The sequence below is a fragment of the Rana temporaria genome, chromosome 5 (genome assembly GCF_905171775.1).
Source record: "Rana temporaria chromosome 5, aRanTem1.1, whole genome shotgun sequence".
NCBI classification, from domain to species: Eukaryota; Metazoa; Chordata; class Amphibia; order Anura; family Ranidae; genus Rana; species Rana temporaria.
In genome coordinates this window covers 396,795,816-396,867,904 of record NC_053493.1, presented here as the reverse complement: position 1 = coordinate 396,867,904, position 72,089 = coordinate 396,795,816, and the positions used below count along the sequence as shown (strand labels likewise).

At 46.4% G+C, this 72,089-nt stretch overlaps 1 protein-coding gene across 1 annotated transcript; it reads left to right on the top strand.

The window, feature by feature from the left end:
* Nucleotides 1-46,008: 46,008 nt before the first annotated feature.
* On the top strand, nt 46,009-47,320 carry LOC120941527 (extensin-like). The gene is made up of 2 exons (XM_040354962.1): nt 46,009-46,179; nt 46,256-47,320. The coding sequence occupies exon 2, from the start codon at nt 46,356-46,358 to the stop codon at nt 47,280-47,282; it is 927 nt and encodes a 308-aa protein (XP_040210896.1). The 5' UTR covers nt 46,009-46,179; nt 46,256-46,355; the 3' UTR covers nt 47,283-47,320.
* Nucleotides 47,321-72,089: the final 24,769 nt, after the last annotated feature.

The following is a 72,089-nucleotide window of genomic DNA, read 5'->3' as shown; positions in this document are numbered from 1 at the left end:
GCTGCCCCTTTTACTAGCTCTCCTGGCTACTTCCCACAGTCCTCCCAGACTGCCACACTCACCAGCCAACCGGCTGTCTTCTCCCTGGAGATCTACTGGAAATGCTTGCTGGCTACTGCTGTCATCACTTTTGCTCCCGTGCCTCTGGACTGGACTCCTCTGTGTTTCTTCAGGGGATCCCTTCAGCACCCTAGACCCAGGTCCGAGGTCACCCCCCCCCCCAGACTAGGGGGCTCCATCAAGGGCCTCTGACAGCCTCCATCTCCATCTCCAGCTTCCACCCAAACTCCATACTGCCCCTGCTGGCCTGACCATTTTGCCTGGGATTGGCTGGGGACCTCCTCGACACTCCAGGCATTTCCTCTTAACCTCCCTCCTATTTTTCTGGAAACCCCTCTTTAAGGTTCCAGCAACTAGGGAGAGGTACCAGAGGTGCTGCTTGATGAGTCATCCAGCCTCCCTAGATCACTCACCCTGACCCAGATTCAAACACAGGCTTGGCTGCCAGCCAAGCCTAAATTAACCTACACAGGGCTTTTTTTCAGCAGGAACGCGGGGGAACGCAGTTCCGCCACCTCCAGATCTGTAATGTAATGGTGCTCGGAGGTGGGTAGAGGGTGGAACCAAGGAACGGTGCTCGGAGGTGGGTAAGGAGTGGAACCAAGGAATGGTGCTCAGAGGTGGGTAGGAGGGTGGGTAGGGGGTGAAACCAATGAATGGTTCTTGGAGGTGGGTAGGGGGTGGAACCAAGGAATAGTTCTCAGAGGTGGGTAGGGGGTGGAACCAAGGAACGGTGCTCAGAGATGGGTAGGGAGTGGAACCAAGGAATGGTGTTCGTAGGTGGGTAGGGGCGGAGAAAAGCAATGGTGCTCGGAGGTGGGGAGGGCTGGAACCAAAGAATGGTGCTCAGAGGTGGGTAGGGGGTAGAACCAAGAAATGGTTCTCGGAGGTGGGTAGGGGGTGGAACCAAGAAATGGTGCTCAGAAATGGGTAGGGGGTGAAACCAATGAATGGTGCTCAGAGGTGGGTAGTGGGTGGAACCAAGGAATAGTGCTCGGAGGTGGGTAGGGGGTGGAACCAAGGAATAGTGCTCGGAGGTGGGTAGGGGGTGGAACCAAGGAACTGTATTCAGAGATGGGTAGGGAGTGGAACCAAGGAATGATGCTTGGAGGTGGGTAGGGGGTGGACACAAGAGGTGACAGAAGGAGGGAGTTCCTGCACCTATTCTCTGAGAAAAAAAGCCCTGGTGTTACATAATAATAATCAGTACCTGACCTCAATGCCATTTTGAATGAATAGGCAAAAATTACCACAGACCTTGTGGAAAGCCTTCCAAGAAGAATGGAGGGCGTCATAGACACAAAGAAGAGCCAACTTCATATTAATGTTACTAACTTTTCTAATTTTTAGGGACTCATTAATGACAGGAATAGTACCACTAGATTGGCGCAGGGCCAATGTGGTGCCCATATTTAAGGGCACAAAGTCTTTACCAAGTAACTATAGACCTGTTAGTTTAACTTCTATAGTTGGGAAGATACTGGAGAGATTAATAAAAGACCACATAGATCAGTTCTTGCTGGAAAAAAATGATTTAAAGCGGGGGTTCACCCTTAGAGGGCACTTTTTCCCCTTAGATTCCTGCTCGTTTTCTCTAGGGGAATCGGCTATTTGTTTTAAAATATGTGCAGTACTTACCCGTTTACGAGATGCATCCTCTCCGTCGCTTCCGGGTATGGGCTGCGGGAATGGGCGTTCCTTCTTGATTGACAGTCTTCCGAGAGGCTTCCGACGGTCGCATCCATCGCGTCACGATTTTCCGAAAGAAGCCGAACGTCGGTGCGCAGGCGCAGTATAGAGCCGCACCGACGTTCGGCTTCTTTCGGCTACGAGTGACGCGATGGATGCGACCGTCGGAAGCCTCTCAGAAGCCTGTCAATCAATAAGGAACGCCCGCTCCCGAAGACCCATACCCGGAAGCGACAGAAGAAGATGCAGCTCGAAAACGGGTAAGTACTGCTCATATTTTAATACAAATAGCCGATTCCCCTAGACCGAACGAGCAGGAATCTAAGGGGAGAAATTTTTTTTTTTAATACATGGGTGAACTCCCGCTTTAAGCAACAGACAGCGTGGATTCATGAAACACAGAAGCTGTCAGACAAACCTGATTTTTTTTTATGAAGAGGTAAGTATAACCTTGGACAGAGGGGTGGCGGTGGACGTGGTATACTTGGATTTTGCAAAAGCGTTCGATACAGTTCTGCACACACGGCTTATGTGTAAGGTAAAGTCTACAGAATTGGAAATATCAGTTTGTAAATGGATAGGAAATTGGCTGAAAGACAGAATTCAGAGAGTTGTGGTTAATGATTCTTACTCTGAATGGTCGAAGGCTATCAGTGGTTTACCCCAAGGTTCAGTGTTGCTGTACAGTAGTGGAGAAGGATCTGGGGGTCTTGGTAAATCATAAGTTCAATAATGGCATGCAATGCTAAGCTGCGGTTTCCAAAGCGAGCAAAGTCCTTTCTTGTATAAGAGAGGTATGGACTCCAGAGAGAGAGATAATTTTGCCCCTGTACAAATCATTAGTAAGACCTCATTTGGAATATGCAGTTCAGTTTTGGGCCCCAGTTCTCAAAAAGGATATCAGGGAACTGGAGAAAGTGCAGAGAAGGGCAACCAAACTGATAAGAGACATGGATGAGCTCAGCTATGAGGAAAGATTAGAGGAACTAAATTTATTCACTCTTGAGAAGAGGAGAATAAGGGGGGATATGATCAACATGTTCAAATATATAAGAGGTCCATATAGTGAACTTGAGGACAAGGAGGCACTCTTTACGTCTAGAGGAAAAGAGATTTCATCTCCAAATACAGAAAGCTTTCTTCACAGTAATGCCTCGTACACACGACCGTTTTCCTCGGCAAAAACTATCAAGAAAAATGCTGGCAGAGCTTTTTTTGCTGAGAAAAACGGCCGTGTGTATGTTTTTTGTCGAGAAAACTGTTGTGGATCTCGACGAGAAAAAAAGAGAACATGCTCTCTTTCTTCTCGTCGGGAGTCTCAATTTTTTCGCTGTTGTTCTCGTCGGGCTGGTTTACGACGAGAAACACGTTCGTGTATATGCCTGCGCATGCTCAGAATAAAGTATGAGACGGAAGCGCGCGCACCTTCGGTAAAAGTAGCGTTTGTAATGGAGATAGCACATTCATCACGCTGTAAAAAATATTGCACCATTTAAATGCTGCGCATTTAAATCATCTTTAGAATGGTACAATAATGAACAATAATGAACTTCTTTTGCTGCTGATATTCACACAGAGTTCTGACTAACTTTTTGTAAAATTTTTCATGCTGATCTCATGAATATTTTTGATTAATTTATATAGCAAGATAGATAGATATACTAGAGTTTGGGACATATAAAAAAAGAAAGAATGGTGAAGCTATACTTTAAAACACATTTTAGGGGGGGGGCTTGATGAGTTTGGGACATAAAAACAAATAAATGGTGAAGCTATACGTTATAACACATTTGGGGGGGGCGCACCGGCGCCGAATAGAGCCGAGCCAAGCCGAGCTTCCTTCGAGAAGTCGTGACGCGCTGTGTGCGCCGTCGTTTAGCATGTCAATCAATTGGCATGACAATAGGAACGCCCACTCCCGCGGGATTCCCTACCCGGAAGCCGCAGTGAATTCCACGGCTAAACAATATCTACGGCAAAAAATAAATAAAGGTCAGTGTCATTTTATATGCAGCACGGTGCTGGATGTAGTGTTAGAAATGTTTTATAGGGTGAACCTCCACTTTAAGTTACCCGGCAATGTGTCTAGGGGTGATAGCAGTGAGCCAAAACAGTGAGCGAATGTCCAGACAGTGAATAAAGGTTTTTCCAATGCTTTATTTCCAGGCCAACATTAACAATAAGCAGGAAGAACAGGTTGATGAAGGAAAAGAAGAACCTTGCAGTATCAGGCCTGGATATTAGTTGAGCAGCCCTTGCTCAATAGAGCACTAAATTATAACTCGTCGCCACTCTTAGTTGGAGTGGGTAAAGTGCCCCCGGACAGACCCCTCTCACAAGCCTGGCAGCCGAAGTGTCACCTAGGATTTTCTGGGATGAACAGATCTCTCTCACAGACCTGGCTCTAGGGCCTCTGCCACAGGCCAATTACTTTAAATGAGCTAATGGATGAGCAAAGCGGATCCTCCCAGTAGATTTTTAAGATAGGCCACCGGGTGACAACAAAGCGTACCTGTCAGCATTCCGGTCACCAGATCTCCGATTGGTTCGTTCAAGCACTGTTGGACAACCTGCCTCCGGGTTCTCCTCAGCAGACCCCCCAATCGAACGGCACCCAGCCTGGGATCCTCTCAATAGAACCGGGAACCCAGCGAGTCACTGGAGTCCCCTTTTACCTCCGGATGAGGGTTTGTGTAGCCTGCGATTCTGGCCAGGTGGGCCACGCTGGCGGGGTCCATGGATGCGCGCACCCTGAAGGTGGATGCCGCACCTGGAACGGGACCCCGCGAAGATTTTAGAACACATGACATGCCTTGCCAGGGAAAACCGCCTCTAATTGGCTGCTGAGGAAAACCTGCTCTCCCAGAACCCCACTGGTGCCAACTGCTGGCCAGGGATGGTAACGCATCCCTGGAGCACAGACTGACCCAGTGGACCTTTCTGGAATGACAAAAGTCACAATTTAAATAAATTGTGAATAGGAGCAAAGTAACTCTCCCATTCCCACTAACTTTAGCGTAGTGCCCATACTGAAAGTAAGAGGGCGCTACACTTTGCTGGGGTTTTTTGCCTTCCTCTGGATCAACTGTGGGTATGCAGTTGGGTGTATGGAATTGTACTGTGTTTTTTATTTTGTTTGTTTATTTTTTTTATGGTTGAACTGGATTGACTTGTGTCTTTTTTCAACCTGACTAACTATGTAACTTTGTAATGAGATGTCCAAAAAGCTCATACAGGGTGATAGCCTGGTGTCCTAAAGCTTTTGGCCATATAGTGCTTCATAGAACTGTGTGTAGGGTGATGCGTTGGGGTGGGGAAAGGCTCAACCTTTCCTGTAAAATGAAAGGTTTGTGTAAAACCTCTGCTGCTACATGTCTAGATCCGTTGATCATTTTGACACATGTTTTTTGATGGAGGCAGCCTTAGATATAAGTTTTACTTGCACTCAACCTAAATAACCCAGGCTTGGTTATGTAAGTTGCAAGAGGCTTCATAAAGCATTTTTCTGCCATCGTCTGGTTCAAATGCGGTCTCGGCAGATGTAATTATTTCACTGTATCTTTTTTTTTTCATCCTAAGTACTGTATGTAGCTGTAGCGATGTAACTAGCATTTAATTCTTCAGCATTTCATTAAATTTCTCATTCTTGACTGTCTTTCATTTATCTCTTCATTTTTTAATGCGATATGATGGATTTATGTAGCCAGTCCAGGCTATCCGTCTGACCTCTACCGCTGGATTCGATGACAGACCGGTCACAAGAAAAGAGCCAATTCTGCATTTCTCTGAAAATTTATGTCTTTCAGAAGCAACTTCTATATTGCTCTTTTCTTCTGCCTCTTAAAAAGAATATAGGAGCAGAATTACATCTGAAAATGTTCCATGGTAGTGACGTCATTTGGAAATCTGGCTTCTCTAGATTTACCGCATTAAATAATTGGGAATTTAACTGCTGGGCATTCTGGAAATAAAACGTCAACTGTCTTTGTATTTAAAAATTAAGAAAATGGCAAAAAGTAAACCAATCAATGAATTACTAATGTTGACAAAGATGTATTGACAGTGTGAAGAATGGTATAGCACCAGCTCCTGTCGCAGCTGAAGGGATACCAAATGCCCTCTGCCTCCTGGGACAGCAGTAGTACCTGCCAGCCATACCTGTCCTGGAGGACAACATGTAACAGTGCCAGCCATATCCGCCCTGGGGGACAACAGCAGCCGCCAGCCATACCCGCCCTTGGGGACAACAGCAGCTGCCAGCCATACTCACCCTGGGGGACAACAGCAGCTGCCAGCCATACTCACCCTGGGGGACAACAGCAGCCGCCAGCCATACCCGCTCTGGGGGACAACAGCAGCTGCCAGCCATGCTCACCCTGGGGGACAGCAGCAGCCTCCAGCCCTACCTGCCTGGGGGACAGCAGCAGCCGCCAGCCCTACCCGCTCTGGGGGACAGCAGCAGCCGCCAGCCATACCCGCCTTTGGGGACAGCAGCAGCCATCAGCCATTCCCACTCTGGGGGACAGCAGCAGCTGCCAGCCATACCCACCTGGGGGACAGCAGCAGCTGCCAGCCATACCCGCCTGGGGGACAGCAGCAACTGCCAGCCATACCCGCCTGGGGGATAGCAGCAACTGCCAGCCATACCCGCCTGGGGGACAGCCAGGATTTCCATACCAGATACCCACACTGGGGTACTCAGAAGAGCCACAGCTCAGATCCGGACCCTGACAAAACCCCTTCATTCAAGAGGATCACCAGAACTGTCTCCATTGGAAAATGTCCCCTCTAATCCTGTTCTGGTGACAACCCAAAATGTATCATTTTCTTTCACTTTAAGTGATAACTGTAAACAGGACCATTAGAGAGGGTGAGTTTCCCTAAGGGCCCTTTCACACGTGCGGACCGTATGTCCGCATTTTCAACCGTCCATTGCGGATGAAAACGGGACATACATTGGTCCCGATGTGATTACGGGTGTCAGCGGATGACCATCCGCTGACACCCGTAATCGTCCGCCTCCGCAAAGATCCGCATTTGCGGACGGAAGAAAATCCTATTTTTCTTCCGTCTGCCGGATCGGATCAGATTAACACGGACATACGGTCCGTGTTCATCCGATCCCCCATAGGGGAGAGCGGAGGAAAGACAGGGCCCTTGCGCAGTGTGCGGGGACCGCCCTGTCAGCTGCCAGCTCAGCGGGGATTTTACGGAGCTTTTGCGGACACACGGAGCGGATCATTACTGATCCGCCCGTGTGAAAGGGCCCTAAGGGGACATGGACAACAATAAAAACGAATCCCTATCTACTATATACAATACAAACAAAAAAAAGGAAGTTTTGGCTTTAGTTATACTTTATGGCCCAGATTCTCGTACATGGGCGTAAAACGTATGTACGTAAAACGTATGTGGTTTACGTTACGCCGCCGCAAGTTTTACAGGCAAGTGCTTTTTTCACAAAGAACTTGCCTGTAAAGTTGCGGCGGCGTAGCGTAAATCCCCCGGCGCAAGCCCGCCTAATTCAAATGAGCCGGGTAGGGGGCGTGGAGCATTTAAATTAGGCGCGTTCCTGCGCCGAACGTACTGCGCATGCGCCGTCCGGAAAATATCCCAGGGTGCATTGCTCCAAATGACGTCGCAAGGACGTCATTGGTTTCGACGTGAACATAAATGGCGTCCAGCCCCATTCACGGACGACTTACGCAAACGACGTAAATTTTTTAATTTTGACGCGGGAACGATGGCCATACTTAACATTGGTTGCCCCTCATATAGCAGGGGCAACTTTACGCGTCGCAAATCTAACGTAAACGTCGTAACTTCACTGCGTCGACCGCGCGTACGTTCGGGAATTCGCGTATTTTGCTAATTTGCATACTCGACGGGGAAAACGACGCCTAGCGGCAAAAAAAAAATTGCATTTAAGATCCGACGCCGTAAGAGCCTTACGCCTGTCGGATCTAATGGATATCTATGCGTAACTGATTCTAAGAATCAGTCGCATAGATACGACGGCCCAGATTAGGACTTACGACAGCGTACATTGCGTTGCGCCGTCGTAAGCCCTTTGAGAATCTGGGCCTAAGTTTTAATTTCCTAAATCCTGCATACGTCCAGTCACCGGTAGCTCTCATGAAATGTTCTTGCGGCAGAATGTAAATTTTCCTACCAATTCTGGGCAACCAAAGGCAGCAGCTCCACCTCTCGATACATAGAATGTAAACTACAATACATCATTATTTCATACGGCTTTTAACGAAAGTGATGCAGAGTTCTTTGTACTTAAAAATGTAAAAATAATGTTTCCTGTAAGAAGCCTGGCACGCAGCCCAGTCATAAAGCCATGGCGACATACAACGCATCCGAAACAAGTTATTCACCAAGGGAAACAAATTACACCACTTAAAATCACAGTTATTACAACGGAATCCAACTTACACAGCTGATACAGAGTCAATTGTGGGAAACAAATTGAAAGTGTATCTAAGCCTTCTTCTAGAAGGAAAGGTAGAACATCAAACAAACAGGTTAAATAGGCTCATGTAGGAAAATTAAAGCGGTTGTAAACCCGCATGAAATTATTATATATTTTTTTCTCCTGTAAGGCAAAAGTCATAATGAGCTAATATGCACCGCATATTAGCTCATTATGAAATACTTACCTCGGAACGAGGTGTGTAGCACTTACCTGGTCCACGCGGAGCGAGATTTCATCTTGCCTCGGCGTGTCTTCCGGGTATCGCCGCTCCAGCGCTGTGATTGGCTGGAGCGGCGATGACGTCACTCCCGCGCGTGCGCGCGGGAGATTTAAAACTCGGCAAGGTCCGGTGGCTGCCGGTCCTTTCGCCGTAGATCCCCCCTGCGCATGTGCCGCGGCGCATTGCGAGGGGAATATCTCCTAAACCGTGCAGGTTTAGGAGATATTCTCCTTACCTACAGGTAAGCCTTGTTATAGGCTTACCTGTAGTTAAAAGTAAAAAAAAGTGGGTTTACAACCACTTTAAAGAGACATGGGGGAGGGGGGGATTTGCTGAAACTAGAGAGTGCAAAATGTGGTGCAATTAGGTTTTGACAAAAAAAAAAAGAAACTGGAAACTGATTGGCTACCATGCATAGCTGTACCAGATATTGCACTCTGTGGCCCGGATTCAGATACGAGATATGCCGGCGTATCTCCAGATACGCCGTCGTATCTCTGAGTGGGGGCCGTCGAATCGAATCAGTTACGCATAGATTTCCCTAAGATCCGACCGGCGTAAGTGTCTTACACCGTCGTATCTTAGGCTGCATATTTACGCTGGCCGCTAGGTGGCGCTTGCGTATAGTTACGCAAGGAATATGCTAATTAGGTATTTACGAAACGTACGTCCCGCCGGCACATTTTTTTACGTCGTTTACGTTAGGCTTTTTTCGGCGTATAGTTACCCCTGCTAATGTTAAGTATGGACGTCGTTCCCGCGCCGAGTTTTGAAAATTTTACGTCGTTTGCGTAAGTCGTTCGCGAATAGGGCTGGACGTCATTTACGTTCACGTCGAATCCAATACGTCCTTGCGGAGTACTTTGGAGCAATGCACACTGGGATATTTCACGGACGGCGCATGCGCCGTTCACAAAAAACGTCAAATACGCGGGGTCATCTTAAATTTAAATACAACACGCCCCCAACATCCCCATTTGAATTAGGCGGGCTTACGCCACAACACATACTTTACGCCGCCGTAACTATGGGCGCAAGTTCTTTCTGCATACGGAACTTGCGCCCAAAGTTACAGCGGCGTAACGTATCTGAGATACGTTACGCCCGCAGATAGATAGACAAATCTATCTGAATCCGGCCTGTAGTTTTAGTTAATTAAATTGGTTGTAAACCCTCGGGGACAAGTTACGCCTACAGGTAAGCCTAGATTAAGACTTACCTGTAGGTGCTTGCAAAATCTCCAAGACCTACACTAGGGTGACCAGACATCTCCGGTTTCCGGGGACAGTCCCTGGATTGAGGACACTGTCCCCGGACCAAGCCTGTCCCCGGTTTTGTCCCCGGATTGAATTTGAACAGGCAATTTCAAAGACAGTCAGTGCAGAATTAAAAAACATAGGGCCAGATTCACAAAAGAGATACGACGGCGTATCTCCTGATACGCTGTCGTATCTCTGTGATCCGCCCATCCTAACTATGCGGCTGATTCATAGAATCAGTTACGCATAGCTAGCCCTAAGATCCGACAGGTGTAATTGACTTACACTGTCGGATCTTAGGAATGCAATTCTATGCCGGCCGCTAGGTGGCGAGGCCATTGCGGTCGGCTTAGAATATGCAAATGACTAGTTACGGCGATCCCTGAACGTCCGCGTTACCCGTCGCTCTAACTTTACGTTGTTTCCGTCGAGATACGCGTCGTAAAATTAGGGCTGAGCCCTAGGTGTTCTAAGCCAGTGGTCATCAACCATGTCCTGCAGGGCCCACTAACAGGCCAGGTTTTATGTATTACCTTGGGGAGATGCAGACTAGAATACTACAATCACTGAGCAGCAAATGATATCAGCTGTGATGTATTTCAGTTATCTTGCAAACCTGGCCTGTTAGTGTGCCCTGCAGGACAGGGTTGATGACCACTGTTCTAAGCCATGAAAGTGAAGTGACGGTATGTTTGCAAAGGGATCCCTTGACCCACCAAAGACACCTTGCCAGCTGTCACTGTTTCCTTTTTTCTGAGCCAATACCTGGTGTTTTTTTGGCATAATTTTTCAATTTTTTTCAGCCGGGGCATCCTTTAAATGCAGAGGCGTATCTAGTGAAAATAGCGCCTATGGCAAGCACTGAAACTGCGCCCCTGTTGAAACATTTGAAACCCATATTTCAGATAACTTTAACAAAACTAGTGATATTTATCATCCTTTGTGATGGGTAGTGACATATCCTCTTTATGGAAAAATCTGGGGTTTATTAGACCCCTAATCCCTCCTCTGCCCTCCAAGGCCAGGTAAATGCAGAACCAATACTGGAAGTGATGAAATCTCCATCACTTAAAGCGGATGTGCCACTAAAAAAATATATTAAAAGCCAGCAGCTACAAATACTGCAGCTGCTGACTTTTAATTTAAGGACACTTACCTGTCCTGGAGTCCAGCGCCGATCGCAGCAGATGACGAGCCGATCGCTCGTCACCCTGCTGCTCCCCCCTCCATCCACGGTGAGGGAACCAGGAAGTGAAGCGCTCCGGCTTCACTGCCCGGTTCCCTACGGCGCATGCGCGAGTCGCGCTGCGCCCGCCGATTGGCTCCCGCTGTGTGCTGGGAGCCGAGTGTGCTTTAAGGCCTCAGTTTTTACAGAAGAGAGGGAGAAACTTATTTTCCTCCATCTTCTTTGTGTGCTGCCAATCCGACCAGATGGAATGGGAGAGCCTGGGAGAACAGGGGAGGGCTGTGGCTGAACACAGCAGGGAATAGCGCTGCCATTTTCCATTAGCAAAGGTGCTGAAAAGGAGATCCTGCCTATGCTCGAAGAGACCCTCAGACCCTGGTAAGTGCCTTGCTGCCCAGCCACTCAACAGCGCCCCCTTCATATGGCACCCATGGCACTTGCCATGGCTGCCATACCCTAGATACGCCACTGTTTAAATGTACAGTAAAACCTTGGATTGCGAGCGTAATTTGTTCAAGAAACATGCTTTTAATCCAAAGCACTTGTATATCAAAGAAAACATGGCCAGGTCATTAAGGGGGTAAATCCTTCTGGGGCTGAAGTGGTTAAACTAAATTGAATGCCTTTTATGATGTACAGCTGTAGTTGTTAGTCTGATAGCTTTATTAGCACACCGATTGCTTTCACTTATTGCCTGGAAATGTTCGTTTAAACACACCCGAAAAAAGTCCAGCCAAACGGTCTTTGCAAATACGTTCATTACTCATGTTTCTTGCCTATATCTTGAATGTGATTCCGCATTCTTCAGTCTCTATTTTATCCTGAAGAGTGAGAGTAAAAAGTGATAGACTGAAGTCAAGTTGAGCCGTTTTATGATTAATCACCATTTGCATTGAGATAATCAGCGTTCCTGGTTTGTGTATCAAGTGGGTGAAATCAAATACATAACTAGTGCTTTTTTCCATAAAGTGCTGCTTCAGAAAGCACTCACCGATACTTTCCAGATAATATAACTCAACAACTTCCTCTGGAGGTTACTTAAAGCAAATTCATACCACGCACCTGCACAGTAAGAACAATCTTGTGCAACAAACTTTAAACTTTTTGATTTTAATCGTTTTTTGGTTTTGTTAGAGCAGAATATTTTCAAATAAAAAACAAAATACATATATGGTAGAGGGAACCCCTCTTCCAAATGTCGGGATTTTTTAATGTGAGATGTCAATTGTGGTAGTAAGGTAAGTACACCAAACACAAGGGTTATAAATTTATCAAAAAAGTTTAATATATGTATAAATAGTTCATAAAAAACATGTATTGCATGAATTAGACCACAATAGTTACAAACGGTAAAGTATAGTATGCAGAATGCCAACTAGTTTCGCACTTTCGTGCTTCGTCAGGGCCTTGCAACTTTAGTCTTTTTGGATTTAGTGGTCTGTGTGTGACATAAAAATATGTCGTTAGTACATACATGACATTTGCGGAGCTAATGGGTGCATAGGGTATAGTACTTGGTAAGACTTTCTCTGATTTTTAAGGATGGATCCAATATAAGAAAGCCTCAAAATTAAGAGAGGAAAAAAAAAAACAAAAGGTAAGATACAGAAAGGCAACTGGAGTCCCAGGGGGTGGGGCGGGGGGAGGAGGGAAATGGTGGGGTATAAGGGTTACAAGAATTAAAGGTGAAATGTTTAAAAATATGTAAAAGTAGATAAAATATATACTTGCTCTTTTTGGATACGAGAGGGGGAAAGAGGGGAGGGAGGAAAAAAAAAAAAAAAAACACATATAAAAATTTCCACATATGATGCGAAACCAGGAAGGAGATATGGCGGGCAAATGAAAGGCGGGTAAGTCTCGCGACCTTCCTTTGCAAATGGTTAAGTCTGAGGTGGAAAAAAAATAAAAAATAAATAAATGTATCAAAAAAGTTTAATATATGTATAAATAGTTCATAAAAAAACAAGTATTGCATGAATTAGACCACAATAGTTACAAACGGCAACAGTAACGTATAGTATGCAGAATGCCAACTAGTTTCGCACTTTCGTGCTTCGTCAGGGCCTTGCAACTTTAGCCTTTTTGGATTTAGTGGTCTGTGTGTGACATAAAAATATGTCGTTAGTACACATATAATAAATACATTGTAATACATCATACATTTTAGTAAAAAAGGGGTAGAACATAGTATCTGTGTGCTCACCAATTCTGTAGCTGACTGAATAAAACGCAGTTACAGAATTGGTGAGCACACAGATACTATGTTCTACCCCTTTTTTACTAAAATGTATGATGTATTACAATGTATTTATTATATGTGTACTAACGACATATTTTAATGTCACACACAGACCACTAAATCCAAAAAGGCTAAAGTTGCAAGGCCCTGACGAAGCACAAAAGTGCGAAACTAGTTGGCATTCTGCATACTATACTTTACCGTTGCCGTTTGTAACTATTGTGGTCTAATTCATGCAATACTTGTTTTTAATGAACTATTTATACATATATTAAACTTTTTTGATACATTTATAACCCTTGTGTTTGGTGTACTTACCTTACTACCACAATTGACATCTCACATTAAAAATCCCGACATTTGGAAGAGGGGTTCCCTCTACCATATATGTATTTTGTTTTTTATTTGCTTCTTCTGATGGGATTGTGAGTTTTTGCCAATTGGTATTGGGAAACCATTCCACCCACCTCCACCTTTTTCTTTTCAGAATATTTTCAATCTTTTCAGTATATATATTTTTTTGATGTGTCTGAAAACTAGACACTACACTAGAGAAGGGGCTGAACACGGGCACCCCGGTTCGGTTCACAACATCACAAAAGCTCGGACCTGAACCCCCGAACCCTTTCTAAAGTCTATGGAACCCAAATTTGAGAAATCAAAAGTCCTAATTTTGAAGGCTTATATGCAAGTTATTGGCCATAAAAGGGTATGGGGGTCTGGGTACCGCCCTGGGGGACATTCACCAATGCAAGAAAAACTTTTAAAAACAATAGTTTTTAAAGGAGCACTGGCCCGGATTCAGTAACAATTGCGCTTTTTTTACGGAGGCGCAGGGCAACGTTTTTGCCCTGCGCCCCCGCAATTTTTTTGCGCTGCCCTCGATTCACGTAGCAGAAGCTCCGTAAATTGCGTGGGCGCTCGGGCAAAGCACCCGGCGTAAGCGCGCGCAATTTAAATGATCCCGTAGGGGGCGGGAATCATTTAAATTAGGCGCGTTCCCGCGCCGATCGTAGAGCGCATGCTCCGTCGGGAAACTTTCCCGACGTGCATTGCGGCAAATGACGTCGCAAGGACGTCATTTGCTTCAAAGTGAACATGAATGGCATCCAGCGCCATTCACGATTCACTTACGCAAATGACGTAAAATTCGAACGTCGCGACGCGGGAACGCCGGGTATAGTTTAGCATTGGCTGCCCCTGCTATTAGAAGGGGCAGCCTTACGCTAAACACGCCATACGGAAACTACGTAACTTGCGTACGCAGGGGGCGCGCAACATTGTGAATCGGCGTAAGTATGCAATTTGCATACTATACGCTGACCACAATGGGAACGCCCCCTAGCGGTCATTGCAAGAATGCAGCCTAAAATCTGCGTGGCATAAGAGCCTTATGTCACACAGATTTTAGGCTGCAGTTGGCGTAACGAGTTCTCTGAATCAGGAGAACTCGTTACGCCGGCGCAAGTCAGCAATTGCGCTGCGTAACTATGGTTACGCAGGCGCAATTGCTTACTGAATCTGAGCCAGTGATTTTAATGATGCTTATGCTTAAAGTGAAAAAAAATGAAATTTAAAATGCCTTTAAATATAGTGTCTGGGGGGGTCCCCTCAGTCTGCCTGTAAAGTGGCGCATCTGCACTGTGTAGAGATTAGAGAACCTGCTGATTCCAGATTCTGATAAGCCCCCTGCCTACAGACCCCCACAACCACAGCCCAGGGTTGCCTGTAAAGTGGCGCATCTGCACTGTGTAGAGAACCTGCTGATTCCAGATTCCGATAAGCCCCCTGCCCGCAGACCCCCACAACCACAGCCCAGGTAGAGGTCCTTGTTCTTATCAACATGTGGACAAGGTGCTTTCCCCGTTCTTCACAGTGGCGTTGTCATTGATCGTCTGTTCCTTGATATAGGGAAAGGTGATCAATGACTTCACACGTCCAGCCCCGCCCCCTACAGTTAGAAACACATATGAGGTCACACTTAACCCCTTCAGCGCCCTCTAGTGGTTAACTCCTAAACTGCAATTGTCATTTTTACAGTAAACAATGCATTTTTATAGCACTTTTTGCTGTGAAAATGACAATGGTCCCAAAAATGTGTCAAAATTGTCCGATGTGTCTGCAATAATATCGCAGTCACGAAAAAAATCACTGATCATCGCCATTAGTAGTAAACAAAAATTATTAATAAAAATGCAATAACGCTATCCCCTATTTTGTAAACGCTATACATTTTGCGCAAACCAACCGATAAACGCTTATTGCGATTTCTTTTACCAAAAAAATGTAGAAGAATACGTATCGGCCTAAACTGAGGGGAAAAAAAAACTTTTTTTATATATTTTTGGGGGATATTTATTATAGCAAAAAGTAAAACATATTGATTTTTTTTCAAAATTGTCGCTCTACTTTTGTTTATAGCGCAAAAAATAAAAACCGCAGAGGTGATCAAATACCACCAAAAGAAAGCTCTATTTGTGGGGAAAAAAGGACGCCAATTTTGTTTGGGAGTCACGTCGCACAACCACGCAATTGTCAGTTTAAGTGACGCAGTGCCGAATCGCAAAAAGGGGCCTGGTCCTTTACCTGCATAATGGTCCGGGTCTTAAAGCGGAGCTCCACCCTAAAGTGGAACTCCGGCTGATCGGAACCCTCCCCCCTCCGGTGTCACATTTGACACCTTTCAGGGGGAGGGGGGTGCAGATACTTGTCTGAGACAGGTATTTGCACCCACTTCCGGCCACAGTCTGCGGGCAGACTGCGGGCAGGACGTCACCTCCCCCCCCGTCCCGTCCCCCCTGTTGTGTTCTGGGAACACTCGGCTCCCAGAGCACAGCGGGCATAGCGCGACTCGGGTATGCGCCGTAGGGAACCAGGCAGTGAAGCCGGAGCGCTTCACTTCCTGGTTCCCTCACCGAGGATGGCGGGGGGCAGCAGATTGACGAGCGATCGCTCATCCTCTGCTGCGGACGGCGCTGGACTCCAGGACAGGTAAGTGTCCATCAGGGCCGGCCTTAGGTGTTCAGGCGCCCTGTGCGAGCAAATCTTGTTGCGCCCCCTCCACCCATCTTCACCCCTCACCCCCTGGTCACCTAAACATACACAAAGAGGAAAAAAATATTTGTAACAAATAATTTGTTTTAATAACAGTTAATTGCATGTGCAAACAATTACAATAATAAATAACTTAACCCCTTCCCTGCCAAAGGCATTATTACTGTAACAGTGCATATTTTAAGCACCGATTACAGTAGTAATGTCACTGGTAACCCCAAAAGTGTCAGTTAGGGGTCCGATCTGTCCGCCGCAATGTCGCAGTACCGCAAAAACACGCAGATCGCCTCCATTACAAGTGAAAAAAACAATAAAAATGACATAAATCTTTTCCATAGTTTGTAGACGCAATAACTTTTGCGCAAAGCAATCAAAATACGCTTATTGCGATTTTTTTTAACCAAAAATATGTATCAAAACATTGATCACTGCAAACAGGAGGGGTACAGGAGGGATGAAGATGACAGGGGGATGACGGGGGTGGGGTGGTAGGGGGATGACGTTGGAGGGGTGGTAGGAAGCTGGCAGTGGGGTACAGGGGGGGGTGGTAGGAAGCTGGCGCCGGCCCTGCTGCGACTCACATTCTGCGAGCTGTGATGGCCGCACGGCGCCCCTGTTGCCCATGGCGCCCTGTGCGGCCGCACAGCTTGCACACCCCAAAGGCCGGCCCTGGTGTCCATATATTACAAGTCAGCAGCTGCAGTATTTGTAGCTGCTGACTTGTAATATTTTTTTTTTTTTCAGCGGACATCCGCTTTAAGTGGTTAAAGATGTAGAAAAAACAAAAAATTGCAAAAATGCACCCCCAGTTACAATTCTGGTGCATTTTTTGAGTTACGTGTCCTATTTTCACAGGTACAAAACCCGCACCAGAAACGCAGAAACAACATGGTAAAGATAATGCAAAACCGCGTATGCAATGCTACCGCATTTTTTCAATGGAGCAGTGCTTTGATTGATTGCACAGTTTGCACATGCCCCCCCCCCCCTTATCTATGCAGTTCATTCATTGCGTAATTGAGTATCTGTCCTGCTATAATCTTCACCTATTTATGCAGATTGATTTACAGCAAGTTTAGCTATCGTTTTTTTCTCAGAAGCAATATTCCTTTCAGCACATGCGGTCCTGATAAGGAAGTGAAAAGGAATGCGCAGTATATTATCTTTGTACTGTAAAAACTTTGTACTGTCACTGCAAATTCTTACGTTTACTTTTTTGCTAGTGTCAGAGATAAAAGCTTTGTCAGATCATATCAGAGATAAGATTTCTGCGCATCAAAAGCTGGACTCACTGTGCTAAAGATAACAACATCAGCTGCACGCTCAGTACACAGAGAGATCCTACTGTAAGTGTCGTGAGTCAGCGGATTCCCTCCCATTCTATGAATGGCACTTTTTTTTTACGTAAATGTAAAGGCAATCACTAAAATCAATGGTATACTTAACCACTTAAGCCCCGGAACATTTGTCTGGTTAAAGACAGGGCCCGTTTTTGCGATTCGGCACTGCGTCGCTTTAACTGACAATTGCGCGGTTGTGCGACAAAATTGACGTCCTTATTTTGCCCACAAATAGAGCTTTCTTTTGGTGGTATTTGATCATCTCTGCGGTTTTTATTTTTTTGCGCTATAAACAAAAATAGAGCGACAATTTAAAAAAAAAAATCAATGGGCCAAATTCTCAAAAGAGATACGCAGGCGGAACTGCTGTTCAGCCTGCGTATCTCTGTGCCTAACTTTGGAAACGATCCTCAAAAGGCTTTTTCCAAAGTTAGGCAGAAGATCCGACATGTGTAAGACACTTACACTGTCAGATCTTAGGATGCAGTACCGCATCCGCCGCTGGGGGCATTTCTCATTGAAATGCCGCTTTGAGTATGCAAATGAGGACTTAAGCAGATCCACAAAGCTTTTAAGCATTGTGATTTCTGCTTAAGTTCCGATTTGCTTGCGCAAAACTAGGGCTGGTTTTACAATGTGGAAAGTTAGTAACACCATGTAAAAGCACATTCAAGCGACGGCATTTGGTATGCATTCCTGAGGGAGAACTCCACGGCAATTTGTAAAATCAAAACCGGCATGGGTTCCCCCCCAGGATCATAAAGTGATGGCAACCCTCCATTTTTTATCCAGTGGCTCATTCCAGCGTGCATCTGGAGGTCTGGCTGGGATGGTGCAGTCGACAATGAGCAGATGTGTCCATCAGGTGGTCCCTGCCATACTGCGGCGCATGACCAACCAGTTTGTGATGCCCACCCAGGAGGAGCAGCATCTGCCAGCCATGACAGACTTCTACAGCATTGCTGGCTTCCCAAGGACCATTGGGGCGATAGACTGCACCCATGTGGCACTACAGCCCCCCCCCCATGAAACTGAACACCTGTTCAGAAACAGGAAAGGCTGGCATTCGATCAACGTGCAGATGATCGTAGATGCCCATGGCCTCATCTGGCACGTTTGTGCCAAGTTTCCAGGGTCGTGCCACGACAGTTACATTCTCCGGCAGACCAAGATCTACCAAGACTTGGAGCAGAATGTGTATGGAGACAGCTGGCTAAGTGGTGAGTGACATTGGTGTCAGGTATGCCCCCCCCCATGATGCAGACATCACAAGGGGCACATGCATGACTAATATCCTCCTGTCTTTTCCCTTACAGGTGACTCTGGATATGCGTTGGGACCCCACCTGATGACCCCCTTTAGGATCCCCCAAACACCCGGAGAACGCAAATTCAATGAGGTGCACATCCAGACCCGGTCAATTGTAGAGCGGACATTTGGCCTTCTCAAGTCGAGATTCAGATGCCTTGACAAGACTGGGGGTACACTCTTGTATTCCCCAGACTTTGTCTGCCAAATTATTGGGGCATGTTGCATCCTCCATAATTTTGCTCTGAGAAGGGGCCTGCATGTTGAGTTATGTCCTGATCTAACCCCCCACCCAGGCAATCCCCCCCCCCAAACCCCTCTACCCGGTCTGCTGAGGGCCAGGCAATAAGGAGACAACTGGCTGAAGGCATCTTTGCCCAGTAAATGGACCCTAATTATCTATATTTTTTTGCTTTGCCCAGAAAAAATCACAGAGATTATGTGACCTTTAAATATTTTCTTTGTACATAAAATGCACATTACTTATATGACAATGAGAATGTTTTTTTTGGTACAAAACGCACATTAATTATCTCACAATGAGAATGCATGAATGCACGTCACTGTGGTCCCTAGCACAAACACATCACATGCACATCGAATTGGATTAGATCCAAGTACCCCCCCCCCCTTTGGTACTTGGGAGCAGTAACGCCCCGCCACGGCTCCAATTATGTCACTGTGCATTCATACACCATTCAGGAACCTAGGATGACTTCTCCCTGGTCCTGGGGATCCCTACTCCACCAAAACTGAGGGTGACACCCTTATGTTTTCAGGAATGCCACCCCCCCACATTCACACATCATTCACACACATAAACCAAATCATAAGTACAGTATAAAAAGAAAAAATAAATAAATAAAAAGTACCCCTGCAACTTAAGGATGTTGCCGAGTGCTCCTTCTGGGCTGCCCACGGGCACGGCCACGGGGACGGCCACGACCGACTGGGGGATCTTCACGGGGGGGGGGGTCTGTGCAGGGGAGGGAGTATTTTCATGGGGGGGGTCTGTGCAGGGGAGGGAGTATTTTCATGGGGGGGGTCTGTGCAGGGGAGGGAGTATTTTCATGGGGGGGTCTGTGCAGGGGAAGAAGGAGCCTCCCCTGGTGTCTGTCCTCCTGCTGGCCTTCCCTCCAAGGCAACGGCTATCCTTGTCAGACAGGAAGTAATGTCAGCCGTATTAGCCTGGCCAGCCCGGGTATTGGCCTGCACAGCCTGGGTATTGGCCTGCACAGCCTGGGTGAGGGCAGTCACCTCCTGGGCCACGCCTGTTGTTGCGTTTTTCAGGTCCCACAAACGCGTGATGACCCCCACTGAGTTGGTGGCCACCTCACCCAGTGACTCCCTCATTGCACCCAGGCTGTGCTCCACCTTGGTCATTGATTTTTTTAATTCAGCCAGACTGCGGGTCTGCCGGACATTGTCCCTCAACAGACGCACAAACCCCCCCTGGTTTCCGGGGTCGGCCTCCTACTTGCCCCTGAGGCTTGTGGCCTTGGAGGAGGGGTTGGAGTGAGCCATGGGTGCTGCTGCATGTTGGAGGAGGGTTGGGAGGGGCCACCCATGATGGTGGCCTGACTGCTGGGCGCCTCTGGGGTTCCCTCAGGGGATGACTCAAAGGTCATATCTTGGCCCATCATGATTTGCTGCCCAATCTCAATATTGTCATCTTCCTCCCCCTCATCCTCCTCCCACTCAACATCCAAATTAGGGGAGTTGTAGGCACTCCCCTCCCATGGCGAATCCTGCCCTTCTTGGGACTCTGCATCAGCCTGTCTTGGGGGTGGTGCAGCAGCCTGCCCTGATGGGCCAGCAACCTCCTGCCCTGATGGGGCTGCAACCTCCTGACCTGATGGGGCTGCAACCTCCTGACCTGATGGGGCTGCCACCTCCTGACCTGATGGGGCTGTCACCTCCTGGGCTGATGGGGCTGCCACCTCCTGACCTGATGGGGCTGCCAACTCCTGGGCTGATGGGGCTGCCACCTCCTGGGCTGATGACCCAGCAACCTCCTGGGCTGATGGGGCTGCAACCTCCTGGCCATCTGGGGAGGACACAAAACAATCACAGGTTGGTGGATCCACACACTTGGCACATCTTCCCTTCCCCCACCCACACATGCTAATCACCAGATAGAAATTCAAAAAAATTACCTGTCCTCATAAGAGGATCAGAGTCAAAGCCAGGCAGGCCCACCACCTGCTGTGGGTGGAAACACTGGGCCACTGCCCATTCCTCCTCACTCATCCTGACTGGGCAGGGTCCCCCTCCTCCAGTGCCCCTGGTATGGGCATGCAGCGTTGCCAGCTTGTTCCTTGACACGCTCCTCAAGTCATTGATCTTTTTTTGAACTCCAGCGATGGTCCTGGTCTCCCCCCCCCCCCCGCCGCATTGATCCGATCGGTGATATTTTTAAGGATCTCCTTCCTCCTGGCCGGGGTGGTGTTGTGGCTCTCAGGGCCATGGAGAAATCGCCCATATTTAATGACGCCCTGAGCAAGTATATGCTTCTCTGCCACTGTAAAATTTAGCTTCCTGCGCTTGGGAGCCATGACAGACAACACCCAGCAACAGGGAACTCACCCCAAAAAAAAACAACAATACACACACACACAACAAAGAAAATAAAAACAAGCAAAAAGAAAAAGACAGCTACTATAAATTCAAAAACAAACAGGCAAAAAAGGGAAACAAAAAACAATCACACACCAAAAAAGACACACTTATCAAAAACAAACAGGCAAACAATCAAAACAAAGAACAAATTATCAAAAACAAACACCAACTATACCCTCCAACTCCACAAAAACTTTTCTCACAAACAAATCTTACCAACAAACACTGACAAACGTTCAAAGCAGAAGCAACTTGCTTTAGGAAGGGAACACAGGGAAATACTTTTGCAATAGAAGTGTGTTTGACTGGGGCTATTTAGACACAGGGCGATCCTCAAACTAAGTACGCTTGGCCTTTTACCTATCTCACTGATTGCGATGACCAAAGTTCTGCACATGCGCAGTGAGGTCCAGATTCGTGCGCGCATGCGCAGTACGGCCGGCCCTTCATTTGCATGGGGTCACGGCTCATTACAATGAAGCACGCCCACTTCATTCCCACTTGCCATAACCACGCCTTACGCATTGGAACTTAGGTTAAGGATGGCGCAATTTTGTGCGCAAATGCGCTGTGGATACGGTACTTACGACACCAACTTAGGGCGCCGTAACTTAAATGACATAAGTTAGATAATCCTAAATTTGCACAGCTCTTTGGGAATTTGGCCCATTAATCCGCCGGGCGTAGCGTATCTAAGATACACTACGCCGCCGTAACTTTTTTTTTTTTCCGAATCCTCAAAGAATTTGCGTCGTAAGTTACGGCGGCGTAGTGTATCTTTGGCGGCGTAAGGGCGCGGAATTCAAATGGATGTGATGGGGGGGTGTTTTATGTAAATACGTTGTGACCCGACGTAAACAACTTTTTTTTTTATCGGCGCATGCGCCGTCCGTGGGGGTATCCCAGTGTGCATGCTCGAAAATAAACTGGAACAAGCCAATGCTTCCGACGGTGACGTCATTCTACGCAAATCCCTATTCGTGAACGACTTACACAAACAACGTAAAAAATTCAAAATTCGACGCTTGAACGACGGCCATACTTAACATTGAGTACGCCTCATAATAGCAGGGAAAAAGGCGGAAAAAGCCGAACGCAAACGACGTAAAAAAATGCGCCGGCCGGACGTACGTTTGTGGATCGCCGTAACTAGCTAATTTGCATACTCGATGCGGAATTCGACGGAAACGACACCTAGCGGCCGGTGGAAAAAAATGCATCTACGATCCGACGGCGTACTAACACGTACGCCTGTCGGATCCTTCCGAGATGCAGTCGTATCTTGTTTTGTAGATACAAAACAAAGATACGACGCAGGAAATTTAAAATTACGCGTCGTATCAATAGATACGCCGGCGTAATTCTTTTGTGGATCTGCCCCATAGTGTCTACAAAATAGGGGATAGCTTTATGGCATTTTTATTAATTATTATTTTTTAACTAGTAATGACGGCGATCAGCGATTTTTTTTTCATGACTGCAACATTACGGCGGACACATCGGACACTTTTGACACATTTTTGGGACCATTGTCATTTTCACAGCGAACAGTGCTATAAAAATGCACTAGTTACTGTGAAAATGACACTAGCAGTGAAGGGGTTAACCACTAGGTGGCGCTGTAGGGGTTAAGTGTTCCCTGCATAGTGTTTCTTACTGTAGGGGGGATAGGCTCTGTCTCACATGACACTGATCTCCGCTCCGTGTACACGGAGCCGAGATCAGTGTCATTGTCACTAGTCAGAGCGGGGAGATGTTTACACAAGCATCTCCCTATTCTATACCTCCGTGAGACGACCACGGGGATCCCCGCGGCGATCGAGTCCGCGTGACTTATGGTCCAACTCACGGGGAAGGCGGCAGGGTCGCGATTAAGCGGTTAATATTTTTTTTTTTACTAGTAATGGCGGCAATCAGCGACATTATGGCGGACACATCGGACACTTTTGACACATTTTGGGGCCATTGTAATTTTAACAGCGATCAGTGCTATAAAAATGCACTGATTACTGTGAAAATGACACTGGCAGTGAAGGGGTTAACCACTAGGTGGCGCTGTAGGGGTTAAGTGTGCCCTAGTGTGTGCTTCTTACGGTAGGGGGGATGGGCTGTGTGTGACAAGACAGTGATCACTGCTTCCGAATATAGGAAGCGGTGATCACTGTCATTGTCACTAGGCAGAGTGGGGAGATGCTTGTTTACATCAGCATCTCCCCGTTCTTCCTCACCATGAGGCGATCGCGGGTAACCCCACGATGATCGAGCCCGCGGGACCCGTGGTGATCGAGTCCACGGGACCCGCGGTTGGGCTCACAGAGCTTGTGGCGGGCGCACGTCCACAATGCCGCTTCCTTAAAGGGGACGTACAGGTACGTCCTTTTGCCCAGGAGTGCCATTCTGTCGACGTATAAGTGCGTGCGGCGGTCGGCAAGCAGTTAAAGGATAAGTTCACCTTAGCAAAAAAAAAAAATGCACATCGTTTTGCAGGTTAAAAAATGTGCATTTATATATTTTTCTATTATGAGCCTGAAAAGCATTGCATCTGCAATCAGCAGATCATGGGTGCTATGCAGGGCTCTTGTAGACAATGGGCTAGATTCAGAAAGCTGCGCCGGCGTATTTTTTTTCTGTATTCAGAAAGCAACATACGCCAAAATTAGGCTAAGATCCGACTGGCGTAAGTCTCTTACGCCGTTGTATCTTAGTTGCATATTTACGCTGGCCGCTAGGTGGAGCTTCCGTCGATTTACGCAATGAATATGCTAATTAGGTAGATACGCCGATTCAGAAACGTACGTCCGCCCGGCGCATTTTTTTGCGTCGTTTACGTCAGACTTTTTCCGGCGTAAAGTTACTCCTGCTATATGAGGCGTCCGCAACGTTAAGTATGGACGTCGTTCCCGCGTCGAATTTTGAAAATTTTACGTCGTTTGCGTAAGTCATTAGTGAATAGGGCTGTACGTAAGTTACGTTCACTTCTAAAGCATTGACGATTTGCGGCGTAATTTCGAGCATGCGCACTGGGATTCTTTCACGAACGGCGCATGCGCCGTTCGTAAAAAACGTCAAATACGTGGGGTCACACAAAATTTAAATAAAACACGCCCACATCATCCACATTTGAATTAGGCGGGATTACGCCGGACCTCGTACGCTACGCCGCCGTAACTTAGGGCGCAAGTTCTTTATGAATGCGGAACTTGCGCCCTAAGGCCCCTTTCAGACTGGGGCGGGAGCTGCGGTTGCGGTATAACGCCGCTAAAAATAGCGGCGCTATACCGCCGGAATTGCCGCGGATATCAGCCGCTAGCGGTGCGGTATTAACCCCCGCTAGCGGCCGATAAAGAGTTAATACCGCCCGCAATGCGCCTCTATAGAGGCGCATTGCGGGCGGTATTGCCGCGGTTTCCCATTGTTTTCAATGGGAAGGAGCGGTGAAGGAGCAGTATACACGCCGCTCCTCTCACCGCTCCAAAGATGCTGCTGACAGGAGATTTTTTGGTCTCCCGCCAGCGCATCGCCTCAGTGTGAAAGCCCTCGGGCTTTCACATTGAGTCTGCAGTGAAGGAGTTTTTCAGGCGCGATAGCAGCGCTATTTTTAGCGCTGTACCGCCTGAAAAACTCCTCAATGTGAAAGGGGCCTAAGTTACGGCGGCGTAACGTATCTGAGATACATTACGGCAGCAGAAAAATACGCCAGGCTTTCTGAATCTAGCCCATTCTGTGTTAGGCTCCATTCACACCTAGGCAATTTGAATCACAGGCGGAATCAACGCAATTCTATATGGAAGGCTACTACTTCTTAACCGCTACAGCCCCGGAAGGTTTTACCCCCTTAACCACTTCAATACTGGGCACTTTTGCCCAATGGCGTTCCTAGGGGGACCAGAGGGGGCCCTGACCCCCCCCCCAACATTATGCTGTGCCACACCATGTGCCCCCCCCCCCCCAATAAACATTTTTTGTATTTTGCTCGGGCCACCGCTGGAGTAACAGTCTCTCCTGAGAGGGAGAGCGTCCCCAGTCAGCTCTGCGGGGGATTCCTCCCCCCTCCCTCTGCTCGCCGACACTGCATAATGCGAGCGTTCACACAACCACAGCCGCCCAATCTGCTCCTTCCCCTGCATCGTCATTGGCACGGAGAAGAGCGAGTTGCAGAAAGGACTCCATGAGCACGATGGGGGGAAGGGGGGGGCCCAAGCCTTCATCTCAGTTACTGAAACAGACTGATTTCTCCCGTCCTTAGGAGAACCAGCCTGTAAATTCCGAGAGTGGTGACTGCAAGCTGAGCCGAGTATCAGTCTATGACACTCTTTCACAGCCCAGCAAGTCCAGCCACCCCTTATCTTTTCTTGGTGTGCTGGTGACATATATCTCTTGTTTTCTGCCACCCTGGGGGGCCCCAGTATAGTAGGAAGGGAGCTGCAGAACATGTGAAAGGGCCCGTTGTGGAATCGTAGCAAAGGGCCCCAGGATATATATATATAATTGCATTTTATAGTTGGCCCCCTACTTTTGTCCCTGTCCCCCCATGTGCCCCCCTTAAATATGAAAGCTGGAGACACCACTGCTTTAGCCCCCTTCCTTCTCAGACCAATTTTAAGCTTTCAGCGCTCTTGCATTTTCATTTTCAATGACAATTGCGCGGTCATGCTACGATGTACCCAAATACATTTTTTATCATTTTGTTCACACAAATAGAGCTTTCTTGTGGCGGTATTTATTCACTACTCCGGTTTTTATTTTTTGCGATATAAACGAAAAAAGAGCGGAAATTTGGAAAAAAACTATGGGCCAGATTCACGTAGAATTCCGGCGGCGTAACGTATTGCATTTACGTTACACCGCCGCAAGTTTTATGGGCAAGTGCTTTATTCACAAAGCACTTGCCTGTAAACTTGCGGCGGCGTAGTGTAAATCCGTCCGGCGCAAGCCCGCCTAATTCAAATGGGGCGTGTATCATTTAAATAAGGCGTGTTCCCGCGCCGAACGTACTGTGCATGCTCCGTTTTGAAATTTCCCGCCGTGCTTTGCGCGAAATGACGTCGCACCGACGTCATTTTTTGAACGTCGACGTGAGTTACGTCCTTTCCTATTCACGGACGACTTACGCAAAAAAAATAAAAAATAAAAATGAATTTCGGGAGTAAGGTCTCGTACACACGACCGTTTTCCTCGACAGAATCCATCAAGAAACTTGGTGGCAGAGCTTTTTTGCCGAGGAAAACGGTCGTGTGTATGTTTTTCATCGAGAAAACTGTCGAGGAACTCGACGAGAAAAAAAGAGAACAAGTTCTCTTTTTCCTCCACGGGGGTCTCAATTTCCTCGTCGGGCTGGTTTTCAACGAGAAACACGTTCGTGTGTATGCTTAGAAACCCGCGCATGCTCAGAATAAAATATGAGACGGGAGCGCACCTTCGGTAAAAGTACCGTTCATAATGGAAATAGCACATTTGTCACGCTGTAACAGACTGAAAAGTGCTAATCGTCTCTTTCCAAACTTTTACTTAACACGCAGTAACATGAGATTAGCAAAAGCAGCCCCAAGGGTGGCGCCAGTGGAATGGAACTTCCCCTGCCGTCGTACGTGTTGTACGTCACCGCGTTTGAGAACGACGAGATTTTGTCTTGGCAGTGTGTACGCAAAGAAAGCTTGTCAAGTTTCTCGACAAAGCCTAACAAGGAACTCGTCGAGGAAAACAATGTTTCATTTACGACGAGTTCCTCGGTCATGTGTATGAGGCCTAACTAAATAAATGTATTTTTCGGACAAAAACAAAATTTCCGAAACAAAATATTTCAGTGTGCACATGTCTATTAGTGCATGGGAAGTAACCTATTAACCACTTCCTTACTGGGCACTTAAACCCCCTTCCTGACCAGAGGACTTTTTGCGATTCGGCACTGCGTCGCTTTAGCTGACAATTGCGCGGTCGTGCGACGTGGCTCCAAAACAAAATTGACGTCCTTTTTTCCCCACAAATAGAGCTTTCTTTTGGTGGTATTTGATCACCTTTTGCGCTATAAACAAAAATAGACTGACAATTTTGAAAAAAAAAATAATATTTTTTACTTGTTGCTAAAAAATAAATAGCTCAATTTTTTTTTTCCTCAGTCTAGGCCGATATGTGTCTAGGCCGATACGTATTTTACATATTTTTGGTAAAAAAAAAAAAAAAAATCGCAATAAGCGAATGGTTTGCGCAAAAGTTATAGCGCCTACAAAATAGGGGACAGAATTATTATTTTTATTTATTTTTTTACTAGTAATGGCGGCGATCTGCGATTTTTATCGGTACTGCGACATTATGGCGGACACATCGGACACTTTTGACACATTTTTGGCACCATTCACATTTATACTGCGATCAGTGCTATAAATATGCACCAATTACTGTATAAATGTGACTGGCATTGAAGGGGTTAACACTAGGGGGTGAGGGAGGGGTTAAATGTGTACCCTGCATAGTGTTACTAACTGTGGGGGGACGGGGTGACTGGGGGGGTGACCGATCTGTGTCCCTATGTACAAGAGACACAGATCGGTCTCCTCTCTCCCTGACAGGACGTGGATCTGTGTGTTTACACACACAGATCCACATCCTTGTCTCTGTAACCGCCGATCGCGGGAGCCTGGCGGACATCGCGGCCGCCAGGCATGCGCATCGGCATCCCAGTGATGCGGCGGGCGCGCCCAGTGGCCAGGAGGAGCGGAGGCCGTATAAAGACGGCCACTCAGAGAAGTAGAACCACCCTGCGGCCGTACAAAGTCGTACGGCCGTCGGGAAGGTGTTAAGGCATTCATTACAGTGATTGGACCCCGCTAGTGTAAGGTGACCAGATTTTTTTTAATTAAATCCGGGGACATATTTTTTATTTTTTTACTATTATTGGCGGCAATCAGCGACTCTTTGCCCGTCACCGCCCCCCTCACAGCCTGTCAAGTCTCACTCTACAGGCCCCCGGCTACTACTGGGTGGGGAGCGGAGGAAGATCACTCCGCCAGGGAAGGCAAGGAGATAGGCAGGCGGCTGGCCAGGACTTGAGCCAAGGCAGAAGAACATGCGAGTGGAGCTGAATGGGCATGCACCCGAAACTGAAGAAATATTCCCTCCGCTCCGTCCAGCACATGATCATCAGAAAGGGGCACAGATCATGGGAAAAATACACCCCCCCAAGCTAGCAGGCGCGGCGGAGCGGGGGTGTGTAATTCAGATTTTTTTTTTTTTATTCTGCACTGACTGGGTGAGATTCTCATAGGAGCGCGTAACTTTGTGCGGGCGTAAGGTATCTGATTTACGTTACGCCTTCCGCAACTTAGACGGGCAAGTGCAGTATTCTCAAAGCACTTGCTCCGTAAGTTGCGGCGGCGTAGCGTAAATCGGGCGGCGTAAGCCCGCCTAATTCAAATTGTGAAGAGGTGGGCGTGTGATATGTAAATTATCCATGACCCGACGTGATTGAAGTTTTTCACTTACGGCGCATGCGCCGTCCGTGGAATATCCCAGTGTGCTTTGCGTCAAAGTACGCCGCAAGGACGTATTGGTTTTGACGTGAACATAAATGACGTCCAGCCCCATTCACGGACGACTTACGCAAACAACTTAAAAATTTCAAATTTTGACGCGGGAACGACGCCCATACTTAACATTGGTGCGCCGCACTTACGCCACCATATAGCAGGGGTAACCTTACGCCAGGAAAAGCCTAACGTAAACGGTGTAACTTTACTGCGTCGGCCGGGCGTACGTTCGGGAATTTGCGTATCTAGCTGATTTACATATTTCGATGCGTAAATCAGCTTACACGCCCCTAGCGGCCAGCGTAAATATGCAGTTATGATCCGACGGTGTAAGAGACTTATGCCTGTCGGATCTAATAGATATCTATGCGTAACTGATTCTAAGAATCAGGCGCATAGATACGACAGCACAACGCAGAGATACGACGGCGTATCTGGAGATACGTCGTCGTATCTCTTTTGAGAATCCGGGCCACTGTCTTTGAAATTGCCACAGCCCCTGTTCAAATCCAATCCGGGGACAAACCCGGGGACAGACTTGGTCCGGGGACAGGGTCCTCAATCTGGGGACTGTCCCCTGAAACCGGGGGATGTCTGGTCACCCTACGCTTGTGGGCAGAACTTCCGTAATTAATGATAGGGTTTGGATAAGCCAATAAGTAAGTGGGAAGCTGGGTGGGACTTTCCTGTCACTAGGCAGTCCTGAGGGTGAGGTTAACCATGTCTCGTGAACCAGAATCAAAATGTTGGTAAGTACTGTATGTAAAAAAAAATCTTAATTTGGCACCAGAGATATTCCTCGCTGCAGCTAAATTCAAGATCTGACAGCCCCATGCCCAAATGGATCTGCTGAAACATGTCAGCATAGGTTTTCTCGCTTCGTGGAGCAGTATGGAAAGTCTGCCGCATAAATATCTCATTAGATTCTGCCTAGCAGACCAGAAAGAATGGTGCAAATGAATGTACATTTCATTTGAATGTCACAAACGTATCTTTCCCCCCGATAAGAAATATGCTTAGTAAACAAAAACGCAGGGTCATCGTGCCAGGGAGAAGGCTCTTAATAGTATTCCCGCTTGAAGGTGAACCTGCTTTATAAGACCGCTCCTGACATTAAAATTCATGAAGATTCCGAGGAGCGAGAGAGAGCTGAGTGGGCATTAGAGCCTGGGCCAACTGGGACTTTCAATACATTGTACATTTGTGATAAAAAAAAAAAAAAATCAATCTTTACTCGCCACAAACCTCCGCGGCAATCTGAGAAAGAGAAATAGAGGGGACATCTAGTTTATGTCTTCATATTAATCAAAGCCACACGGGCGATGAAACACAAATGGAAACAAAACCAGCTCAAGTCATCTCCCAAAAGCCGAGAACTGCTGGTTGTGGCTTTTTTATTTATTTCACTGATCAAGAAAGGGCTAAAGAACACAAAGGGCTAGATTCAAGTAGCCCGCCGTAAGCTTGTGCGGGCGTAGCGTTACGCTACGCCCGCACAAGCTTACGGCGGGCTACTTGAATCTAGCCCTTTGTGTTCTTTAGCCCTTTCTTGATCAGTGAAATAAAAAAAAAAAGCCCTTTAGCCCGGGCAAGTGCAGTATTCACAAAGCACTTGCTCCGTAAGTTGCGGCGGCGTATCGTAAATCAGCCGGCGTAAGCGCGCCAAATTCAAATTTGCTAGAGGTGGGCGTGTTTTATGTAAATAAAACATGACCTCACGTAAATGACGTCTTTAACCACTTGCTTACCGGGCACATATACCCCCCTCCTGCCCAGGTGAAATGTAAGCTTCCGGCACTGCGTCGCTTTAACTGACAATTGCGCGTTCGTGCGACGTGGCTCCCAAACAAAATTGACGTCCTTTTTTTCCCACAAATAGAGCTTTCTTTTGGTGGTATTTGATCACCTCTGCGGTTTTTATTTTTTGCGCTATAAACAAAAAAAAGCAACAATTTTGAAAAAAAAAACATTATTTTTTACTTGTTGCTATAATAAATAGCCTAATTTCTTTTCCAAAAATTTTTTTTTCTCAGTTTAGGTCGATACGTATTCTTCTACATATTTTTAGTAAAAAAAAAAAAAAAAATCGCAATAAGCGCTTACAAAATATGGGACAGAATTATTATTATTATTATTTTTTTTTTTTATTTTTTTTTTACTAGTAATGGCGGCGATCTGCGATTTTTTTTATTGGGACTGCGACATTATGGCGGACACATTGGACACTTTTGACACATTTTTGGCGCCATTCACATTTATACAGCGATCAGTGCGATAAATATGCACTAATTACTGTATAAATGTGACTGGCATTCAAGGGGTTAACACAAGGGGGTGAGGAAGGGGTTAAATGTGTGCCTGTATTGTGTTCTCACTGTGTGTGGAGGGGGGGTGACTGGGGGAGGTGACCGATCTATGTCCCTATGTACAAGGGACACAGATCGGTCTCCTCTCTCCCCTGACAGGACGTGGAGCTCTGTGTTTACACACAGAGCTCCACGTCCCTGCTGTCACCGCCGATCGCGGGTACCTGGCGGACATCGCGACCGCCAGGCACGCGCATCGGCATCTCGGGGACGCGCCGGGCGCGCGCGCCGCCGCCGGCACGCTCGTGCGCCCCCCAGTGGCCAGAGGAATCCAGGACGTCAATTGACGTCCTGTTGGATATTCAGAGCCACCGTGAGGCCGTCATTTGACGATGGCCCGGGGCTCAAGTGGTTAACGAACGGCGCATGCGCCGTTCGTGAAAGAATCCCAGTGCGCATGCTCGAAATTCCGCCGCAAATCGTCAATGCTTTCGATGTGGACGTGATTTACGCAAAGCCCTATTCGCGAACGACTTACGCAAAAGAAGCAAAATTCGACGCTGACCCGACGTCCATACTTAAAGCGGGAGTTCACCCATAAGAATTTTTTTTTAAAAAATCCCATTAGATGGATGCTCGTTTTGTCTAGGGGAATCGGCTAGTTGTTTTAAAATATGAGCTGTACTTACCCGTTTTCGAGATGCATCTTCTCCGTCGCTTCCGGGTATGGGTCTTTGGGAGCGGGCGTTCCTTCTTGATTGACAGTCTTCCGAGAGGCTTCCGACGGTCGCATCCATCGCGTCACTCGTAGCCGAAAGAAGCCGAACGTCGGTGCGGCTCTATACTGCGCCTGCACACCGACGTTCGGCTTCTTTCAGAAAATCGTGACGCGATGGATGCGACCGTCGGAAGCCTCTCGGAAGACTGTCAATCAAAATAGGAACGCCCAGTCCCGAAGACCCATACCCGGAAGCGACGGAGAAGATGCATCTCGTAAACGGTAAGTACGGATCATATTTTAAAACAACTAGCCGATTCCCCTAGAGAAAACGAGCATGAAGCTAAGGGGAAAATGTGTTATGTACGGGTGAACCCCCGCTTTAACATTGGTTGCTCCTCATATAGCAGGAGCAACGCTACGCCGGAAAAAGCCTTACGCAAACGACGTAAAAAATTCCGCCGGGCGCACGTACGTTTCTGAATCGGCGTATCCAGCGCATTTGCATATTCTACGCTGAAAGCGACGGAAGCGCCACCTAGCGGCCAGCGTAAATATGCAACTAAGATACGACGGCGTAAGAGACTTACGCCAGTCGGATCTTAGGCAAATTTCGGCGTATCTTGCTTTCGGAATACAGAAAGAAAATACGCCGGCGCCGTTTTGAATTTACGCGGCTTATCAATAGATAAATTCTCTCATAATCTAGCCCACATTTGTCTGATAAAAAAGACATTTGGCCAGATTCACGTAGTTGCGCTCTGGCGTAACGTAACTGATTTAAGTTACACCGCCGCAACTTTTCAGCGCAAGTGCTTGATTCACAAAGCACTTGCCCGTAAACTTGCGGCGGCGTAGCGTAAATCTGTTCGGCGCAAGCCCGTCTAATTCAAATGGGGCGTGTACCATTTAAACTAGGCACGTTCCCGCGCCGAACGTTCTGCGCATGCTTCGTTAGGGAATTTCCCGCCGTGCTTTGCGCGAAATTACGGCGCCCCAACGTGTTTTTTGAAGGGTGACGTGCATTACGTACTTTCGTATTCCCGGACGTCTTACACAAAAAAATAAATAAAAAAAATTGACGCGGGAACGACGGCCATACTTTAACATGGATGGTCTAATGTTACACCACCTAAATAGCACTCGTAACTTTACGACGGGAAAAGCCGACTAGCGACGACGTAAGCGAATGCAACAAACGCGCGTGCCTTCGTGGATCGCCGTAAACAGCTAATTTGCATACCCGACGCGGAAAACGACAAGGACTCCACCCAGCGGGCGCCGAAGAATTACACCTACGATCCGAAGGCGTACGAAGCCATACGCCTGTCGGATCGAAGCCTAAAGCCGTCGTAACTTGTTTTGAGGATTCAAAACAACGCTACGACGCGGCAAATTTGAAAATACGCCGGTGTATCAGTAGATACGCCGGCGTATTTCCTTTGTGAATCTGGCCCATTGCCTAAAGCTAAGCATAGCCTGGAGGGGCAGATCTCCTGATCCGCCGTCGTATCTCTGAGATCCCACGGTTGGATCTATGTGACTGATTCATAAGAATCAGTTCCGCATAGATCTCCCTTAGATCCGACTGGTGTAAGTGCCTTACACCAGTCGGATCTTAGGCTGCAATCTACCGCCGGCCGCTAGGTGTCGTCGCAGTTTTTTACGCGTTGGATATGCAAATGAGGAGAACCGCCGATTCAAGACCGAACGCCCGCCCGTCGCTTTTTTTTTATGTCGTTTGCGTTCGGCTTTTTCCGGCGGATAGTTACCCCTGCTATATGAGGGGTAGCTAATGTTAAGTATGGCCGTCGTTCCCGCGCCGAGATTCAAATTTTTACGTCGTTTGCGTAAGTCGATCGGGAATACGGATGGCCGGAATTTAGGTAGCCGCCGAAAACATTGACGTCCTAGCGACGTCATTTGGAGCATGCGCACTGGCAAATTTCGCCGGCGACGCATGCGCAGTTAAATCGGCGCGGGAACGCGCCTGATTTAAATTGTACACTCCCCCTAACCGCGGAATTTGAATTCCGCCGGGGGAGTTACGATCCGACGGTGCAATTTTCGAGGTAAGTGCTTGGTGAATCATGCACTTGCCTTTGCAAAATTGGACCGGCGGATCGAAAATCAGATAGATTACGCGGATCTAAAGATCCGATAATCTATCTGAATCTGCCCCTGGAGAGTTTAAAGGACTGTATATTTTGGGGGGTTCCTGTTGGTGGCAACAATTTCAGTTACGACGTTGTGTTCTGATTTCTCTGACTCGACTCCAGAGTCCTTTCCAGGCTTTTCCCAACCTGCCACGGCCCCCTTTAGAAGACTTCTCAGTCTCTTATTTGTAACCACTTCACATCCCGCGTATTGTCATATGATGTCTGCAGAAGGGATCGGCCATCATGGGCGGGCGTCATATGACGTCCTGGGCTTCCCTGCCATCCAGGGGGCGAGCTGCATCACTCGGGAGGCCGCGATGTCCGCCAGACAACCGCGATTGCCGGTGACACAGCCAAGGACGTGGATCTGTGTGAGGAGGAGAGGAGACCGATGTGTTCCCAGGAGAGAGGAACACCGATCGGTCTCCTCCCATTGTGAGTCCCCTCCCCCTACAGTTAGAATCACTCCCTAGGATACACATTTAACCACTTAATCGCCACTTAATTAACCCCTTCCCTGCCAGTCACATTTATACAGTAATCAGTGCATTTTTATAGCACTGATCGCTGTATAAATGTGAATGGTCCCAAAATAGTGCCAAAAGTGTCCAAAGTGTCCGTCGCAATGTTACAGTCGCAATAAAAATTGCAGATCTCCGCCATTACTAGTAAAACATAAATACCATATAAAACTATCCCCTATTTTGTATACGCTATAACTTTTGTGCAAACCAATCAATAAACGCTTATTGTGATTTTTTTTTTACCAAAAATATGTAGCAGAATATATATCGGCCTAAACTGAGGAAAAAATATATGTATATATTTTTTTTAAATTTGATGTTTATTATAGCAAAAAGTAAAAAATATTGGGCCAGATTCTCGTACATCCGCGTATCTTCGCGCGGGCGTAACATATCTTATTTACGTTACGCCTCTGCAACTTAGCAGGGCAAGTGCTGTATTTTCAAAGCACTTGCTCCGTAAGTTGCGGCGGCGTAGCGTAAATCGGCCGGCGTAAGCCCGCCTAATTCAAATTTGGAACAGGGGGGCGTGTTTTATGTAAATGTTGTGTGACCCGACGTGATTGACGTTTTTTCCCGAACGGCGCATGCGCCGTCCGTGGAATTTCCCAGTGTGCATTGCTCCAAAGTACGCCGCAAGGACGTCATTGGTTTTGACGTGAACGTAAATGACGTCCAGCCCCATTCACGGACGACTTACGCAAACAACGTAACTTTTTCAAATTTCGACGCGGGAACGACGGCCATACTTAACATTGGTCCGCCGCACTTACGCCACCATATAGCAGGGGTAACTATACGCCGGGAAAAGCCTAACGTAAACGGCGTAAATGTACTGCGTCGGCCGGGGGTACGTTCGGGAATTTGCGTATCTAGCTAATTTGCATACTCGACGCGGAATTCGACGGAAGCGCCACCTAGCGGCCAGCGTAAATATGCATTTTTGATACGACGGTGTAACACAGTTACGCCAGTCGGATCTACGGGAAATCTATGCGTAACTGATTCTAAGATTCAGGCGCATAGATACGACCGCGCAACTTAGAGATACGACAGCGTATCTGGAGATACGCCGTCGTATCTCGTTTCAGAATCTGGGCCATTGTGTTTTTTTCAAACTTGTCACTCTTCTATTGTTTATAGCGCAAAAAAATAAAAACTGATCAAATACCACCAAAAGGATACAGTGTTGCATCATCGCTCAATTGTCATTCAAAGTGCGACAGCGCTGAAAACTAAAAATTTACCTGGGCAGGAAGGGGGTGTATATGCCCAGTATCCTCCTCTCCTTCCAGGCTCTCACTCGGTTCCTCCTCTCATCCAATATGGTTGAGGTAATTTTGCACCTCCTACCCTGCCACTACCCAGTGCTAATGTTTTTTTATGATCACATCGGCTCCCCTTTTGCTCAGGATGCTTCCCCAACCTGTTTTGCCCCAACCCCAGGGCTTAGTGATGACTACACCCCAGGGTCAGAGCAGCAGATGCCTGTTTCTAGCCTAAAACTCGGTTCCGCCATCTTGCTGTAGCAGGCAAGTGCCAAAAATACTATGCCTGTGTACGGATTTATCTTAGCGCCATTTCCCATATGTTCGGAGGGAAAATGACTTACATTAGTTATTTACTCAGCTACTGATGTATAATATATTCTATTGACGTAAAGATTATATCTGACACTGTTTCCCTTTAATATCTTATTTACCTGAGCAAACTTCCTTGAACTGTAAGTCTAATATTAACGTTCCTCAGAAAGGAAAGAATGCACAAAGTAAATTTTGCTGACATCAGTGGGTGGAATTTCTTCTTTGACAGCTGTTCGATAGTACATTACTTCTGACAACTTCATTTGTTATCTGGAAGGCTTCTTAGAAATGTGCGGGTTCTATTACTGAAAAGCGCGGGAAGTAACATTTCTGCCCGGCAGAACTGGCATTGTCTACCCAGCATATCCTACCTAACTCGGAAACAAAGAGAACCAACATACAGAGGCGGACTGACAACTCACGGGGCCCCCGGGCAATAGGAGATTATGGGGCCTCCGGGCAATAGGAGATTATGGGGCCCCCGGGCAACTCGGAAACAAAGAGAACCGACATAGTATTTATCGTGGTATAACGCGCTCCCGCGTATACCGCGCACCCCTAATGTGACCCTGAATCCTGTGGAAAAAAATATTTTTTTTTGTACTTACAGTTTTGGTGTCTTGCGCGGCTTCGGGTGTCCTTCTGCGGCTTCGGGTGTCCTTCTGCGGCGGGTCCGGTGTCCTCTTCGGCGGGTCCGGTGTCCTTCTGCGGCGTCCTCGCTCGTTTCCCGCGGCGAGTTTTGAATACTGCGCCGACATATACTGAGCGCAGTACACTCGGGTATAGTCGGGCAGTCTCGGTAACTTCCACGCTCACGTCCTGGACGTACAGGACGTCAGCGCGGGTAGCCGAGCATTGCCGACAATACACTGCGCTCTGACACTCGTGTATTGTCGGCAATGCTCGGCTACCCGCGCTGACGTCCTGTACGTCCAGGACGTGAGCGCGGAAGTTGCCGAGACTGCCCGACTATACCCGAGTGTACTGCGCTCGGTATATTTCGGCACAGTATTCAAAACTCGGAGCGGGAAAGCGGGTATCGGCGTATACCGCGCACCCATGATTTTGCCCTGATTTTCAGGGCAAAAAAGTGCGCGGTATACGCCGATAAATACGGTACACACAAAATGAAAGAATTGTTCTTTGTAGAAACAACAGAAATGTCCAGAGTTGGTTAAAGATGATTGTGACAGAACCCACTGTCACATTGGGCCAGATTCATCAAGAGATACGACGGCGTATCTCCTGATCCGCCGTCGTATCTCTGAGATCCGACGGTCGGATCTATGCGACTGATTCATAAGAATCAGTTCCGCATAGATCTCCCTTAGATCCGACAGGTGTAAGTGACTTACACCGTCGGATCTTAGGCTGCAATCTCCCGCCGGCCGCTAGGTGTCGCCTCGGTCTTTTACGCGTCGGATATGCAAATGAGGAGAACCGCCGATTCAGTAACGAACGCCCGCCCGTCGCTTTTTTTTCACGTCGTTTGCGTTCGGCTTTTTCCGGCGGATAGTTACCCCTGCTATAGCAGGGGTAACTGCAGCGTTTCCTATGTTTAGTATGGCCGTCGTTCCCGCGCCGAGTTTTACATTTTAACGTCGTTTGCGTACGCCGATTCAGAATTCGGCCCGATGCAGGTTACGCTCTAAAGATCCGCTAATCTATCTGAATCTGGCCCTGTGTGTTTTGGAAGGGACTGTGGGCTGGCCTCCTACCCACAGATTATGGCCCAGAAGAGACTGAAGACCTGGGGACAAGCTGGCATTGAGATCATGTAATGTAATGCTACATCCCTTCTCCACCATCCCCTCCCTCTTGTTGCTGTGTCTAATTGTGTTGGTAAATGGCACAGACAACGGTCAGGACTGGAGACGTCTCTCCACAGGGGATGTGTATTGAGAGGCTGCCTGCTTACCATAATCCCTTTATGTTTATCTGTAGTCTGTTTCAATGTACAAGTGTTCAGTTCCCATTGGTTGTTCCTTTACCCTACCCCCTCCCCTCTATGACAAAGCTAAGGGGATTGTCCCTAACTGTGTGTAAAAGTGTATGTCTTGTGTAGCGCCCCCCTACTTTCAGTACGGGCGCTACAGTAAAACTAATGGGGAATGGGAGGCGTCATTACTCCCATTCACAAATTATGGAAATTTAGGCTGCTGCCAATTCCAGAATCGACCTGTAGGTCAGTCGGCGCGCCAGGGGTGCGTTGACACCCCTGGGCGGCAGTTGGCGCTAGAGGGGTTCTGGGCAGGGCAGGACTTAGGGTGGTGGGGGCCCCTGGGCTTGAGTGTTGAAGGGGCCCCCTGGAGCCGAGAATTGGGGGGGATCGAAGTTGTTGAGCGGGGGGGGGGGGCGAATTGAAGTTGTTGAGCGGGGGGGAGCGCATTAAAGTTGTTGAGCAGGGGGGGGATTTTGCAGTTGTTGAGGGGGGGGGTGCCTCTCACCTGTGCCAACAGCCGGGGCCACAGACTGTCATTAGCCCGGCTCTCGGCTATCTTCCCTTCAGCAGCCACAGTCCTCCACACACCACTCCGGTTCCTCCTGCTTCCGTGCTGCCTCCTCTTGCAGTGCGGGAAAATTAACCCTTTTGCGGGACTGCGGGAAGAAGCTGTCTGTGCGGGAAAGTCCCACAGAATCCGTGCGTGTTGGGAGGTATGCGCAGGGCCGCCATCAGGAATTTTGGGGCCCCTTGCACAGCTTAAGGCATGGGCCCCCTGAAGCAGAGAACCTAGGGGGGGGTGGGGGTGCTGCCGCCTGAAATTGAGAAGCGTGGGGGCTGCCGCAAATTGAGAAGCGGGGGGGGCCTTTACAAAAAAAAGAAGAAATAAAGAAGAAAACAAATATATATAAATATATGTAGCCATCCGGGGCCCTGGGGACCTCTGGGCCTTTTAATAAAAAGAAAAAATAAACCTCTGGGCCCTTTAATAATAATAAAAAAAAACATTTATAAAAAATACATAAAAAAAGGGAGGTTGCCAAACCCGGGGGCCCTGGGGACCTCTGGGCCCCTGGGAACCTCTGGGCCCCTGGGAACCTCTGGGCCTTTTAATAAAAAATAAAAAAATAAACAAAAATAAAAAAATAAACATTTATAAAAAAAATAAAAAAGGGGGGGTTGCCACATGGGGCCCTGGGGACCTCTGGGCCTTTTAATAAAAAATAAAAAAATAAACAAAAATAAAAAAATAAACATTTATAAAAAAAATAAAAAAGGGGGGGTTGCCACATGGGGCCCTGGGGACCTCTGAGCCCTTTAATAAAAAAATATATATATATATATAAAAAAAAAATGTAATTTTTTTTATAAAAAAATAAAAAAGGTGGGTTGCCATCCGGGGGCCCTGGAGACCCTTGGGCCCTTTAATAATAATAATAAAATATATATATATATATACATATATATATATTATATATATATAAAAATAAAAAATATATAAAAAAAAACATTTTTTTACAAAAAATAAATAAAAAAAAGGGGGGTTGCCATCCGGGGCCCTGGAGACCCCTGGGCCCTTTAATAATAATAATAAAATATATATATATATATACATATATATATATATAAAAATAAAAAATATATAAAAAAAAACATTTTTTTACAAAAAATAAATTAAAAAAAGGGGGGTTACCATCCGGGGGCCCTGGAGACCCTTGGGCCCTTTAATAATAATAATAAAATATATATATATATACATATATATATATTATATATATATAAAAATAAAAAATATATAAAAAAAAAACATTTTTTTACAAAAAATAAATTAAAAAAAGGGGGGTTGCCGTCCGGGGCCCTGGGGACCTCCGGACCCCTAAAAAAAAAAAAAAAAAAAAAAAAAAAATTTTTTTTTTTTTTTTTTTTTTTAAAGGGGGCCCCCTATTGGGTGGGGCCCCTGGGCTTGAGCCCAGTCAAGGCCAATGGTAAGTCCGGCCCTGGTTCTGGGGGATCCACCTCCTTTCAGCAGCCAATCAGGGGGGTTTTCCCTTGTTGGGCATGCTGGGAGGGGGGTATATCTGTGGCGGCTGCTTTTGGCGGGTTCGTTCTTGCGGGCCCGAGTTCCAGGTGCGGTACCCACCTTCAGGGTACAGGCATCCATGGGCCCCGCCACTGTGTCCTGCCCTGCCGAGGTCATGCATTATATACCTTGATTTGAGAGGGACCCCAGCGGCTTGCTGGGTCCCCAGACTGTTGCTGAGAGGATTCTAAGCTGGGTGCTGTGCGATGGGAATCGGCTCGGGAGAACCTAGAATTAGAGGTTGTCCGGAAGGCCTAGACGAACCATCGGGGAACCGGTCACCACACCTTATGACAGGTATGCTTAAACTGACATTGATTGAACTAACTGGGAGGATTTACTAAAACTGACCTTTCTAAATCCTAAATTGTCCAGCCTGTGGCAGAGGCCTGCATCCTAGTGATTTTTGCAAGTGACGCTCCGGCTGCCAGGCCTGAGTTAGCTGCCTGCCCGGGGGCACTTTACCCACCCTGACAGGGTGGGGACGAATTGATCTACGCTATTGCTGAGAGCAGGCTTGCTCTCTACTAACATCCAAAGGCCTGATACTAAAGTTCCTCTACACTTATCAACCTTTTCTATCGTGTGCCCTGTTGATGTTGGCCAGTTCAGGCCTTGGAATAAAGCTTTGAAACGGAATTTCGTGTCTGGACACTTGTTTCTCGCTTACACTCACAGAAGTCCCTCCTAGACCAAGTCAAAGAAGGTAACTTAGAAAGCCGATCCTGAATCAAACAGCGGCTCCTTTCGGGGGTAGCGCTACACTTGTATTTAACCACTTAACCCCCGGACCATATTGCTGGTCAAAGACCAGAGCACTTTTTGCGGTTCGGCACTGCGTCGCTTTAACTGAAAATTGCGCGGTCGTGTGACGTGGCTCCCAAACAAAATTGGCGTCCTTTTTTTCCCACAAATAGAACTTTCTTTTGGTGGTATTTGATCACCTCTGCGGTTATTTAAGCATTCCTCCCTGTAATACTGCTAAGTGCTAAGCACAACACACCACTAAGCACGCTACGGCTTTACAGGTGGAGCTCAGAGGAAAGCGAAATTTCACGTGGCAAAATGTTCCTCCCTCAAATTTTCGCTCTGTTTTCATTCATTGATGAAAAAAGGAATTGATTTTCATCATAGTTTTCATCAATTTACAAAAATTCCGCGTAATTTTCGTTCAGTTTTTGTCACTGGAAACAACCTCCTTTGCGTAGACACCGAAAAGCCCTGAGACTGCTCCTGGGTGTTGTCATGTTGGATGTAATGTCAGCAGTCCTGAGACAATAAAAGCTATCACTCAAGTTACACTCTATTGTATTCCCCTTTTCTCCTCTCCCAGCTCCTACATAGAGGCTATGTAAGGAAAGGTGGAGGAGCTGGGCCAACAGAGACAGTAATTATACACGCCTAGAAGAGGAGTCAAGGACAAGTAAGGAGGAAGGGGGCTGTGCTACGTGATTGACTTTTTCTGGAGGCAGGGCTGGTGCAAGGATTTTTGACACCCCAGGCGAAACCTCATTTGACCGCCCCCTTTGCTCCACCCCTGACCCCACCTCCTTTCTCCTGCCCATGTAAACCACACCTTTTTAATGAAGTGTCCATGAAATGCAGCCTCAACAGCGCCCATCAATGCAGCCCTACCCACTCCCATCAATGCAGCCTACCAGCGCCCATCAATTTAACCCAGTGTTTCTCAATTCCAGTCCTCAGGCCCTTCCAACAGGTCAGGTTTTCAGGATTTCCATTATTTTGCACAGGTGATTTGATCAGTTTCACTGCCTTAGTAATCACCACAGCCTTTTCATCTGAGGGAAATCCTGAAAACCTGACCTGTTGGGGGGGCCTGAGGACTGGAATTGAGAAACACTGATTTAACCTCACCAGTGCCTATCAAATGCAGCCTACCAGAGCCCATCAATTCAGCCTACCAGCACCCATCAAATGCAGCCTCACCAGCACGGTTCAGTTTGTCTATTCGAGCCGGCCGGCTCTTGATCACAGCCCGTAGCTTCCGGGCCTGGCACAGTACGTGGTGACATCAGCACGCTGCTTCTCCCTACGCCGTTTCGTCAAAAGTGACGTCTTCCAGGGGCACACTGATAGGGAAAAGCCTACTTGTGGTGGTTATTAAAATGGTCCCAAAAACAAACAGTGTTAGCTGGCACCATAGCAATAAGCTTTGGTGATACATGGGTACATATTTCAATTCTTTCTATCCCAACATAGACACTATGTGGGCAGGACATTGGCAGTTGTGACTGAGAATACATGTGTAACAAAAGTGGACAATATGTAACACATTGGCAATTGCAGCAATATGTGGGCGACACACTAACTGCATCATATAAACCACAACAACATATTTCATTTTACCACATACATCAAACCACTTTAAAAGGATCAAAATTACATACCAAGTAAACTTATTTTCCCAAAAACCAATACTGTATTTACAGTTAGATAACCACCATACATGACTCATAATCACAGCTTGGCACCCGCAACAAAACACAAAAAGTAATACTACTAACTAACTTTTCATGGCAGTATAATGTACAAGAGAAAGAGGTTAAAGTGGAGTTTCACCCATAAATATAACATTACATCAGTAGTTTTAAAAAAATGTCATTAGTCCTTTAAGAATTTTTTTTTTTTTTTTAGATGCCTTCAAAGTGTTGTTGCTAGGCAGAATAGTTAATCTTCCCACTTCCTGCACCTAGATGCTTAAGCTTCCTAACCTACACCGCACAGACTCCTGGGAATGTAGTGGGTGTAACTTTCCAGGAGTCTGTGCACTCCCCAGTCTCGAAGAATCATGTGACTTGGACAGTACAGGTGCTGAAACCTGATCTGAAAGGCTGAAATCCAGGAAGTCATACAGTCTGGCTTCATGATGCCCACACTTAAGATGGCCCCAGTCAATTTCTATTTTATAAAGTGTCTAAATGCTGTAACAACCTAACAAAACAGACCTTAGTTTACAGACTAACTTTACTAGAATACATTAAGCTTGTGTATTACAGAGGTATTTATATATAAAAAGTGAAATTGTGGCCGGAACTCCGCTTTAAGTAATGAATAACATGATGCACTTGCAAGATCAATTGAATGAGTACAACGAGATCCCTAATTAGCACCCAGGTGTCACTTAATATAGTTGAAGGACATGCTGGCATTTTCTTCTTCCTGAGGGACCTTGGTGTGTTATGTACGCTTCCCGATATGCCTCTTCTGACTGCCAAGCGAATTTCCATGTTTCAGTGACTTTCTGTCATGCCACTTTTCCTTGGCAGGATACCTGAAGGAGAGTAGAAGGGCATGTATATGGGGAAGGCAGGAGGGGCAGAAGTATTGTGGTATATTCTAAAGAGGTAGTAGAGAAGTCATTCTTAGGCCCCATTCACACCTAGGCGTTTTTACGCCTGAAACGCACTGCTCACGAACGCGGGAGGGCAGATTTAACATTGTTTCCTATGGTGCCTGTTCACACCTGAACGCCTGTCGCGCGAAGCTCAAACTAGTCCCGGACCTTTTTTTGTCGCGCGAATCGCGCGACATAGGCGTTTTCGAGCGTTTTTTTTTACCATAGAAAGTAATGGGAAACGCGCGTATTGAGCGTATCGCGCGACAGCAAGCGTTTTTACGCGCGTTTTGACGCCCATACAGCTCCAAAACAAAACAGGAAATGACATATTTTTTTACAGGAACTTGTGAAATCACCATTTTACTTTACTTACAATAAAGAAAAGTCACATTTTTATCAATGGAGGCCGAATTTGATAGAACCCTTTCCATGCTGGAGCCTGAAAATTTCATCAGGATGGTGAAGGAGCACCCCTGTCTTTATGACAGCAGGGCACCGGGCTACAAAATGAGGACCACCCGTTGGGACGCTTGGTGTTCAATTGGGAGCCAAATCTATGAGAACTGGGCACTGAGCCAAAAAACATAACAGAAATACAAAATGCCACTAATGAAATAATGGAACGATTGTTTGTCGTTACAGTAGGCATTTATTACCGTACCAATATGCTGTTAAGTTTAAAAATGTGTCTTTACAAATATGACTATTGTGCGGTCATGCGACATGGCTTATAAACATAAATTGCGTTCTCTTCTTCCCACAAATAGAGCTTATTAATGGTGATATTTGATCCCCTCTGTGATTTTTAATAATCCAAAAATTTAGTGACATTTTTCAAAAAAAATATTATTTTACACATCTTTAATCTAAAAAAATAAAAAAATTCAATCGACCTAGCGACTACAGCGTCAGGTGGGGACGGGGGCTACACAGGACCTTACACTCTGCCTGCAGTGATCAGTAAATATATGTTCACTGCATTCATTGATACTGTGACAAGGGGATGGGGGAGTGGATTGGAGATCCAAAAGGGGATTGTGCCTACGTGTACTGGTGTCAGTGTCATCACTTCCCTCTTCCTGTGTTTACACAGGAGGAGAAAGTGACACGCAGGGGGACACATATAGAGCCACTTAACCCCCGGATGTACCCTGGGGGTCCTGATCGGACCCCCAACCCACGTCTAGGCGGTCACTTACAGGCCCTTTATTAGACCACAGAATAAATACATAAACTAAGTTTACAATTGATAGAATGTCACTAATATAAAATGGCACACAATATGATAGGGCTATTGAACCCAATGATAAAACTGTATCAAAATAAAATTAGAATGAGACTTCTTAAAACATGAATCATTTTTTATTTTTTTTCCACAAAACAGCATAGTAAAGATTTTATTTCACAAAATAAGCGTGTCAAAAGCTGAAAAGTTCAATAAATTAAATGGAATTGAGCTGCCAAGGGACCTGCCCTTCAGGAGAGACAAAGTATGCCGCATACTGTTCACGGACATGTGTCCCCTGTGTGTTCCCACGTACACCAGTCCAATGAGCTCTTTCCAGAGTCTCATGGACTGGCTCCTCGTAATCTAGACCATCGCGCTGCCTGACAAAATTGTGCAAGGCACACGCCGCTTCTACAGCACTAATGGCATTTTGCATGTTGAGGACAATCGGTGTGTGGAGAACCCTCCACTTGTTCGCCAAAATTCCAAAAGCACACTCAACTACGCGGCGTGCTCTGCTAAGCCGGTAGTTGAATATGCGTTTGTCTTCGTTCAGATTATGTCCTGAATAAGGCCGAAGTAGGTGTGTGTTCAGAGCAAAAGCCTCATCACCCACAAAGACACTTGGTAGGGGAGGGCCGTTTGTGCCCGGGAGTGGACTATTTTGTGGAAGGTCCAGACCATCTGTTCGAAGTAATTGCCCAAAAGAGGAGTTCCCAAAAATCGCTGAGTCTGCACTACTTCCATAGGAACCAATGTCAATATAGGTAAAGCAATAATTGGCATCAGCCACAGCCATTAAGACGAATGAAAAGTATTTCTTATAATTGAAATACTGGCTCCCACTAGCCATGGGCTTAACAATCCTGATGTGTTTCCCATCGATCGCTCCTAGACAATTCGGAAAGTTACAGCGTTCCCAGAATACTTGGGAAATTTTTTCCCAGTCCTCTGCTGCCGGTTTTTTAAACACAATGGGTTTCAGGACTTCCCAAATGGCACTGCAGGTGTCCCGAATTATATAACTGGCAGTAGATCTTCCAATACGAAACGAGTAATGCAGACTTGCAATCGATTGTCCAGTTGATAGATACCTACAAAGAAAATAATATATATTATTTTTTTTATTTTTTACAGTGAAAATTCTAAAACTCAAATGGAAGAGTATAAGGGACGCCTACGCTCGCCAGCTGAAGGCACAGCGGGAGCAGCGGCGAAGTGGGAGTGGAGCATGTTCGGTGAAAGAATACGTTCACGCAAAGGAATTGGAGTTTCTGAGACCGGTGCTGGATTTGGGGAGGTAAACCATTATCTGTACTTTGCTCGGTAAACCAAATGTTTAAAATTATTTTTGAATACATGATTTCTTTTTTCAGTACTGAAAGCTGCTGGGACGAGGCTGCCACAGCTGTAGTAGACAGAGAGAGCGTGGCAGAGAGAGGGGACAGAGAGAGCGTGGCATCCGGGGATCAAGCGATGGCTACTCTGGAGCCAGAACCGCAGCACTCCGAGGCATCAAATTCTAATGCGACGAGACCACTTGCAGAGCAGTCCCCAGTTAACATCGCGCATATTGGACCTCCGCGTGCTCTGCGTAGGAGGGCTCCTGCTCCGGATCCAGCCATGGATCGTATGTTGGACATTATGACAAACATGTCTGACCGGATGAGCAATAGATCATATGGCCAAAATGTAGCAAAATGTCTGGGGGAACTAATCGATAAAGTTCCCCCAAATCTGCAAGCGGTGGTGCTGTCCTGTACGGCTAGATACATCTCGACATTTATACCCCCGACAGAAGCTGACGATTTATCCGAACCACCACCACCCTATGGCCCATATGCCAATAAACGGACCGAGCATGTCCCAACACCACCCACGACCCATTTCTCCCCACCACCCGTTACCCTTTGGACAGGACCACAGCTTTCCGACCAACCTCCTCGACCAACACCACCACCGACTTCTGCTCACCATCCTTTGACCACCACTCTATCTCATTTACCTCCTGTGCCAACACCTTCCACTCACACTTCTCTGAATCCTTTTCCTTATACACAACCTTCTTCTTACCACCCTCATTCTCCTTTTCCTCATCTCTCAACACCACCTGTCACATACAGTACTCTGCCTCCTACAACACTTTCTTCTTACCACCCACCACCTTCTACTTACCCTGCGTTAACGACTACACCTACATCACATTACCCACATCGACCGAGACAATCGACTTTCAGGAATGCCCCAACACGAACACCACTACCACCACAAGCAACACCACCTTCCAATTGGTCAGGGGAAGACAGCACCACCTCCACTTGGCCCCCTTTTGCCCACGCACTGTCGGTCGCCATGTCACCGCACGGGGAAGAGGACTCCTCCCCAAATTTACATCAATTGTAAATAAGGAATATGTATAAAACATATAGGTAGGCACTTTGTGTATATTTTCCTAATAAAAAAAAAAAAGAACCAATGTTTTGGTTGATTAAAATATTAAAATAATTTTGTTCCTACAGAATTTTTGTTTGGTTTTTATTACACATATATATATATATATATAATAGAGTGTATTACATTCAAAGCGCTAAATAAAAATTACCTCAGTGTTATGATAAGTCGCTCCACAGGGGGGATACAGTTGCGGAAGTAGGTGTCCATCCTCTGCAATCTGTTGATCAACAATTCCAGCAACTCATCAAAGCTGTAAAGGAAAATGAAATTTAAAATTGGCAATGGAATGGTACTAGGGTTGCCACCTTTCCGGGATTCGCCAGAACAGTTCAGGTTTGGAATCATGTGTCCGGGTTTCAGACTGCCTGACACTCTGACAGATTTTTCTGACCAGAATATGGATTTCCGGCAGGGTTAATGGCTGCAGGGGATGAAAACTTACAACCCAGCAGCCACAGATATACCAGGATGAGATGTGCTATCTGCCAAGGGGTGAGTGAGCTCACCCTCCATCGCTGTCTGACAGAAGCACCCCCCCCCCCTTTCTCTATCCTGCCTCTTGGTGAGTACACTAGGATAAATCAGAGTTCTCACATTGGAGTCCTCTCCGTACATCAGAGATCTCGGTTTCCCCCTTAGATCATGGTTCACAGAGCATCCCTTATGTCTGAGTATCTTGAGGTCTCGCTTCAATCAGATTATGTTGGTTAACCCATACAGTGAAAGGGAAATCTGGGAGTTGATATGCAAAAGGGTGACTGTGATGTAAAGGGGGACTCTGTGCACTGTAATGTAAAGGGGGACTCTGTGCACTGTAATGTAAAGGGGGACTCTGTGCACTGTAATGTAAAGGGGGACTCTGTGCACTGTAATGTAAAGGGGGACTCTGTGCACTGTAATGTAAAGGGGGACTCTGTGCACTGTATTGTAAAGGGGGACTCTGTGCACTGTAATGTAAAGGGGGAACTTTGTGGACTCTAATGTAAAGGGGGAACTCTGTGGACTCTAATGTAAAGGGGGAACTCTGTGCACTGCAATGGAAAGGGGACTATTTTTATTATATTCATATGATTAGAAATGTAAAATACTAACAAAATATATGTATAGTTCATAGTATTAAAAAAAATAGTTGTGCACCGCAGAAGTGTACATGTTTGACTTGAAGAAAAGGTGGCAACCCAAATGGTACAATGTAAAAAATAAATGATTCCAGATCATTTTTTACTAACCTTTTTATGGACATTCTGGTGTAGTCCAGAAATTTGTCTTCATGGTCACGGAGGTCTTGGTACATCACCCAAAATTGCCCTCTTTCTTCCCGATCAGCAATGACGGGGTGTATCCAAAATCTGCGTTGCCTCTTCCTTTTTCTCTGCCTCTCGTTTATAAGATATTGGCTAGCAGTGGCTGCTGCCATGAACAAAGCCATCTCGTCATCACTCATTTTCACAATGGAGTCAGAAGCACAAGGATGACCCGGAAGAGGAATTATCACCCAGGAAGAGGAAAAAAAAACCTTTCACATAGCAACAAATGATGACAGAGGTGATCTATTTTACTATTGGTCAAAAAAAAAAAAAAACGCTGGACGTCGCTCTGCGCAAACGCGCGCAAACGCGCGCAAACGCGCACCAAAACGCGCGAAAAAAACGCGCGTAAAAACGCCTGTAACGCCAACGCCTAGGTGTGAATGCAGCCTTAGGGATAATGTAGGTGGAGAAGAGGAGCATTTACAGTGCCTTGAAAAAGTATTCATACCCCTTACATTTTGCAACCAAAAATGTAAATGTATTTTATTGGGATTTTATGTGATAGACCAACAAAAAGTGGCACATAATTGTGAAGTGGAAGGGGAATTATATATATATATTTATTTTTTTATTTTTTTTACAATGAAAAATCTGAAAAGTGTGATGTGCATTTGTATTCAGCCCCCCGGAGTCAATATACTTTGTAGAACCTCCTTTCACTGCAATTACAGCTGCAAGTCTTTTTGGGGATGTCTCTACCAGCTTTGCACATCTAGAGAGGGACATTTTTGACCACTCTACTTTGCAAAATAGCTCAAGTTTAGATAAGATTGGATGGAGAGCGTCTGTGAACAGCAATTTCTAATTCTTTCCAGATTCTCAATTGGATTTAGGTCTGGACTTTGACTGAGCCATTCTAACACATGAATATGCTTTACATCAGGGATCCTCAAACTACGGCCCTCCAGCTGTTGCGGAACTACACATCCCATGAAGCATTGTAAAACTCTGACATTCACAGACATGACTAGGCATGATGGGAATTGTAGTTCCTGAACAACTGGAGGGCCATAGTTTGAAGACCCATGCTTTACATGGTAATATATCTACATAGCTTTGATCTATTCTAAGCCATTTCATTGTATCTCTGGCTGTATGTTTAGGGTCGTTGACCTGTTGGAAGGGGGAAACCCCACCCCAGTCTCAAGTCTTTTGTGGACTCTGTGTCCCCCACATGGCTTCTCGCAAACTGCAAATGGGACTTCTTGTGGCTTTCTTTCACCAATGTCTTTCTTCTTGCCACTCTTCTATAAAGGCCAGTTTTGTGGAGTACACGACTAATATTTGTCCTTTGGACAGATTCTCCCACCTAAGCTGTGGATCTCTGCAGCTCCTCCAGAGTTACCATGGGCCTCTTGGCTGCTTCTCTGATTAATTCCCTCCTTGCCCGGCCGGTCAGTTTAGGTGGACGGCCATGTCTTGGTAGGTTTGCAGTTGTGCCATACTCTTTGCATTTTCAGATGATGGATTGAACAGAGCTCTGTGAGATGTTCAAAGCTTGGGATATTTTTTTATTACCTAACCCTGCTTTAAACGTTTCTACAACTTTATCCCTGACCTGTCTGGCGTGTTCCTTGGCCTTCATGATGCTGTTTGTTCACTAAGGTTCACTAACAAACCACCGAGGGCTTCACAGAACAGCTGTATTTATACTGAGATTAAATTACACACAGGTGGACTCTATTTACTAATTAGGTGGCTTCTGAAGGCAATTGGTTCCACTAGATTTTAGTTAGGGGTATCAGAGTAAAGGGGGCTGAATACAAAAGCATGTCACACTTTTCAGATACGTATTTATAAAACATTTTGAAAAACATTTACATTTTTCCTTCCACTTCACAAATATGTGCCACTTTGTGTTGGTCTATCACATACAATCACAATAAAATACATTTACCTTTTTGGTTGTAACATGACAAGATGTGGGAAATTTCACTATTTCAAGGCACTGTATACCACGAAGGTTGGTCTGGCCTGTTGGCTAGACCTGCTTCTACATGAAATTTCCTTGGTAATTGACTGTTCACACTAATTACCTAATCGACAACCATGAAGTTGGATTACTTTCTCAATGACAGTCAACATTAGGAGGTTACACGTGCACACACATACAATCATAGGCTACCTTCCTTAAGGGCATAAGCGCTCTATGCCTGGTTTGCTTGAGCCACCAAAATGATTTAAAACAATATACCAAGGTAAAAACTTTTTAAGACATTTTTTGCAGGCAAAATATTGTTTCCAATATATATTTTTTTATTATTACATTTTTTTTTCTTTCAAATAGTTTTATTGAGTTTTATAAAGTACAAAAAGAATGAAGATACATATGGGAACAATAGTACAGAGGAGCACATGTGACATAGTAGGCCATTTACACATTCTATAATGGAAAGTAGAGGGTTATCAACTGATAATAAGACAATTATAACATTTGAATCTAAAATTCAACAATGGGATTAGCTAGCCTTCCAAAGCTCTGGTTGTTCTATCAAATGACAACCAAGTCAATGGCCCAGATTCAGGTAGAGCCGCGCAATATTTGCGTGGGCAAAGGGCAACGATTTTTGCTCTGCGCCCACGCAAATATTTCGATTTGCCCGCGATTCACGGAGCAGTAGCTCCGTAAATTGCGTGGGCGCTATGCTAATTTGCCATGCGTAAGGACGCCTAATGTAAATGATCCCGCCGGGGGTGGGAATCATTTAAATTAGGCGCGCTCCCGCGCCGAGCGAACAGCGCATGCTCCGTCGGGAAACTTTCCCGACGTGCATTGCGGAAAATGACGTCACAAGGACGTCATTTGCTTCTAAGTGAACGTGAATGGCGTCCAGCGCCATTCACGAATCACTTACGTAAACGACGTGAAATTCAAATTTCACGAGCGGGAAGGGTGGCTATACTTTAGCATTGGCTGCGCCTACTATGAGTAGGAGCAGCCTTATGCTAAAGTCGCCGTACGGAAACTCCGTACCTTGCGTGCGCAGGGCCCGCGCAACTTTTGTGAATCGGTGTTAGTATGCAATTTGCATACTATACACAGATCACAATGGCCGCGCCCCCTAGCGGCCAACGCAAGAATGCAGCCAAAGATATGAAGGCATAAGGAGGCTTATGCCTGTCATATCTTAGGCTGCAGTCGGTGTAACGAGGTTCCTGAATCAGGAGCACTCGTTACACCGGAGCAAGTAAGCACTTGCGCCGCGCAACCTATGGTTGCGCGGGCGCAAGTGCTTCTTGAATCTGGGCCAATGAAGATAAACATGAGGCAAATATCCTATCTCCAAAAGGAGAGCATGAGAGTGCAACAAAAATAGTAAGGCTCGAAATCTTGACACAGGACCTTTAACATAACCAAGTTCTCCGTCCTCAATCATCACAAATCCCAGGTCCTGCCGCGACCACCCCAGCGCCCCGAATGGGCACAAACTGCGCTAGGGCGACCACCCCGCGACCCCGAACTGCAACAAACATCATGGACCTAACATGCGCTCTGTGGGCTTGAATGTGGCAAAGGATCCATGCCTGAGCTTCAAGATGGGGAGACCAAACAACTTAATTGCCCAGAGGTAACCAGGCTACATTTCCATTTTGAACGTATTGGAGGCCATAATATCCCATTAAATAAGGAGGGGAGGGAGATAGGATAGAAAAGAGAAGAGAAAAGAGAAGAGAAAGAGCCAAACAGCAGGTCGGGCCCCAACCATGTAAAGTGGCTATGTGTGTGTTATACCCGAAACCCTGGGTGGAGGGAAATGCCCATATGATGGGCCCAGGGCTCCCAAGTGGAGTCAAACCGATCTTTAGAATCAAGCAAAATGCTTGTTAATTTTTCCTGGGACATGATCCATGAGATTTTGTTTTGGCAGCTAAAAAGGAAACCCTGGGCTGTTTCCAAGCCTTGGCTATCGTCAGCTTGGCTCCCAACAAAATGAAGTGGATTAAGCTCCAGGTGAATTTGTGAGTCTTGGGAATGAAAGCGTTGAGAAGGGCTACCTCGGGAGTTCTTGGAATCTGAAGGTCAGTCACTTTAAATATTAGATTAAACATCCTTTTCCAGAAGGGCCTGACTTTGGGACATTCCCACCAGATGTGGACCATAGAACCCACCATTTCGCAACCTCTGAAGCAGAGAGGGTTCGCGGAGGGAAACAGGCATGCTAATTTGGCTATTATTACATTTTTATATGAGAAGAGGTGGGTTCTTTCTGGCAGGGCAATTGTCCCCTTATGAATTCGATGTGTCTGTAAGTTGAGTTACTTGATCCCATTCTTTGCCTAATGCAGCGTACACACGATCGGCCCGTCTGATGGACTGTTTTCATCAGACGAACTGATCGTGTGTGGGCCCCATCAGCTTTTTATCCATCAGTCAAAAAACTAGGAACTTGTTTTAAAATTATCTGATGGTTAAAAAAACGATAGAAAAAAACGATCGTCTGTGGGCACGTCCATCGGCTAAAAATCCACGCATGCTCAGAATCAAGTCGACGCATGCTCGGAAGCATTGAACTTAATTTTTCTCAGCACGTCGTTATGTTTTTCGTCACCGCGTTCTGACACGATCGTTTTTTTAACTGATGGTGTGTAGGCGCGACTGATCATCAGTCAGCTTCATCGGATATCTGATGAAAAAATCCATCAGACCGTCTTCATCAGAAGAACTGATCATGTGTACAGGGCACACTTTTCACAAACAATTGTCCTCCTTTTGGTGGTTATCTGAGGTCTGTCATTATGAAGGGCAATTTCTCCTTGAGTTAAATTTCAGATATACAGTATATGCTGCATCATGAAATGTATTTCTGTACGGTTGTCTTCCTTTGTTAAAGGGGTTGTCACATTAATGTATTCTATGCATTAAGGTGAAAAACCTTCTGTAGTGCAGCAGCCCCCCAGAGACCCCCTTTTACATCGACGGGGACGAGCACAGCAGCTCCAGCCGCTGTCTCAAGTCCTCATTGGATAGATTGATAGCAGCGCAGCCATTGGGGGGGGGGGGGGGGGGGGTCCTGCTGTCTGTGTCAATGGACGCAGCAGCAGGACTCGGGAGCGCGCCCGCATCGGGTGTCCCCTTGGAATGAGGGTCTGCGAGGGGGCGCTCGATGCACCGATTCGGGACCCCAGAAGAGGAGGACCGGGCCACTCTGTGCAAAACCCTTGCAAAGAGGAGGTAAGTACAACATGTTTGCTATTTAACCACTTCAGCCCCGGAAGATTTGGCTGCTCAATGACCAGGCCATTTTTTGCGATACGGCACTGAGTCACTTTAACTGACAATTGCGCGGTCGTGCGACACTGTACAAAACAAAATTGACATCCTTTTTTTTACACAAATAGAGCTTTCTTTTGGTGGTATTTGATCACCTCTGTGGTTTTTATTGTATGTGCTATAAACAAAAAAAAAGAGTAAATTTAAAAAAAACATAATGGGTTAGATTCAGAAAGAATTTACGCCGGCGAATCTATTGATACGCCGCGTAAATTCAAAGCTGCGCCGGCGTATCTTCTTTCAAGATACGCCGAAATTAGGCTAAGATCTGACTGGCGTAAGTCTCTTACGCCGTCGTATCTTAGGGTGCATATTTACGCTGGCCGCTAGGTGGCGCTGCTGTCGATTTCAGCGTAGAATATGCAAATGAGCTGGATACGCCGATTCAGAAACTTACGTGAGCCCGGCGGATTTTTTTACGTTGTTTGCGTAAGGCTTTTTCCGGCGTAAAGTTACTCCTGCTATATGAGGCATAGCCAATGTTAAGTATGGACGTCGTTCCCGCGTCGAATTTTGAAAAATTTACGTCGTTTGCGTCAGTCGTTCGCGAATAGGGCTTTGCGTAAATTACGCTCACGTCGAAAGCATTGACTATTTGCGATGTGATTAGGAGTATGTGCACTGGGATACGTTCACGGCCGGCGCATGCCATGTCATTTACGTGGGGTCATGTTTTATTTACATAAAACACGCCCCCCTTTTGACAATTTGAATTTGGCATGCTTACGCTGACAGATGTACGCTACGCCGCCGTAACTTAGGGCGCAGGTTCTTTGTGAATCCAGCCCCAGCCTCACTAAGTTACGGCGGCGTAGCGTATCTGAGATACGCTACGCCCGCACAAACTTACGGCGGGCTTTCTGAATCTAGCAGCAATATCTTTTACTTTTTACTATAGTAAATATCACAAATTTTTTATTTAAAAAAAAATGTTTTCCTCAGTTTAGGCCGATATGTATTCTGCTACATATTTTTGGTAAAAAAAATTGCAAAAAAGCCTATATTGATTGGTTTGCGCAGAAGTTATAGCGTCTACAAACTATAGGAAAGATTTATGGCATTTCATATGGCGTTTTTTTACTAGTAAAAAATGGCGGTGATCTGCAATTTTTTGCGGTATTTCTACGTTGTGGCAGACAGGTCGGACACTTTTGACACATTTTTGGGACCACTGACATTTACAGAGCGATCAGTGCTTTAAATATGTACTAATTACTATGTAAATGTCACTGCCAGGGAAGGGGTTAACACTAGGGGGCGATCAAGGAGTTATCTGTGTTACCTATTGTGTGTTCTAACTGTGGGGGGGATGAGACTAACTAGGAGATTTGACATATCGTGTTACTGTACTTTGTAGAAAGGCACAATCTGTCTTGTCTCCTCAGACAGAACGGGGATTTGTGTGTTTGCACATACAAACCCCTGTGCTCCTGCTTGTGCACGCGATCGCGCACGCAAATTGGGTTCTCTGCCATGCAGGGGACGCGCGCCCTCTGGTGGGCGACGCGGTATATGTGCGGGATTTTGCCCAGGAGAGCCATTTTTCCCCAGTATATTTGCGTGAGCCGGTTGACTGCTTGCCGACCAGTGCACGACTATATACGTCAGCAGCATGGCACGGACAGGCAGATGGACGTAAGTATACATCCCCTTTAATATCGCAGCATTGTGAATGCGGGCCGCAATTGCGCGCCCACTGCGAGATCCGTGAGCCTGACTGCGGGTCCTGCGGAACTCAATCGCCATGGGGATACCCGCGATCATCTCGCAGTGAGGAAGAACGGGGAGATGCTGATGTAAACAAGCATCTCCCCGCTCTGCCTAGTGACAATGACAGTGATCACCGCTTCCTGTAATCGGAAGCGGTGATCACTGTCTTGTCACACCTAGCCCATCCCTCACTAGGTCACACTTAACCCCTACAGTGCCACCTAGTGGTTAACCCCTTCATTGCCAGTGTAATTTTCACATTAATCAGTGCATTTTTATAGCACTGATCACTGTAAAAATGCCAATGGTGCCAAAAATGTGTCAAAAGTGTCCGATGTGTCCGCCATAAAGTCACAGTCATGATAAAAATCCCTGATCGCCACCATTACTAGTAAAAAAAAAAAAAATATTAATAAAAATGCCATAAAACTATCCCCTATTTTGTAGACGCTATAACTTTTGCGCAAACCGATCAATAACGGTTATTTCGATATTCTTTTTACCAAAAATATGTAGAAGAATACGTATCGGTCTAAACTGAGGAAAAAAAATATTTGAAATATTTTTGGGGGATATTTATTATAGCAAATAGTAAAAAATATAGGCCCAGATTCTCAAAGGGCTTACGACGGCGCAACGCAATGTACGCCGTCGTAAGTCCTAATCTGGGCCGTCGTATCTATGCGACTGATTCTTAGAATCAGTTACGCATAGATATCCATTAGATCCGACAGGCGTAAGGCTCTTACGCTGTCGGATCTTAAATGCAATTTTTATTTTTGCCGCTAGGTGTCGCCTCCGTCGTTTTCCCCGTCGAGTATGCAAATGAGCTAAATACGCGAATTCCCGAACGTACGCGCGGTCGACGCAGTGAAGTTACGACGTTTACGTTAGTTTTGCACAGCGTAAAGTTGCCCCTGCTATATGAGGGGCAACCAATGTTAAGTATGGCCGTCGTTCCCGAATCTAAATTTTAAAATTTACGTTGTTTGCGTAAGTCGTCCGTGAATGGGGCTGGACGCCATTTACGTTCACGTCTAAACCAATGACGTCCTTGCGACGTCATTTGGAGCAATGCGCCCTGGGATATTTTCCGGACGGCGTATGCGCAGTACGTTCGGCGCGGGAACGCGCCTAATTTAAATGCTCCACGCCCCCTACCCGGCTAATTTGAATTTGTGACGGTATTAGAATGATATCCCCGTCAAGCATTCCCTTCTTCCCATAAAAGCAAATCACCCCAATATTCCACGAGGAGGGATATTCCTGGAATCGCCCAATAAGCCACACATGGGTCACGCTTACTGCTGGAACAAGACAGACTTTAATGGTACAACACACAGCTTATATGTAATTTACAAAACTGTTACAATGACAATGTCCGCCCCCTCACACAGTGGGGGCTCCCATACAGATTATAGGCAGACACTTCGGAGCCGACCCTGACAGACACATTTCTTTAGATAATGACATCAGTGAAGGTAGTTACTAGTTGTACAGAATACGTTATCTAGACAGCCTGGCCCGCATATAGAAGAGATAATTACCACAATGAAGCAATCAGAATAATTAACACGAGCCACTTCTAATCACAGTAAACAGTAAACACAGGTCTCCTTCACACAACACACTATATCAATTACCCTTTGAAATAGGACTGGCTGAGGAAGGGTCATTAACATTTCAATCAGCCTGTTAGCAGAGGAGTGAGTCACACCTGAAATCACTGTCCCTCTAACACACACACACAGCATTAAACAAGCAGGGAGAACACTGAAGCATATGCTTCACAGAATTAGGCGGGCTTGCGCCGGGTGATTTACGCTACGCCGCCACAATTTTACAGGCAAGTTCTTTGTGAATAAAGCACTTGCCTGTAAAACTTGCGGCGGTGTAACGTAAATCAGATACGTTACGCCTGCACAGTTTTACGCCCATATACGAGAATCTGGGCCATAGATGTTTTTTTTCAAAATTGTCGCTCTATTTTTGTTTATAGCGCAAAAAAAAAAAAACGCAGAGGTGATCAAATACCACCAAAAGAAAGCTCAATTTGTGGGAAAAAAAGGACGTCAATTTTGGTTGGGAGCCACGTCGCACGACCGCGCAATTGTCAGTTAAAGCGACGCAGTGCCGAATCGCAAAAAGTGGCCCGGTCTTTGACCAGCAAAATGGTCCAGGGCAGAAGTGGTTAAGAAGCTTAACACCCATGTGAACCTAACCTTAGTGGAACCTGCCTAATGGGACCACATGCAGCCACCTACCGGCTGTTTCAATATTTGAAAAATTCTAGGAAGCACAAAACCTTAGGAGGCTGTGATGCATCTCTGAAAAGGTCATTTGGAAATAGCCAGAGCCTTTCAGTAAGTGATTGTCCAGTTTACATTAGAAAAGGGGGTTAAGGCTGGTTTATTCTTTCAAATGCAAGCTCAGCTCTAAGCAGCATATAACACCCAGACTATAAAATATCTGAAAATCAATGCCTTGCTACCTGCTCACATCCTTTCAGGAAGGATACAGCTCCGAGTCTGTCTTTTATAACTCCGGCTAAGTGCAAACTGCACAGCACAGACATTAGCCGTGTCCCCGGGGGAAAGGAGAATAAAAGTGATCTCTCTGCAACATTATCTTTACATTTTCCTTACCTTAGCTGTCCTTTCCGGCCAATGAGTAATTATAAGCAATGCCACTGCAATGAATTTGATTTCCTTTGTTTTTTTTGGAGAAAATTGTACCAAGACCTATGGATTAGGCTCCATGCACACTGAAGCGGATAAACTGCAGTTTATTGGCGTTTTGGCTTTTTTTTAAAAGCCCATAAACTGAACTCTGTTAGCCTATGTGCCCATGCACACATGGGCGTTTTTTAGTGTTACAGTGGGGATCGAAAGTTTGGGCACCCCAGGTAAAAATCTGTATTAATGTGCATAACGAAGCCAAGGAAAGATGGAAAAATCTCCAAAAGGCATCATATTACAGATTAGACATTCTTATAATATGTCAAAAAAAGTTAGATTTTTTTCCATCATTTACACTTTCAAAATTACAGAAAACAAAAAAATGGCGTCTGCAAAAGTTTGGGCACCCTGCAGAATTTATAGCATGCACTGCCCCCTTTGCAAATCTGAGACCTGCCAGTGTCATGGATTGTTCTCAATCATCGTCTGGGAAGACCAGGTGATGTCAATCTCAAAGGTTTTAAATGCCCAGACTCATCTGACCAACAATCAGCACCATGGGTTCTTCTAAGCAGTTGTCTATAAAACTGAAACTGAAAATAGTTGAGGCTCACAAAGCTGGAGAAGGCTATAAGAAGATAGCAAAGCGTTTTCAGATGTCAATATCCTCTGTTCGGAATGTAATTAAGAAATGGCAGTCATCAGGAACAGTGGAAGTTAAAGCGAGATCTGGAAGACCAAGAAAAATATCAGACAGAACAGCTCGCAGGATTGTGAGAAAAGCAATTCAAAACCCACGTTTGACTGCACGATCCCTCCAGAAAGATCTGGCAGACACTGGAGTTGTGGTACACTATTCCACTATAAAGAGATACTTGTACAAATATGGTCTTCATGGAAGAGTCATCAGAAGAAAACCTCTTCTACGTCCTCACCACAAAAATCAGCGTTTGAACTTTGCAAATGAACATATAGACAAGCCTGATGCATTTTGGAAACAAGTTCTGTGGACCGATGAGGTTAAAATAGAACTTTTTGGCCGGAATGAGCAAAGGTACATTTGGAGAAGAAAGGGCACAGAATTTAATGAAAAGAACCTCTGTCCAACTGTTAAGCATGAGGGTGGATCAATCATGCTTTGGGGTTGTATTGCAGCCAGTGGCACAGGGAACATTTCACAAGTAGAAGGAAAAATGGATTCAATAAAATTTCAGCAAATTTTGGATGGTAACTTGATGCCATCTGTGAAAAAGCTGAAGTTAAAGAGAGGATGGATAATGATCCTAAACACACCTCGAAATCCACGGGGGATTACATCAAGAGGCGTAAACTAAAGGTTTTGCCATGGCCTTCACAATCTCCTGACCTCAACATAATTGAAAATCTATGGATAGACCTTAAAAGAGCAGTGTGTGACAGACAGCCCAGAAATCTCAAACAACTGGAAGACTTTTGTAAGGAAGAATGGGCAAAGATACCTCAAACAAGAATTGAAAGACTCTTGGCTGGCTCCAAAAAGCGTTTACAAGCTGTGATACTTGCCAAAGGGGGCAGTACAAGATATTAACTTTCAGAATCAGTCCGATGCTGCATTTGTCCCCTGCCAGCTCTAAGGCTAAGAACTGAGCGATCAGACATCGCTGATCGCTCGGTTCTCAGTGCTCCCTGAGCAGAGCATGGGTGACTCTCAGTCGGTGGCTCTCTGCTCTGTCCGCCCCTGCACTCATTGGAGTGCTGGAAGTGCCCGGCTCAGGCTTTCAGAGGCTGAGCCAGGTGCCGTTTTAGGCTCCTGGGTGGACCCCAACCATATTGTTATGATCTTCCCCCAGCCTGGACTGACTCTGTGACATCAGGTGACAGCGGGCTTCAGCTGGAAACAGGTCACAGGGGAGCAGAGCGGGCTACACTCCTGAGATCCACAGGAAAAGTACAGCCAAACGAGCTGGGGATCATTACAAAGTAAGTTAACAAAGTCATACTGACTTCATAAAGATCGTTTATACTGTATAGGAGTAGGCTATAAATAATTGAAATACAATGTAGAAATGAATATATGACTTTACATTTTGACCATAGATATGCTGTAACAGATGGAAAATATTTATTATCTAGAAGATAAAACGGCAGACTTCAAAGATGCTCTCGTTTACAATCTTTATCATGAAAGATAACCCGTGCCTAGGTGCCATGATTCAGATGCTACAAATCTTATCAATGAAAAGATTTTACAGCTTCCATTACAGAGAGGCACTGCTGCTAAGTTCACATGGGTGTTAGGCTCCGTTCACACCACGTTGGTACGACGGTACTTGCACGTAATTATCGCGTGTTCCCAAATATTGCGTGTAGGGCAGCCCCATTGCTCAAGAAACTAGAAAAATAAATCCCTGACCGTTTTGCAACATCACACCACACTGAACTGTATGATATTGTGTTACCATGCAGTTTGGCAAGTGCCAACATGCCGACGAACATTGTTTTTTTTTTTTTTTTTTTAAATAAAGGATTTGTCAAAGACTGTCTCCCTGTTTGTATCTCTTTTTGACACTTTTTTTGGTGAATGAGTAGGGGTACAATGTACCCCATACACATTCACATTGGGGGGTTGGGATTGGAGGTGGGCCCCCTTGTTAAAGGGGGCTTCCTGATTCCGTTAACCCCCCTGCCCGCAGACCCCCACAACGGCCAGCCATGGTTGTGGGGAAAAGGCCCTTTGTCCCCATCAACATTGGAGGAGGGTGCTTTGGGGCAGGGGGGGCTCGCTCGCACGCCCCCCTTTACTGGCCTGCCTGGCTGCATGCTCGAATAAGGGTCTGCTATGGATTTGTCCCCATCAACATTGGGAGAGGGTGCTTTGGGGCAGGGGGGCTTGCTCGCCCCACCCTTTCCTGGCCTGCCTGGCTTCTTGCTCAAATAAGGGTCTGCTATGGATTTTGGGGGGATGTCATGCCATTTTTAAAAATATTTTGGCTTGGGGGTTTCCCTCATAATTCGTATCAGAGCTAATGGTCTGATATGGATTTGGGGGGGACCCCATGCTGTTTTAAAAATAAAATAAAAATTATTGCCGACAATATTTTTTTTTACATTCAGCTGTCAGCTTATGAGTCATCCATTGTGAAGGACACAGCAGCTGGCTTCCTGGCCCATTCCTTAACAACCAGCTATTGTTAAAGTCATAGTGCAGAATGGTGTCCCTCCTCCCCCCTCCTCCTCCTGTCTGTATACAGGAAGACAACAGAGCCGGGGAGGAGGAGGAAACGGGTTCAGCGGTTCTGAACTGTGAGAAGCAGCCGGCCGAAAAAAGATGCCGGCTGCCATATAGAGCCATGGATGTGGCTTGCAGGACCCTAGACACCCCACACAAGCTGCAGGCAAATGCTACTGGTGCCCGCACTAGTGCATCCCTGTTGAGCAAGTCCTTGGAACTTGTTACGGCACTGGACTGCACTCTGGGGCTGAGGCTTGATTCGCCGAGACTCCAGGAGTTACATAAAATCCGGAGACGGTCCCAGTGAATCCAGGACGGTTGGGAGGTATGCATGAATCATCTGCTCTTACTCAAGATGACTGTGGTTTACTTTAGCTTTAAGGCTATAGTTTACACTAGCGTTTGGTGAGCAGTAAAACCCTGCTGTTAAAACCCAACTGCTTCCCCCTTTAGCTGCAGAGGCAGCAGATGTGGGTTAACACATGTAGCGACTGTGTCAGGAATTCAAGTGATATTCCTATCAGTTTCTGCCGCTCCTCAAGCACCCAGCATTCGCATGCAATGCTCACAATTGCGGCGTGCTAGTGGAGAGTTCAAGCAGGCAATACAACCTCACCTTATTTGCACTTTCCCCATTGATTCCAACCCACTGTGCATAAATTGTGAAATTTTACCCAAATTTTGCAAATCTTTACCAAACTTTTGAGGAACACAAAAACTCCTATTTTTGCTTATTACTAGTAGATATTATAGAGATGGGTTAGTACACAGGTGTCAAACACAAGGCCCGCGGACAGAATCCGGCCCTTCAGGCCATTTCATGTGGCCCTTACACCCCCCTTGTCTTCAACCCTTACCTGCTCTCAGAAGTCAGCAGCAGAGAGGACAGGACTCCTCCACCAGATCTGTCCATCTCTGTCCATCCCTCCTGGCAGCAGAACAAGGAAAGGGGGTACACTGATGTAAGGGATAGTGCGGGGATGCTTGACTTCTGATGGTGGGGGGCTCTTGATATCCGATGTGGGGTGCTGATACAACCGACCCTTTGAGGGCAACCATAATGCCTGTGTGGCCCACAAGGAAATGGAGTTTGACACCCCTGGGTTAGTAGGAGCTACAAGGGCCTGGAGGAAAAAAGGGAAAGGGGAGACATTAATGACATTTATATATACATCAAGGGGGTAAATAAGATTCAAGAGGGCATTTTTTTTTAATATGAAACCAAGATCAGGAACACGGGACATGAATTCAAACTAACAGGAGAAAACTCAACAGCAAGTGGCTCCAAACATGCTTGGGACCAACATAGATCTACATACCGTATTTATCGGGGTATTGCGCGCTCCGGCGTACAGCGCGCACCCCTAATGTAGACCCGTTTTTCCTGTAAAAAAACATTTTATTACATTTTACTACTTACAGTTTTGGTGTCTTGCCCGGCGTCCATCGGCGGCCTCGTCCGGTCCGGCGTCCGTCTGCGGCCTCAGTGGTGTCCTCCCGGCTTCTCCCGCGCTGTCTTCATGTCGAATCCCCGCTTCCCGCGCTCAGTGTGAAGCCTCCGCCGACGTATACTGAGCGCAGTACACTCGGGTATATTCGGCCAGGCTTGGCTTCTCATGCATAAACGTCACAGAGCGTGACTACGAGTAAAGCCGAGCCTGGCCGAATGTACCCGAGCGTACTGCGCTCGATATATGTCGGCACAGGCATTCAAACACGGCGCGGGAAGCGGGTATCGGCATATATCGCGCACATACGATTTTGCCCTGATTTTCAGGGCAAAAAAGTGCGCGATATGCGCCGATAAATACGGTATATATACTCAGACAAAAAAGTAAAAAAAAAAAAGCAAACAAATAAAAAAAAATCCCAAAACATTATTGGAAAAAAAAGGGGGGGGGAAATACCCAGCAGACTCAATGGACCATTTAGTATTTTTTCTGCCATTCACGTTTCTAATGAGTTATTCATTTTGTTTTTGAATGGGTCTGGGAGTATGTGTTTTGTCTTGTCACTCCTAGTTGGTCAGGTAGATTTGAAGAATTGTTAAAAAATTGAGTTTGGAGATACCGAGATCTATTTGTGCCAGTTGTTGATGGGGTTTTCCTGGGGCCCAATACCTTGAGAACATTTTAAGTACTCAAGCTGAAATGTCTAGAAGGTTGGGTTATACATATACGTTTATAATTTTTTTTTTTTTTTAAATTGTACATCCAACGGCTCTCTCCTGGTAACACTTTCATGTTAATATTGTTTTTTCATTATTATTTATTTATTATGTATGTATTGTTTAAAAAATGGCCGGCTTGGCCAATTTAATATACACTCCATGGGCCCTGTCTGGTTTTTGAAGGAGGAAAAATAGAAAGAAGCCAAAAAACTGACAAAATGTTTCGTCAAGGCTTTCTGTAATTTGGTGCGTTTGCTGCCATTGTTGGAAATTTGGCATACATGTGTAGACAGTCAATTCTCTGCTTGTAAACTTGCCTGGGAAAGGAAATGGAAGCCATGGCACATATCACAACCCCCTACTTCTTCTGGGAACTGACAAATCATCAGTGATATTGCCAGCTACGCAAGACGATTCTTTGGGTTTCTGGGCTCCAGCCATCCTAGAACAGCAACGGTAAGACTTTTAATGCCATAGACGTCTGGATGCCAAAAACAAATTTGTATAGCCTATCTAAACCCAAGAGCAAAAAAATAATTATTATTAATATTATTATATAGGATTTACTAGTCCGTAAGTGTGGTGGTGTCTTAATTTTTTTTTATTTTTTTAGTTTTTCGTTTATTTTTTGCACTTATCAAACAGATATTACAAAACACTTCCAATGGTCAATTAACCACTTGCGTAGCAGCTTGTAATTTTATTTCATTTGTCAGTTTTCAGTGCTGTGATAGTTTTACCGACATTTACTCTGTCATGCAGCACTGTACCCCAAATACATTTTATATAATTGTTATAAAAAGATAGAGCTTTCTTTGGTGTTATTGAATTGCATATCATTTTTGTAAGCAGATAGAGCTTTCTGTTAGTAGTATTTTGAATTTTTTTACTATAAAAATGAAAAAAGGCCAAAAAATGCAAGGTCAGTTTGAAAACCCAAAAATTACCCCTTTTTAGGAAAATAGATAAAACAAGGCAATCTAATTTGTGTCAATTTTTTTTTTTTTTTAGAAATGTTTAATATTATTGTTATTATTATACAGGATTTATATAGTGAAGCACTTTTACAACATGAGGGCAGACAGTACAGTTACAATACTATTCAAAACAGGAGGAATCTGAGAAAAAAAATACCGATACTGAGGGGGTTCAAACATGGAGCTTGGTAAAAGGTGGTTAAACAGACCAAATGGGAGCCAAGAAAGGACATTTTTTTTATTGGAGGTTTGGTAGATTTTTGTATTTATTAGGGAGTGTGTAAACTTCATTTAAAATAATGATCTGTGTTAGGCCTTGTACACACGGATGGACTGTCCGCTGAAATCGGTCCGCCGGACCGTTTTCAGCAGACATGTACGCCCGGAGATTTCTGTCTGATGGTTGTACACACCATCAGACAGAAATCCGCGCATACACGATCTGCGGTGACGTGGCCGCGCCGTCGCCGCGACGATTACACCAAATCACTTTGACGCATGCGAGGGATGGCGGCCGATCGGACATGTCCGGTGAGTCTGTACAGACGACCGAACATGTCCGACGGACAGGTTTCCAGTGGACAGGTTTCTTAGCATGCTAATAAATTTTTGTCCGCTGGAAAACGGTCGGCTGGACAAATGTCCGCCGGAAAACGGTCCGATAGGCCGTACACACGACCGAACTTGTCTGCTGAAACTGGTCCGCGGACAAGTATCAGCGGACAGATCCGGTCGTGTGTACGGGGCCTTAAGGGTTTAAAAACCTTGGCCGGGATTCAGAACGGACTTACGACGGCGTATCTCCAGATACGCCATCGTAAGTCCAAATGAGCGCCGTCGTATCTATGCGCTTATTCAGAAAGGCAGTTACGCCTGAATTTGGCAAAGATACGACCGACGTAAGTCTCCTACGCCATCGTATCTTGGGTGCATATTTACGCTGGCCGCAAGGGGCGCTTCCGTAGATTTACGCGTCGAGTATGCAAATGACCTAGATGCGCCGATTCACGAACGTACTTGCGCCCGTCGGATTTAGCTACGCCGTTTACGTAAGGCTTACGTCCGGCGTAATGTTACCCCTGCCATATGAGGCGCAGGTAATGCAAAGTATGGACGTTGGAACAAGCGTATATTTTTACGTCGTTTACGTAAGTCGTACGTGAATGGGGCTGGGCGTAGGTTACATTCACGTCACAGGCATTGAACCAGCGTATCTCAGGGAGTAAATTTGACGTGATTGTGAGCATGCGCGCGCATGCGCCGTTCGTTCGGCCACTCATTTACATGGGGTCACGGTTAATTTAAATACAACACGCCCACGGCCTTGCTACTTTGAATTACGCGGGCTTACGCCGGCCCATTTAAGTTATGCCGGCGTACATATGGGAGCAAGTGCTTTGTGAATACAGGGGCAAATCCACAAAAGAGATACTCCGGCGTAAGCCGTCGTATCTCTGGTTCTAACTTTGGAACTGATCCTCAGAAGCAGTTTTCCTAAGTTAGGCAGAAGATCCGACATCTGTAAGGGACTTACACTGCCGGATCTTAGGATGCAGTACCGCATCCGCCACTGGGGGCATTTCGAGTCGAAATGCCTCTGTTAGTATGCAAATTAGCACTTAGGGCGATCCTCAAAGCTTTTGTGCCTAGTTTTTTCGCCGTAAGTGTTAGTTTGCCTGGTGTAAAACTAGGGCTGCTTTTACAAAGTGTAAAGTTAGTCACACCTTGTAAAGGCCCATTCAAGCGACGGCATTTGGTATGCATTCCCGAGGGAGAACTCCACGGCAATTTGTAAATTCCAAACCGGCATGGGTTCCCCCCCAGGAGCATACCAGGCCCTTAGGTCTGTTATGGGTTGTAAGGAGACCCCCCCTCCGCCGAAAAATTGACGTAGGGGGTCCCCCTACAATCCATACCAGACCCGTATCCAAAGCACGCTACCCGGCCAGCCAGGAAGGGAGTGGGGACGAGCGAGCGCCCCCCCCCCCTCCTGAGCCGTGCCAGGCCGCATGCCCTCAACATGGGGGGGTTGGGTGCTCTGGGGCAGGGGGGCGCACTGCGGGCCCCCCCACCCCAGAGCACCCTGTCCCCATGTCGATGAGGACAGGACCTCTTCCCGACAACCCTTGCCATTGGTTGTCGGGGTCTGCGGGCGGAGGCTTATCGGAATCTGGGAGTCCCCTTTAATAAGGGGGCCCCCAGATACCGGCCCCCCACCCTAAGTGAATGGATATGGGGTACATTGTACCCCTATCCATTCACCTGTAGGCAAAAAGTAAAAGTTAATAAACACACAACACAAGTCTTTTTAAAATATTTTATTATTCTGCTCCGGACGCCCCCCCTGTCTTCGTTATTAGCTCAATTACCAGGGGGGGCTTCTTCTTCCACCCTCCGGGGGTCTTCTCCGCTCTCCGGGGGGGGGGGGTTCTGCTTCCGCTCTCCGGGGGGGTCTTCTCCGGACTCCGGGGGGCTTCTTCCATCTTCTCCCCTCTTCCGCTCTTGACTCGGCGAACCCCGGTTCTTCTGCAGCTCTCCGGTGCCTTCTTCTTCAGCGCTGGCTGCCTGCTATGTTTGTGTGTTAGCTCGATTTCAAACAGGCAGCCGGCGCGGTCTTCTGTGACGTCAGGGTCTTCTGGTCTTCTGTTCTTCCGATGTTGCCTCGTCGCCTGTTGTCGCTGTAATGATGGAAGCGCGCCTTGCATCACATTTATATAGGCATCACCGTCCCATCATGCTCCGGCAGGTACCCACGTGGTGGGTGCACGTGGGTAGGCACCCACCACGTGGGTACCTACCGGAGCATGATGGGACGGTGATGCCTATATAAATGTGATGCAAGGCGCGCTTCCATCATTACAGCGACAACAGGCGACGAGGCAACATCGGAAGAGGGGAGAAGAACAGAAGAGAAGATGACGCCACAGAAGACCGCGCCGGCTGCCTGTTAGAAATCGAGCTAACACACAAACATAGCAGGCAGCCAGCGCTGAAGAAGAAGGCACCGGAGAGCTGCAGAAGAACCGGGGTTCGCCGAGTCAAGAGCGGAAGAGGGGAGAAGATGGAAGAAGCCCCCCGGAGTCCGGAGAAGACCCCCGGAGAGCGGAGAAGACCCCCGGAGAGTGGAGAAGACCCCCGGAGAGTGGAAGAAGAAGCCCCCCCTGGTAAAAGAGCTAATAACGAAGACAGGGGGGGCCTCCGGAGCAGAATAATAAACTATTTTAAAAAGCCTTGTGTTGTGTGTTTATTAACTTTTACTTTTTGCCTACAGGTGAATGGATAGGGGTACGATGTACCCCATATCCATTCACTTAGGGTGGGGGGTCGGTATCTGGGGGCCCCCTTATTAAAGGGGACTCCCAGATTCCGATAAGCCTCCGCCCGCAGACCCCGACAACCAATGGCAAGGGTTGTCGGGAAGAGGTCCTGTCCTCATCAACATGGGGACAGGGTGCTCTGAGGTGGGGGGGCCCGCAGTGCGCCCCCCTGCCCCAGAGCACCCAACCCCCCCATGTTGAGGGCATGCGGCCTGGCACGGCTCAGGAGGGGGGGGGCGCTCGCTCGTCCCCACTCCCTTCCTTGCTGGCCGGGTAGTGTGCTTTGGATACGGGTCTGGAATGGATTGTAGGGGGACCCCCTACGTCAATTTTTCGGCGGAGGGGGGGTCTCCTTACAACCCATAACAGACCTAAGGGCCTGGTATGCTCCTGGGGGGGGAACCCATGCCGTTTTTTTCATTGAAAATTGGCATGGAGTTCTCCCTCAGGAATGCATGCCGAGCGACGCTGTCATTTTTTTTTATAATTTGTTTTCCCGGCGCGTCTTTTTTTCACCCGTCGCAACTTTAGTGTCCCGTCGCAATCCACAAAGCCGCCCGGCGTCAATTACGTTCGCGCGATGCACGTCGGGAAAATGACGTCACACGCATGCGCAGTACGGCCGGCGCGGGAGCGCGCCTCATTTAAATTGTAAACGCCCCCCGGAGAGGAGGAACGCCTTACGACGGCGGCACTTAACTTACACGGCTTGAAATTTTTACGTAAGTGCTTTGAGGATCAGGCACTTAGGTAAAAACTTTAAGTCAGTGTAACTTAACTGCAGAAAGTTAAGTTACGCCACCTGGCTGAGGATTTGGCCCACAGTACTTGCCTCTCTACGTTACGTCGGCGTAGCGCATATGAGATGCGCTACGCCCGCTTAAAGATACGCCAATGTATCTGAATCCCGGCCCTTGTTTCTGTGTATAGTTTTCAATTACACATTGTGAGATCAGTGACACTACTGGGTAGACATATGCACTGCCAAAAAATGTATTTGCTTTCATTTTAGTTTCATTTATTTTATTTTCATTTTTTGGGTCATTCGTTATGATCGCAATTCGTAAATTCGAAAATTCGTAAATTTGCAGAAGTGAACACATACGTGAGTAGCGCCCGCATATGAAAATAGTATTCAAACCACACATGTGAGGTATCACCACGATTGTTAGAGCGAGAGCAATAATTCTATCCATAGACTTCCTCTGTAACTCAAAATATGCAACCTGTAGAATTTTTTAAACGTCACCTATGGAGATTTTTAAGTGTAAATGTTTGTCGCCATTCCACGAGTGGGCGCTATTTTGAAACGTGACATGTTAGGTATCAATTTACTCGATGTAACATTATCTTTCACAATCTAAAATAAATTGGGCTAACTTTACTGTTGTCCTATTTTTTAATGCAAAAAGTGTATTTTTTCCCAAAACAGTGCACTTGTAAGACCGCTGCACAAATACGGTGTGACAGAAAGTATTGCAACGAGCGCCATTTTATTCTCTAGGGTGTTTGAAAGAAATACATATATTGTTTGGGGGTTCTTAGTAATTTTCTAGCATAAAAAAATTATTATTTTAACTTGTAAACACCAAGGCCGGGATTCAGAGAACACTTACGCTGGCGTATCTACAGATACGCAGCGTAAGTGTCCAGATGCGCCGTCGTATCTATGCGCCTGATTCCTAACACTAGATACGCCTGAAATATGGCTTCAGCCGACCAACGTAAGTTGCCGTACGCCGTCGTATCTTGGGTGCATATTTACGCTGGCCGCAATGGGCGCTTCCATAGATTTACGCATCGAATATGCAAATGACCTAGATACGCCGATTCACGAACGTACTTGTGCCGTCGGATTTAGCTACGCTGTTTACGTAAGGCTTATGTCCGGCATAAGTTTACCCCCTCATAAAGCAGGGGTAAGTCATGTTAAGGTATGGACGTCGGAAATGTCGGAACAGCGTCATATTTTACGTCGTTTGCGTAAGTCGTACGTGAATGGGGCTGGGCGTAAGTTACGTTCACGTCTAAAGCATTGAGCCGACGTACCTTAGGGAGTATTTGCGACGTCATTCTGAGCATGCGCGCGCATGCGCCGTTTGATCGGCCATGCATTTACATGGGGTCACGGTTAATTTAAATACAACACGCCCACGGCCTTGCTACTTTGAATTAGGCGAGGCTTACGCTGGCCATTTTACGTTACGCCGGCGTAAGAAAGGGAGCAAGTCCTTTCTGAATACAGTACGAGCCACTCTAAGTTATGTCGGCGTAGCGCATATCAGATGCGCTACGCCGCACTAAAGATAAGACAATCTCTCTGAATCCCGGCCCAAATCTCAGAAAGAGGTTCGGTCCTTAAGTGGTTAACTTTAAAGGGGAATTGTTTCTGGACTTATTTTTAGGAGTAATTTAGAAAGTTGCGCTACATTTGTGGATTAAAAAAAAAAACAGTAAAAAAAAAAAATCCTTTGGTTACTACGTACAGTAAATACTGCAATAACTCTGAGTAGGTACTTTCCCTTTTATTGACAGGTTTCTAAATTCACAGTGTGCCACCCGCCTTTGTATCTCAGTGGATTGTATAGTGACTGCTATCAGCAGACATTGGTTTAACCATCAATTAAATGCACTAAAAGAATTCTGTGCCATAAATTCCTTGAACTTTGACCGGTATTCTATGATAGGGCAGACTCTATAATTAACACATTCATGTATAGATCGGTATGGTAAGTGGCTGAATTGTGGCTTTCCTCAAACCACCAAATGTAAATACTGTTTATGGGATTATCTGCAGGTCTTAAATAGGTCAGAAAACATGGCGCACAATGCCATAGACCGTCATGATCTTTTTGTTGTTGAAATATCCTAAAGACGTATTGATGAGGAAGCAGTTATGGTATTTTGCTGTTTGCCGCCCAGTGAAATTTCAACTTTAAGAAAAACTTTAGTTGTACCTTTATATATGGATCAGTCTGTATTACCCACACTCATACCTCCCAACATTTTGAGATGGGAATGAGAAACACCTACTAGCAAAAGTAGGTGGGCATAGGACAAGCCCCACTGTCAAACACCCTTAACCACTTGCCGCCCGGCAAAGTGGTTGTAGAATCCTGACTGGACATCATATGACCTCCTCAGTATTCTGAGCTGCTGCGCGCCCCTGGGGGCGCGGATCGCGGCGATCGTTGTTGCAGGGTGTCAGTCTGACACCCCGCAACACCGATCTCGATAAAGAGTCTCTCACGGAGGCTCTTTACCACGTGATCAGCCGTGTCCAATCACGGATGATCACGATGTAAACAGGAAGAGCCGTTGATGGCTCTTCCTCACTCGCGTCTGACAGACGCGAGTAGAGGAGAGCCGATCAGCGGCTCTCCTGACAGGGGGGGTTCGCGCTGATTGTTTATCAGTGCAGCCCCCCCTCAGATCGCCACACTGGACCACCAGGGAAGCCCATCCTGGACCACCAGGGAAGGGCAAACAAAAACAAAAAGTGGGCAAATAAAAATAAAAAAAGTCTGAAAAAAAAAGCATTAAAAAATAAAAAAGATGCCAATCAGTGCCCATAAATGGGCACTGACTGGCAACATGTGTAAATCAGTGCTGCCCCACAGTGTCCATCAGTGCCACCCCACAGTGTCCATCAGTGCCACCCCATAGTGCCCATCGATGCCCAGTGCCCACCTATCAGTGCCCATCTGTGCCACCCATAAGTATCCATCAGTGCCACCCATAAGTGCCGCCCATGAGTGCCCATCTGTGCCGCCTATGAGTGCCCAGTGCCGCCCATGAGTGCCCATCAGTGCCGCCCATGAGTGCCCATCAGTGCCGCCTATGTGTGCCCATCAGTGCCGCATACCAGTGCCGCCAATCAGTGCCACCTCATCTGTGCCCGTCAGTACTACCTCATCGATGTCCATCAGTGCCATCTCATCGGTGCCCATCAGTGCCGCCATATCACTGCCCGTAATTGAAAGAGAAAACTTACTTATTTACAAAAAAATTTACAGAAAAAAATAAAAACTTAATTTTCAGTCTTTTTTTAGTTGTTGCGCAAAAAAAAAAAATCGCAGAGGTGATCAAATACCACCAAAAGCTAGCTCTA

What these genes read in the sequence shown, in the direction of transcription:
- LOC120941527 (XM_040354962.1), top strand. Translation starts at nt 46,356, where the DNA reads ATGGCTACTCTGGAGCCAGAACCGCAGCACTCCGAGGCATCAAATTCT.